The following is a 72,089-nucleotide window of genomic DNA, read 5'->3' on the forward strand; positions in this document are numbered from 1 at the left end:
AAAGTAGTGATTGCAGATTATGTTTATGTCAATTAAGCTGATAAAAATTGGGGCTCCTGTTTGTTTCAGGTTTCTTCAGTCATATAATACATGGTTTGTCAGAGCAGAGAATATGGTATAAATGGAAGGTTTTCAGTGGGTCATTTCAACTAGAGAGTGGTATAATAATGAAGTGGTGAAGAAGAGTAGTGGATGTGGTGGGTGTGGATTACATGGATAATGCAGTTTATTCCTAATGTTGCTAAACTGTTTAATCTGTGCACAACATATATAGATGACCAAGTTTGGACAATTCCTATGGGAGGATATAGATTGTAAAATGTTTCCAAGAGTATTTCAGCAGCATTGGTCTACATGGTTGGAAATATGATATTATAACCAAATTTAGAATTATGGCTCAGAATGGTAAATGTAAACTCTCCACCTCTATTCTTTGGCAAGTATTGTTCACTCTGGGGAGAATTAATTCTCCCTAGTGCCTCTTTATTTGCTATTGTTGCTATAATAAATTACCACAAATTTAGTGGCTTAAACAACACAAATTTATTATCTTAAGTTCTGGAGGTCAGAAATCTGAAGTATATTTCACTGAGCTAGAATCAAGGTGTCATCAGGGCTGTGTTCCTTCTGGATGCCGTAGAGAAGAATCTGTTCTCATGCTTTTCCCAGATTCTAGAGACTGCTTGCACTCCTTGGCTTGTGGCCTCTTTCTTCATCTTCCCGCCAGCAGCATAGCATTTTCATGTCTTTTTCGGATTTCGGATTTTGCTGTCATCACATCTACTTTTTCTCTTACTCCCCTCATCCTCTCTCTCTCTCAGTCTCTCTCTTACAATGATCCTTGTGATTATATTTGGATTACTTGGATAATAAAGGATAATCTCCTCATCATAAGATGCTTAATTTAAATCATTTTTGCTAAATCCCTCTTGCCATGAAAGGTAATATACTCACAAGTTCTCGTGAATACCATGTGGACATATTTGGTGGGACATTAGTTAGCCTTCCATATATAGCAAACTGAAATATATTCTTCAGTTTAGACATTACCCCTACCACCCAGAATGCATTGCTTCACATGACCTCTACCACACCAGACTAAGTTGTATGTCCCCCAAATGGGCCCCACTAAGAAAACCTCATGTTTACTCCTACTGTATTACTTATACTGTATTATTCATTGCCTGTTCCCAACCACTTCTAGTAGACTGCGAATTTGTCTACTGTCATATCTGAAACACCGGGTACAATGATAAGAGGATCGTGGATATTCAGGAACTACTTATTGATGTCTTCCAGACATATTTTGACCTAGGCTGCAATTGTTTAATTTACTTCATTACAATTCCTCTTACTTGGAGTCTCCAATTATTTCCTCAGTTGGCCAATTCTTGGGTGGGTCCAGTCTGATTTACTTGCCTTCTCTGCAGCCAGTGTTTGACTCTTCCTTGTCATCATTTTTTTCTTATTTTCTTTATATCTCTTTGACCATTCCTATTATTCCTTTTCAAGGAAAACTCTTCCTTCACTTACTCCTTACCTGTAACTGTTTTACACAGTTCTATCCACAAATCTTGTCTTTCTCCTCTTTGCATTCCTGGATTATTTACCAAAACCCATGATATTACTACCTATTTTTTTGGTAACTCTGTTAATCTGTTCAGACTCCTACCCTGAGCCACATGTCCAATCCTCTACTAACCATCTCTTCCTAGAGTGCCACAGAACTTCAGACTCTTTACAACTTGCACACCTCAATTATCAATCATTTTTTCCACCCAAATCTATACACTCCTCAACTTTCCTGTCTGGATTAATGAAGTTGAGACCCATTCCCTTCCCACTTCTGCTGCCATAGTTCAGTTTTTAGCATTTATTTTTATTTTTTTTGTATAGGACTATGACATCGGTAACTTACACTCCTCGAGTCTATCCTCCCCCTGTCTTTAGAGTAATCATTCCAAAACATATTCATTCTTTCCAAAACACAGAGCACTTCAGTGGCTCACCAGTATCTGTAGATACAGTCCAATATCTTTGCCACATTATACAAAGTTCTTTGTGATCAGTGAATGATGTTTCCAAGAGTTGTGCAGAGTTATTACCTGTGTGGCTGTGGGCAGTGGTCCTGACATAAATGTTTAATCCCTGGAAAGAGATTTCTTGGATTTAAATCCTGGATCCCTTACCTATGAGCTGTTTGATCTTTGATAAGTTACTCTGTTTTCATCTTCCTTAATGTCCTTATATATAAAATGGGGACAATAATAATACTTGCCTCAAAGAGTTAGTAGAGATTCGATCATATAATTTATAGAAATTCTTTAAAAAGTGTTTGGCGCAGCATAATTGTTCAAGCAAATGCTACATACTATTAATATTATTAATTCACATTAGCTTTATGCTCTCATCAAACTTTATATCTTTTATATTTATTCTATATTTACCTGTGGTAAGCACCTGGAGGGCAGTATAAGCTAGTGGTACAGAGCACATGTTTGGGCATTAGAAAGATCTGGATTCACACCTTTACCTCTGACACTTAATATCTCATGTTTGAAATCATGAGGATATTATCTCTTTGCTAGAGCTGTGTGAGAATTAAATTTGAGAATATATATTAAGCAATTATTACAGTATTTAATGAATATAGTAAATATCCCCAAAGTGTACCTATTATTATTTCTGTATCAATAGTGCTTTGCATGTATAAAATATTTAATGATTGCTAAGTAATTTACCAAGTTCTAATTTAGAGAAAACTAGTTTGATTTGAGAAGATGTAGAAGGGTTGTGTCATTGTGTCTTTTCTTTTTTTGTTTTTGCTTTTGTCTTTGTGTCTTAATAGAAGTAATGTTCAGGATCCATGGGATCCAATATGAGACCATTACAAAACTCAATCAAAATAAGGTCAAGATATTAAAATACAGAGTAATTATATACATCTTTCCATCTGCTAGTTCTAGCTCCATCTTTACCTTTGAGATACTAGTCTGAAATTTTATTCAGTTTGCTCAACTTCTCCATATCATTAGAACATTTTGATTGAAAATGTAAAAATTTTAATTTATAATTAAATGAAATAAAACTTCATTGAAAAATCACAGTTTTAGTTAATTTTTTGAATTAAACTAGGTATTGTGGTTGATGGGCTTTATTAATTTATTTGCATGAGTTCTTTATTCATGTCTGTTTTACAAACTGGACCATAATTCCCATGAGGGGGATTTGCTCTATTTGTATTATGTGCTTGGTTCCCAGTAGGGTCTCACTAATATTGAGTGAATTTCAATTACCTCTTGTAACCCTTTTAACTGACCTAAATAAGGCAGAGGTTTAAAATTCATCCTACATAGGTAAATGCATCTGTATATATTGATTTGATTTTGTGATCATTTATATCATTTTGTATTTTATATCAGATCATTTTGTGACCATTTTATATTGACAAACTATGGCCTACAGGCAAAATCTGGCCTGTTGCCTGTTTTGTGAGGCTTGTGAGTTTAAAATTGCTTTTATGTTTTTAAATGTTTAGAAAAAAATCAAAAGAAGAGTAATATTTCATGGTATGTGAAAATTGTTGGAAATGAAAATTTTGGCGTTCATGAACAGTTTTATTGGAACACAGACATGTTCATTCATTTCTATATCATCTATGGCTGATTTTGCTCTAAGTGGTAGTTATATAGTTGCTCTGCAGACTATAAGGCCTACAAAGCCTAAAATATTGACTATCTGAACCTCTACAAAAATCTGTCAGCATCTGCTCTAAAGAAAACAAATAAAAAGAGACACTCCGTAGTTCATCTTGCTTTTTGATTTTGAAAGAATCAAGATAAATGACCACATGCATATTTTAGTCCTCTACTTAACTATAAATTATACTTAAATAATTTACTGTCAATCATGGTTATAAAGTGATAAGCTATATAATTTTTAAAACCAAGTCTCCCTATAAGGATGTGAGCCAATATTGATAAAATACATGCATTGCTTAATATCAAATTTAGTAATTCTTGTTTCAGGGTTTTGTGTTCCCACTTGCTTTCATTTATATACCCTTAAAAATGACTCATATTTGTGTATGACTATGAGTCATTTTGAAGGTAAAGCATTTAAAACCTAAATTCAGACTTTTTTGAGTTATAATTATTCTATGAATTTCAGAAATATTCTTTCCTTTTTATATCTCTCTCTTCCCCTCTCTATCTTAGCTCTCAAGCTTTAAGTCAATAGCTATCACAATTTGAAAAAAAAAACACAACTCTGGATAATAATAATGATAGTAATAATAATAACACTTTACATTTCGATAGTATATTATATTTTTTTAATTTCTCAAAAACTTTCACATACATCAAGGGAACCTACGGAACTTGGTCTAAAACCTTACAAGTTAAGACACAGTATGTTTCACTCTTGGAGTTGGTGTGGGGCTTACCTATAACAGAGGTGAAGAAGTCTTTGACCCTGCTTTTTGTTTCCTAGTTGATTAATTCTTATACTAATATCAAGAACTGTTGACATGAATAAATAGAAGATGGAAGGCTGGTTTTTAATTTTAGTAGTTGAAAACAACACCATAGGTATTTGGAATTACATTTAAAAAGATTTTGTAAAGACATTCAAATAATATATGTTCATTTTCCCATTTTTTTGTGTGAAGTAACTGCATGTTAGCTATCGTTAAATTTGTTATGATGTGTTTTGTAGTTCCAGCCATGTGCCATTTCTCATTTGTTAAGTGTTTTCCATCACCACACCTACCGTTTTTTTTCCTCCCTAATAGGAAGTATTAAACTGGGTACAGGCTAAAATTCTCTAACAAAGAGAATCCAAAGTAGTGGTTTACAATGACAGAACTGTCTGTTTCTCTTACAACAGTCCAGACTTTCATGATCCAAAGCTGGTAAGAAGATGCTTCTACCCTTGCCCCATACCTGCCTTCTCTGGGTCCATAGTGGCTGCTCCAGGGGCTAAATTGGCTCGGATTGACTTAGTTTTCTGATGCCAATATTTCTACAGCATTGTACACAAACCACTAAATATCCCTAAACACTCTTTCTATAAACTATTATGTGACCATTTCTTAACCTTGAACGATTATTCATGAAACTGATTTGAATAGAGAACACTTCAGATTAGAAAGTATCCAGTTATATTAAATAACCCTTACTAGTAATATTTGCTAAGTTAAATGTAACACTTCAGCACAGTTATTTTCTATTATAAACAACCTAGTTTAAAATTTGCTAGAGGGCTGAAGGTTCTATAAAGAGCTAGTGACTGAATTCTATTGGGTTTATTTTCAAATGTTATTTGAAAATTGGCTTGCAATATTTAAGAATCCCAAGATATTATATGTCTAATTAATACGCATTTTAGGTAGCATTTTGGTAATTTTCAAAGATAAACTCAGTTAGTAGAACTCATTAATTTCTAAATTTTAAATGATTTGCACTGGCTATGCTTCTTTCTTGGATGAGCAGTTCCTCTAGGAAGTACCCTAATATTAGACTGTCTCTTGAATTTTTAAACCGACTTATTAAAAGAAAAGGCTTGAGTGAGAAAAATCATACAATTACAAAGCCATCCTTTCCATTTCCTATTAAGCTAACAATCTAAGCCTAATATTTAAATGTTATTAACAATGCCCCAAGTCAAAGGTTTGTGATTAAATGAAGAATACAAAAAGACTGCCATTTTAAAAACATCACTTAATTTTTTTTTAGAAGAACGTAAATCAAAGAGAAGAATTAAAGCCCAAGAGAAAATTTTATTTAAGCATATTTGAATTTCTTTTCAGTTCATTTCAACCTCAGTTTTTTTTTTTTCTTCCCTTCTGATGAACTTTTGCCCTCTGGCCTGCTGTGAAAAGAACAACGAAGCAGCCACCAATGTCCCCTAAACTCTGTAAGTGACTCTTCCTGAATTATTACCCTTCGGCTTCTATAAGGAGCATGAAAAAAATCTCCTTTCTACCTCTCCCACCAGGAATCTGGAGCAAAGCATTGCACTTGATGTCCTATAGAGCGGAAATCAAGAAACATAGGGACCATCTATGTACCTCTTCCATGCTGAATGGAAAACATCATCACCATTATAAATTAATGAGAAACCTTTATCTGGCCAAGGCTCTTTTCCCACACAATGTAAATAAAGTGGCAAAGATCTGAGACTTCCATGAAATGCCTGCCCCAGTCTGGTCTCTTCTAGTGTTAAAGAAGAATGGAAACCTGGACAATTTTCAAGGACTTATTTAGGCCATTAATCTGCTTGCTGGGCTGGTAAAACCTTTGTGCTTTAAGTTTTCAGCTTTTCATCAAAAGAAGGAGAAAGGCAAAACCAAAAACAAAACACCCCCCCAAAATAAAAATAAATAAATAAAAAGTAAAAAATAAAAAAATTTAAAAAGGAGAAAAAATCTAAAGCAACAATTTTAATTTCAGGATTGAAGATTTGATACTGATTTTTTCTCTCTCCCCCTCCTTTTTTGTTAAGAAGCCAAACTTATTTTCATATATAGTTTCTCTGCTTCTTTGTCAACTCATTAGCCTGTGAATCCAGAGTAGATTTTTATCTGAGGAATCAGGCTTCAAGTCCTAAGGACATCCGTGATTCTACAGGGTGATAAAACCCTTATCCAAGCCCTGCATACTGCCTTCTAATTAACTGTTACTCTCCTTAGGAAATCCCGAGTTTTTCTAGACACCATTGGTCTTAGATTCCTAATGTAGTATTTATTAGCATATGGAGTCATTCATTATTTGATAAGAAGCAAAAGGTTATGAATCTAAAACAAAAACTGGAGGAGAAATATGTATTTAACCTGCTTACCAGCAAAGGTGCATGCTTTACAAATGATATATCTGGATATCTTCTGTGAAAAATACTTTCCCACTTTATCTTGTGTCTTCTACCCACATACCTGCCTTCTCTTTTTAATTAGCCAAATTCCCGTTCCTGACCCTTTCTTTTTTTACTCTGTTTACCTACTCTGGATGCATCTTTTTTCCTCTGCCGCAGTAAATCCTTGAAACTACCTCCTAATTAACACATGGTAAATCTCCTCTATAAAAATATGTATTTACTAAATTGTACACAGGCATTTTGTTCTGTAAATCTTCAAGGTGGTGAAGGGTCTCTATTATCTGTCACTTATGTGACAGTAAAGTTAATTACAATTGCCACATCATCTGTGGCATTGTTCTATCGATCATTATTAGTTATTTATTTACATCCGTGCTATAAATTTCTGTGGATAAGCCCATGTTGTTTTTCTACAGCATTGTACACAAACCACTGAATATCCCTAAACACTCTTTCTATAAACTATTATGTGACCATTTCTTAACCTTGAACCATTATTCACGAAACTGATTTGAATAGAGAACACCTCAGATTAGAAAGTATCCATGTTTTTCTTTCTGGAAAGGAAGGTGCCAAATCTCTGGTATTTCTCTTCCTACTTCGTACTTTTCTTATTTTTCATCTCCATCTTTCTCCAATTTCCAATTGAGATAGAAATGAAAAGATTAAAAAAAGTTCTTTGGGGGTGCCTGGGTGGCTCAGTCAGTTGAGCAGCTGCCTTCAGCTCGGGTCATGATCTCAGGGTCCTGGGATCAAGCCCCGTGTCCTGCTCCCTGCTTGGTGGGGAGTCTGTTCCCTATCCCTCTGCACCCCCCCCCCCACTCATGCTCTCTCTCTCTCTCAAATAAATAAAATCTTTTTAAAAAATGCTCTTTGAATAAATCTATTAATTTACAGGCATTTCTCCCTGTGTTTTTTTTTTTTCCCCCTCCAACAGTGGGTCCTACTAAACATTGATTTACAGAAAAGCAGCTGTAATGGCATCTGTAAATGTTTTGCACCATGATTTTGGCTCAGAATTTACAGCTTCCATAAAAGTTAATTATTAAAATGGCAGAACTTGTAATGATGTTGCTTAGTGAATGTGGTATAGACTGACTTAGTTTTCAGATACCAATACTTCTACATGATAGAAATGCATAGACCAGTGAATATCTGCAACACTCTTTATATAAGCTTATGCTGGCAGCCCTATAAATGAATATAACATAATTGGAATTTCACATCATATCTTCATGATCCATAATTCCGTGGTTGCAGAAGTTTGGTTTCAGCATTATTCTTATGTGTTGTTTTCTCTAACTTCCAAGGCATGAGTAACCCAAAATTAAATGGCAAGTACCCAAGGACTTGCAAACCAAAATGAAAGAGGAAGGTGATTTCCATGTAGCAAACTCTGTAAGTGTGAAATTATATTATACACATAGGTAGATATTTCTGTTGGTGAAGTTATTCCCTCAAAGCTAAGCTCCTCACTGAATGACAGACTTGTTTACAAATATTAACCTACCTTGGAAAGTTCAGTTTAAGAGTGTTAGGGCCTGCAACAAATACCCTGTGAAACTCAAAGCATATTCTTTTTCTGGTTGAAAAACTTGTAGTGATTTATCCCATTCTTTAACTGTAATATAATATTGATAATATTGCAGTCAAGTTTTGAATTTGGTTTAAAACCTACATTTTTAGGACAAAACATACATTTTAGCATGAAATAAATAACATTAACATTTGATAGACATAAACATCCTATTTAAATTTTTTTAAATTGTTGTTAAAATTATAGTATTTTAATTAAATAAAAAGTGCCAGAGGAAGCCATAGTGTGATTATAGCATATTAGCAAAAGTATGGTCTGTAGGTTTCTTCTTTGTATGAAGTAATAAAAAATTCTAAATTTATATTCATCTTCTCATGAAATTACTTACAAATTACTTTTTTTTTTTTTTGTGAGAAGGAGAGACAGAGAGAGAGCTCAAGTGGGGAGGAGGGGAAGAGGGAGAGGGAGAACAAGAATCCAAAGCAGGCTTGTCACCCAGCACAGAGCCCAAAGCAGGGTTCAGTCTCACAACCCTAAGGTGGTGACCTGAGCCAAAATCAAGAGTTGGACGCTTAACCAATTGAGCCACCCGGGCGGCCCCCAAAATTACTTTTAATTAAGGCAAAAGCTAAATATGCAAAACAATTCAGAATAAGAATTTGAAATTATGCTGCAAATTTTAATCTCTCTTATAGGCTAATAAGTTTGCCATATGATTAGGTTAAAAAATGAATACCAAATATACGATATCTATTTCTAGACTTATTTTTAAGCAGAAATCCACAAATAAATCATATAAATATAATTAAAAGATACATTGCCCAGAGTATACTGGAGAAAATTAAAATCTATTAGCTGTTAAAGATTTGAAGGTTGTATAGCCCTGGAAAGGAAGTTCCATAGTTGCAAATCTTTTTATTTATTCCTTAAATAAACAGGAAGTATGTATTGATAAAAATTATTTGATATCAGAAACTTTCCCAAAAGAAGAATTTTAACAAATCAAGTGGATAATAAGGAGAGAGTCTTTGAAAATCATGTGTGCCTCCTAACTCAAATGGGATAAGCAAGGTTTGGTCTAATTTAACTACCATTATTCTCATTTGGGTAGGAGATTAATGGATAATAATGGTATTATTGGAGGATTGGCAAAAAATACCTGGAAAGTTCCAAATTAATAAATGTGATTTTTATAAAAAATAAGCCATATGTATGCTTATAGCTAAATCTATATATGAGATTAACTTGTTTGCCCTGGAAGTGATTCATATTGTTTTCAACGTCTCATAAAATGCATTTTAATTTCTCCTTAACAGGTTTTTCTGAAAAGATGCAAAAAACTCTTAAATACCTTAACTGTAATAAAAAGACCTATATGTTAGAAAAGTTTGGTATCTTTATCAAGGCTGATCAATATTTGCATGGATGGGATTTTCTTTTCATGAGTAAGTGAGCAGTGTGCCTAAGTTTTGGAAAGCTCTGCTAAACTTTACAAATAATTACATAAGAATAATGAATAATGATGTTTTGCTCAGATGCACATTCACCAAGCATCTACTATGTACCAAAAACATCATTCCCCTGCCAAGAATATATACAGTCACACCCTTATTGAAACATGGTCAAGACCAATATTTTATGAAATCATTGTATGAAAATCAATTTTAAGACACTCGAGTTATATTTCAACACCCTCCTATAATAATAGGAGATACTTTTCAAATCAGATATTTTTATTGATATAACTCATACAACATCTTTTTACTTTCAAGAATCATGTTATTTATTTCTGTTAAGATTCTTAGGCAGTAGATCTATAAACAAAAAGAAATTGTTCCCCTGTATGGTCTGCAAAAGCACTAGATATGGACTTAAGTGCTCTGAGTTAGTGATGTACAACTGCCACCTACTCCTAAGCTATCTTAGACAAACCACCTAACCTCTAGTTCTGGGTTCCTTGTCCTTCAGATGAAGATGTGTAATTTACCTCACATGGTTATTGTGAAGACTTAATGAGAACATATGTGTTAGAGCATTTTGCAAACTGTAAAGGGGCTATTTGAATGTGAAGTCTTTTAAGTGTCTCAGTTGTGAAAATGTGAAAGATTCCCAACATTTATGGGAAAAAGTGTTGTCTTTGCTGAGATAAGGGTGTGTGGAGAAGGGAATATGAAGCTTTGCCAGTTCTGAAACTGGAAATGTGGTTTGTGAGCCAAGACTTCTGCATAAGGGGGATGACAAATGTGAAAGCAGCAACTGGCAAGAAAAAGCAAAATATAGTGATGAGATTTTATTTTATTGTTGATAGAATATCATTTTCTTAGGAATGAGGTTCATCTTCTCTCTATGTATGCTGTACTCTCATAGAGCAGGTATTTATACAAATTGGCTAAATTACAAGGACCTCATTCTGGACCATGACGACTTAAAGGGAACATGAGAAAGTTGGAGAGATTTCTAAGGAGAGTCATAAATACAATTAAAGGGCTTGGGCATGAGACCTGTGGGGAAAGGTTCTGGGATTATTCAGTTTGCTAGGGATAAGGCTAAATGTAGAAATGTGGGAATGTGTAATATACTAAGGATAAAAGAACATCTGTTTTTTATGTCTAAGAAAAATCTAAAAGGAAGTGGCTTAAGCTATAGGATAACAAATTTAAATTAGCAACAAGAAAGAATTTCCTGACAATAAGGGTTGTTGGGCATACAAGGACTTGCTGGAATCTCCTTTGCACATCTTTGAAAAAGTGTTTCCGTTAAAATAGAATGGTGTAGGTGTTGACCTTCCTGAATGTAGAACAATGGATCAGATAATTTTTAAATAACATTTCTAATCCCCTGATTAAGTATTGTTACTCTGGGTAGAACAAAAGAGAACTCTGGCAAAGATTGTCCAAATTAAAAAGGGTTTTTATTTGTGTAGAACAAGGAGAAAATGCATTTTGATTATAGTTATCCTATATTGTATCATTGTACATGACTAAACTGTTGCTTGGAATATTCTAGAATGTTTAAAAAGAGGTAATGGAAGACTCCTTAGAAATTCTGTGCATCTGAATTCTTTCAACTCTGGAGTCACATGGAATAGGGCATACAAAGTGTGGGAAAGACCATTATCTATTCATCAAATACTATTTCTTATTTTTCCTGTGCTAGACTATATTTCCCTAACTCTTTTGATCTGACATGTAACAATATGTTCGAGTTCCTCCAATGGAATATGAATAGGATGGATGTTATGTGTGCCATTTCTAGGCCTTTTAAGAAAGGGTATGCCCACCTTCACTCTGTTTCCTTTTCTTCCAGCTGTAAGCAGTCCATGCTGAGTAACTAAGGGACAGCTGAGCCACAAGTTGGCAGGAGCCTGGGTCTCTGAGTTACCATATGGTGGGGGGGGGGAGGGTGTCATCTGCTAACAGGAACATCTGTCTCAGTCTTTTATGCAAGTAAGAAAGAAACTTCCCTTCTATTTGAATTATTCTGCATTTTTTAGATTTGTTTCTTCTGCAGACTTGGATGAGACATTGAGTAGCCAAGCCCATCTTATTGTGTTTATTTCTTCTCTGATCTTGAACAAAGACTTTTCTTCTCCTTATTTTGGATTCTATTCCATAAAACAGGACAATGAACTCACTCTTGTGTGTGTGTGTGTGTGTATGTGTGTGTGTATTGGAATGATGAATGACATCGTATCTCGAATTGTAGTTTTATTATTTAACCTAAAGCAAGAAAAGATTTTTCTAGTAGATGAATAATATCAGAATGCATTTGTTATAATATGGAGATTTATAACCCACTCTATCTTCAAAGAAAAACAAAGGAAAAAGCTTTAAAATATAGGAAGAGGGCCAAAGATTTACTACAAAGAATTGTTTGCAAGTGAATTCTTCAAACTCTGGCAAGTGAATTCTTCAAACTCTGTTAAAAATATGTTGTCTTTATTACTAGAAAGATTTTCTTCAGTATGCTTAATAACGGTTATTCATAAGAAAGCCGTATTTTAGTTCCACCTGTAAGTTAGAATTTTAACTTTCATTCTTTTCTACCAGAGACCATTTCAACTAATACCTGTAAGAGAAAAACCTTATTTGCATGACATTTAACTGTGTTTCTGTGAAATTGAAATATAAACTACAAGGGATTAGGTGAATTTTCTAATTTTTCTTCCTGTCTATGGACACTGGAGGTCTCAAATGTGTAGAAATATTTTGTGCTAATTAGTGGAATAGATTCCTCTTCCATGTCTTGCTCTTCAGATTTTGAAAACTGGCAATAGAAACTTAATAAATGTGGGTCTTTATCTAATTCCGGATAAAGATATGGGGACTTGTCTTAAGATTAAAGTATATAATAAGTCATCTCTTAATCTCTTCTGGCTGCCTACCTCTATTTGGAATCAAATCATTCATTCATTTGGAGGTAATATTGTGTGTTATTAGGAGTTTGGGCTGTGGAGCTAGAATACCTGGGTTTAAATTCCGGCTCTGCTGTTTACTGACTGTTGGACCTACAGAAGCATTTCACTATACCTCTCCATTCTCAGGTCTTTTATCTTTCCAATGAGGCCTGTAATGGTAACTATTTTACATAGTTTTGTGTGAAATAACACCTTAGGGCCTGGTACACAATCAAGAAACTATATTATTCAATAAGTATTTCTTGGTGATCTGCTATAGTAAAATCTGTAATATATTAAATCTTATTATAGGGCAGACAATGTACTTGACACTTTAAAAGATGTCTAAATAAATTCTAAGAACCCCTCCATGTGGTAGATATTATTATGTTAATTGCACAGGTGAAATAACTTTGTCTCTGAGAGGTTAAGTAACTTGTCCAGAGTCACACAGTTAGCAAACGGCAAAGCCAGAATTTGAAACCAGGTATGCTAAATTCCAAAGCATTCTCCAGTGAATAACAGGGGTGGGTGCAAAGATGAAAATGATGTAGCCCAGAAGAAATCAGTTTAGCCATGGCAGAGATATTAAAAAGTATGTATCTTGCTAAGTGTTAAAAATATCAATGATGTACTATGGGATACAAACTAGGGTAAAACTAGGGAAGAAACCTAGTTTTTTTACATTGTAGTTATTACAGAGTGGTGTATTTTCCTGACTTGGTTGGTTAGAGATTGTTGCTAATAATATAATTTTTGGGTCTTAGTCATTGACTGGTCTACTTTGTGTTCTCTGATACCATTCTATATGTCTGCCCTAGCCCTGTGAATTGTTTCATGAGTATGTGTCTTGGGTCCAAGAAGAACAATGTAGGTATCTGTGGGTGGAAATGAGCAAGAACATCACAGCTATTGGAAAAACCATTCGATATGGACAAGTATGTCAAGACTGGAGTATTCAGATGCACGTAGACTTGTCAGTTGTCACCCAGATCTGGCATATCTTTGGCTAGACTTTACATTGGGACTAACATAGATTCTAGATCAAGATGACAGTTACAGTTCTCTGCTTACACGATCCTGGCTATGTACAAAAAACTTCTTGTCACTTGATTTGATCCCTCTGCCTGCAGTTGAGCTAAGATAAATTTAGTAATTTCTTCAGCTAAGTTATTCAGGGAGGTGAAAGTGTTAGTGACATTAGTTAATCATAGAATTATAAAGTCAGAAAAGACCTCAGGAATCGTCTGATCCAGTGTCCTCACAGTACCAGTAAGGGAACTGAGACCTAGCGAGAGTCAATAGATTAATTTGGGTCATACAGTCTGATGTGTACAGAGCTGGATATAAAAGTTACATCTTCTCATCATTTTGCTCACATGCCATATCAAATTAGGCAACAAGTCCAGTCATTGATTTTACTTATTATTTCTGATATCCAAGACCTCTTCTACATTTTCATAGTCTTTGCCCTTATTTTAGCTGCAACAGGAGAGCCAGCTGGGTGTAGGTTAGAGAGAACAGAAATGGCTAAAATTAGCAAGACTCATTTGGTTTAAAAGTAACAGCAGTTCTAGCTTCATCATCAGCAGGCCTTAGCAAAGCAACTCCCTCTCCTGCAGCCAGACTTTTCTCCTTTGGATCAGAGCTGGGGCTTGGTTCTAGCTCCAGTCAGGCTCTATGCACGATCTGTTACCTCTGGAAAGATTTAATCAGAGAAACTGCTTTTACGACAGGAGAAGGAATATGATGAGGAGAAGCTGAAATAAAGTTTCAGAATTTAAAGCTATCAGGAAACTTAAGATCAACTCGTCTAGCTGTCTCATTTTACAGAGGATAAAATCAAGACCTGGATGAGTTGGGTGACTTCTGAGGCCTACAGAATATGGGCTAGAATTGGGTTCCTCATTCCTAGTGATTCCTTCATTATAATAGAGCCATAGTTGGTAAATTTATTAAACACCTACTTTGTGCCTGGCATTATGGTAATGCATGTGTTATATGCTATATAAGAAAATATATATTACACCATGTAGCATTAAACACTTAAGGCTGGCCCCACCTGACAGTGGAGTATGTATCGATGCTTAGAGAGTTTAAATTACTTTCTTAACATCATATAATTCGTAAACAAAAGAACTAGGATTCCAATATGGGCCTTGTCAAGAGCTATGAAGTATCTGGAACTTTAACTTCCTTACAAGCTGAACAAGTTAGCCTTGTTTTATGGATGCTGGCAGAAGACTTAAGGCTCTTGGATTAGAGACAAAGGATTTGACTATTCATATTAATAATATTACTCATAGTGTCAGCATTTCTTTGAGCTCCAGTTCCTACAGAATGGTGAGAAGAGGTATAACGAGCACAAGCAGTGAGCTTCATTATAGGACAGGACCCCTGAGCCACGGAAACTGATCTTTTATAATAAGCAGTAGGTATGGCTACCTTTTACTCTGGAGAGAAATGCTATCTCAGTCTTCCAAGAATGTTTGCTGTTTAATCATGCTTGAAAAGATAGTGCAGAACAAAGTCAGTCAGTACCGTTGCTTGAAAGACATGCAGAAATGTGAAAGACCCATGGAGAATTGTCTCCCAATATACTTTGCCTGTAAAACTCATATTACACCACACTGACTCAGTGGCAATGCAGTCAGCAGGAAAACATGTTGAAATGGTTTGCTTTTGGAATGGAAGCATTTCTATAATATAAATTTCTTCCATTGAAATGACACTGGTAGTCAGGCCATTGAATCTTGGAATAAGTCACACTGAGTGAGATGGTATGGAGCCACAGGTATATAATTAGGGCTGATTTTCTAAAATTTCTCCTGTCTTTAGGCATTTCCCCCCCTTACTTAGCAGCCTACTGGAAGGAAGGAAGAAGGAAGGAATGAGGGAAGGAAGGAAGGAAGGAAAGGAAGACAGATTGTAAGCTCAGTTGGAAGAGAAGAGCATCTCTAGGCTTTACATTGTGTGCAGGTGTCATTGTGTGTCAGTCCTCACGGCTTGTTGCTGAGGCCACATGGGTCTGTTCATAATATCAAAAGGGATGGCGGCCACCAAGGTGGAAAGGGCAGTTGGGTCTCCTGAGTTTAAATAAATGCTGCTTACTCGCTGGTGTCCTTGGATAAGTTTCACCCCTGTCTATGGGAGTTTCATTAGCTCTAAGATGAGGGTGACCCTTGTCAAACTCTTAGGACAGTACGTGGCCAATAATAAGCAATCAGTTAATGTTAGTTATTATTAAAAGTAGCAGAAGTTTGACATGGCTAAAAGTAATACTGAAGGATGCTTTTAATACCTGGAAACCCCACAAGAAATATCACTTTGAGCTAAAATCAGTACAAGGAGGAATTTTAAATTGACAGGGTGAATTTTTATTATTTAAAAATGTAGAAATAGTATTTGTGATGATAATGTTAATGCTGCTGCCTTTAAATCCCAGAATGAAACAACATCCTTCATTTATGCATTCCCCCAAAAAGGAACTCTTTTGTTAAGCCTCACTTAGTCCATCTTAAAGCACCTTTCAGTCAAAGAACAGCTTCTCATTAAGGGAAAAATGATTATTAACATCCTCATTTTGCTTCCTCTCGTGAATTATTTGCATTCAGAAATGGCATGGCATTAGTTTCAGGGTAAATGCAAATATTACAGCGGGATTTCTCACCAAGCTCTTTTTTATTATTAGCTCTTTTTATGTACTCCATTTATTATTCCCTCATCATTTTTCACATTGTATTAAAATGTTAGATTTCTTAAAATAATAATTTTTCTTTCATTTGGTAATTGTCTCAGCCCTGTCTACAACAGTCTACATCACAAAGTGCCCATCTATAAGTTGGAATGGCTTGTAATGACTGTTCGTCTTTGCTTTCGGGGAGGTCCAGGAATTAGCTATCACGGTGACTGAATTCCCTCTCTCCCACTGAGAATGTGATTACTCCAGGTGAGGTTCATGGGCTTGGGAAAGAGGGCGGTGGTGTGAGAAAGGCTGCTGCTGAGTGCTGGCAGTATATTTACAGTCTGGGGCTTGAAGAAGAATTAAGATTTTTTTTCTCCTCAGCTTTGAGCAGTGTCCATCTCCAATGCTTTTTAAATACAATAGCTCACACTTTATTTTTCTTTTGAGGTTGTGAAGTCGTTTTGTGAGAAACCTTTGTTTGCTGTATCCATGTCCTCCCTGTGTGGAGTGAATGAACTAGGAGGCTAAGTATTCTTAGTCCAAGGGCATTGGTTGTAGCTTGGCTGGAGTGGAATCAGGGAATCGGGTATACTTTCCACCAGGGTCTGCCTTGATAAACTGATTATAATTATTTTGTTTTTCGCTGATCATAAAAAGAAAAAGGGAATAGATCTGACTAATAAAATGAAACTAATAAAATCATTTGATCATTTTGATTCACTGCACTTCACTGTACAAAGCTTCCCTGTTGACTCACAAATTGTTACTGTCAAATCATTTTATATTTGTTTCTTTTGGATATGACTTAATGTCTCCTTTTCTCTCCCCTTGTTACTGTCCATCATTTCCCTTCTTCCTTTCAGGGATCAGGGGGATGATCAATGATCAAGTCTCAAAGCAAGCTAAGCTATCCAGTAGATCATACAAATGTGTCTGTTCTTAAAATGGCATACTATATAACGTGTAGATATTTGTAAGGCTTTTACCATAGGATCTGCTTCTTGGTGCATTATGAACTTCAGGATACAGTAATTAGCTTTTGTACTTTTATTGTATGCTATGCAGATTTTTACTTTGTAGCGGTTGAGATGAGAGAGTATTACCTTCACCATGACCTAGAAGTCGGTAACAGGAGCAAGCATCCAGCTCAGAACTTTGCTGGTACAGGCCTGCAGTTAGACTAGTTCTTCCACATATTTAATAATGCCTACCTTGCACCAATTTTATTAAAAATCCCCTAGTGAGTAGCTGGTTAGCATATACCAGCAATATTTGGCAGGAGGGAAAATGGGGATAAAATGTTTCTCACAACTGTTAATGGGCTGTTGGGCGGTATATATCATTCAGCCTAAAGCAGGTAATGTTAGTTTTGAGTGGTTATGATGTGCCTAGCACTTTGCTGAGTACCCTGCAGACATTATTTCATTGGTTGAAAATCAAAGACGTTTATAAGAACTGCCCGACTTTTTCAAGTCCTAGAACACTGAGAATATTACATCTGTGTGGCACACTGAGGAAGGTAGACAAGGATGCTTGCTATTAGAGCCAATCAACCAAAGGTTCTGGGAAGACCCATGTCTGGGCAAACCTGGAACCCTTTCGCAGCACAGCAGTGTGCATATGACGGGAATTTGCATGTCACCATTACTGGTGAGATTTTTCTTTTTTTGGCGGGGGGTGGGGGCGGCTGCTGTTTGTATTCCTTCTGGAATCATCAGTTCCTATGCTTGGCCTTTTTTTCTCCCTAAAGAGAAGTTCATTTTTTTTCTCTAATTGATGTGTAAAACTGATTTTAGGGTGAATCCAGATGACAGACTCTGGATTCAAACTTCCTGGGTTCATGTACTGGCACTGTTCATGCACTACTCTTGTGTTCATATTCTACAAGTTACTTATCCACTTTTCCCGTAAGTGATCATTGGAATTGAACTACCCCTTGGATTTGTTATGAAATATTACCTGTAAACCACTAAGAACAGTGCCTGTTGCCTAGGAAGCACTCAGAAATATAAACTATTTATTATATTATGAATATTAGCATTTTGTTACTTATTTACAGATTTTTTTTTCCAATTTATCTTCTCCTCGTCAACTTTGTGAAGTTTTTGATATATATAACTTTTGGTGATGAATGACTTTGAAACAAATCCATAAAAGTTAAAAGTACTTTCAAATGCTTGTGTAAGGGTACCTGGGTAGTTCAGTGGGTTAAGCATCTGCCTTCGTGATCCCAGATCCTGGGATGGAGCCCCGCCCCCTTCCCAGCTCAGCAGGGAGTCTGCTTCTCCCTCTGCCCCTCCCCCTGCTCATGCTCTCTCTCTCTCTCAAATAAATAAAAAAATTCTTTAAAATGCTTGTTTAAAAATAGGTATGCAGGGGCGCCTGGGTGGCTCAGTTGGTTAAGCGACTGCCTTCGGCTCAGGTCATGATCCTGGAGTCCCGGGATCGAGTCCCGCATCGGGCTCCCTGCTCGGCGGGGAGTCTGCTTCTCCCTCTGGCCCTTCCCCCTCTCATGTGCTCTCTCTCATTCTCTCTCTCAAATAAATAAATAAAATCTTTAAAAAAAAAATAAATAAAAAAATAAAAATAGGTATGCAGTTAATAGCAGTGAAAAAGTGTATTTGTAAAAAGATACAACTGTTTTGATGACATTTCATTTCAGTCTTATATCTATACATCCTAATGATTTCCTACAAAGGAAGAAGCAAATAATCCATGTTACATTTACCAGTTAATTTCTTCAGGCTTTTCCCCTTATCCACGTTCATCTTTTGACAGTCTGGAATGGAAAAAGCATTTTGATCTCAGAGGAACTGCAGGGCTCAGAACTGTTTGACTTTGATGTCCTCACCGAAAGGACCACCTTCACTATGAGGTACTCAGTGTCATCACTCAAAACCTTGGCCAATTGCATTAGGAACCTAGCGCACAGGGGTTATAGCAACTATTTAACTGCCACCAGGCAAACACCCAGGGGGACTGGGCCACTAGATTGAGAGATGGAACTGCTGTTGAAGGATGGTCCTTCTATCAGTGTTCCTCTATGTATTACGTGAAGGACAGGCTAATACAATTCCTCATCCACAGAGAGTTGGTAAGAAAAATATACTCCAAATGGAACCAGTAAGAACCATCATTTGGTCAGAAGATAAATTACCATCATCTTTTTAAACCTAAAGTAAAGGTCTCTTTCTGATTTATATATATATTTTTAAAAAAAATAACCACTCAATTAAAAAGACTTGACAGAATTGTCCTATTGTTTTATAAGCCATACTATATATGATAATTTTCCTATTTGGAGTATCTCATATTTGACCTCTGAGGAGAGGTCCAGGTCCCTCCTCCCTACCCCACAAACGGAGGAACTCCACAATGAAAAGCATAGATACCTCAGATCTCTGCAAGTTGTGATCATGTTGGCTTGCATTTTAGTAAAACAGTTTATTCTTTAGGGACCCCTGGGAACTTAAAAAGGCTCATATCACCCCAGTATCCAGTATGGTACACTTAACAACTATACGTGCCGATAAAGAAAACTGTATATGCCAAAGTTTTACATGCCAATTAAGAAGAGTTCCACATTGGGACAATTTTAAAATATACTCATAATAATTAAATGTATTCAACCAACAAATACAATTAATCAATGTTTGGAAGCCCAGGAAGTTGTCCATATGTTCTCAACTCTCTAGGTGATTCTGGCATTATTGATCAAACTCTAAGCCAAAGATTCCTTCAAGTCACATGGATCTGCCAGACAGGAACTGGGCAAGGATCTCCTCACTTTGTCATAGCCTGGCTGAAGACCAGTGTGAAAAGCTATATGGATAAACATATGAGTAAATCTACTGTCCGTTTCAAAAAAGGATAGCTACCATCAGTATAATTTTGGTCCCTAGGCAATGCCTGAATAGTGTGGCTGGTGTTCAGAAGGATATTTGGCTGGTGGTGCAGTAAAATAGAGTCATTCATATATTAAGAACTTAAGAGATGTTATAATTATTGAAATAACACAATAAATATCCATCTGGATTGATACTGATGCTTGCTGGTTATGCACATCTAAGTTAAATATATACAGATCTCCAAACCTCTAAAAGCTTAATATGAATTCATCAACAGATTAGCAGATACACAGACAAGTACCAACACCAACCAAAAAAGCAAATTGAACCAAATACCTATGTGATATACAATTGTTTGCACATTGCTTACACATTACTTGGAAAGTGAAATTTGAGACATGAAATGTGCCTATCAGAAATGCTATTGAGGGAGAAATAATATCATGAATTCCAATTACTCAGAGGATATTCTAAGGCAATAATTTCACTCTTCCCTCTTCCAAAAATAAATCTTTATATTTTGAGGAGCTAAAATGGCATCTGGACTATAGAAGATGCTCAGTAAAATTTTTGTGGAAGGAATGAAGGAAAGATAAATTTAGAAAGAAAGAGGGTTTCAGGTATGTGTGGTGAGAAGATTTAAGACCTAGGACAAATGAGGGCACCTGGGTGGCTCAGTCGTTAAGCATCTGCCTTTGGCTCAGGTCATGATCCCAGGGTCTTTGGATCGAGCCCCGCATCGGGCTCCCTGCTTGGTGGGGAGTCTCCTTCTCCCTCCCCCACTCCCCCCACTTGTGTTCCCTCTCTCGCTTTGTCTCTCTCTGTCAAATAAATAAATAAAATCTTAAAAAAAAAAAAAGACCTAGGAAAAATGAACAATTTGATTGAAGGTCCTGAGAAAATATCTTTGTTAAACAAAACAAGCAAAAAACCACGCAAAGAACCTTAGAGTGATGAGAGGTGGAATGGGAAAAAGAAAATTCAATTTTAGTTAAATGCTTCTCAGACTTTGATTAACATACTTTTCAGCTTGATTGTATAAAAACTTGTATTTGACAAACATAATTATGATTAATTCATTAATTGTAACAGATGGAAAATAACCATAGAGTACTTACCTTCTTTTTATTTTTAATTTAAAATAAAATTGAATTCTCACTGGTTTGGAAAGGAAGAATCTTTTTGCTTAGGATGATATAGGAGTGATCTCAGGATCTTCAGCTCTCTCTGTCTGATGTCATGGCTATAGGAAAACCTATCAGAAGGAGTCATAGAGAGTGAGAACCATTAATTTTCTCTTGTCAGATTTTACCATTGTTGTGATGTGTAAGAGCTTTGTTCCACACTACTGGAATCATGCACTGTCAGGTGGGGAAGTTTGAATTCCAGAAGGATTGTGCTCAAAAGGAAGTGTGGCTAATCGTAATGCCGGGGTTGTGTTGAGTGTGATGTTGAGACATTTAGCCTGGCCAGACAGTAAGGACAGTGAAAGCTCTGAACTGTTTGGACTTGTAGGTTCCTTCCAAACCCCCAAAGGGGCATAGTAAAAAAAAAAAGTAAAAGAAAAAAAAAAGTGGAGGGAACCACCATAACCTTTCTTTGAAGAAAAGAAAGAAATCACAAAAACAAGCCAATCACATGGCATTCTGATTACAAACAAACAACAAAATCCCACTCCTCAAAGTAGTTGTTTTGAAAACCATGTATTTTATGATCTGATTTTTCACTTTCTGCTGTTTCTTAGATTAGGTTTTTGGTATTCTGTAAAGGAACTGATGTGTAATACAGGACAAGCCATTCCCCACCCACAGAAGCTTGTGACCTGCTTGAATTAAGAGAACATGGCCTTTGGATTCAGACCTAAATTTAAATTCTAGTTTCGTTTGTTACCAACAATGTGACTTTAGGCAAAGTTACTTAACCTTTTAGAGTCTCTCTTTCCTTTTCTGTAAGATGGAGATGATAGGATCTATCAAACAGGATTATTGTGAGGATTATAAAATCACCTCGCACTAGCTCCTGCAAAATGTTAGGTTCCCTTCCAATAAAGAAAGTGGGGAGTAAGAAGAATCTATTTTTGAGAGAAAGAACAGATTACTTCAAGTTGCTATGCATTTTTATAGTTTCAGAAATACAGTGAAGCTCAATAATAAACCAAATCTGAAAATGTAGCCAAAGGATAGAATCAGGATACTGTACAAATATTTATCTAAAAGAATGTTATTTGTAGTTTTGTTCATAATGGAGAAAATTAGAAATGATCCACATATTCAACATGGGATTGCTTAAACAGATTATGGCCAATCCATTTGATGTAATACTAAGCCGCCATTAAAAATATCTCATATCGGGGCACCTGGGTGGCTCAGTCGTTAAGCGTCTGCCTTCGGCTCAGGTCATGATCCCATGGTCCTGGGATCGAGCCCCGCATCGGGCTCCCTGCTCGTCGGGAAGCCTGCTTCTCTCTCTCCCACTCCCCCTGCTTGTGTTCCCTCTCTCACTGTGTCTCTCTGTCAAATAAATGAATAAAATCTTTAAAAAAAAAATATCTCATATCTGGATACTTAAAGTTCTGGGATTATTTACAGTGTTTCACTGAAAAAAAAAAAAGCCTAATTTCATCACTAGAGGAGTCCAGTTTTAAAATTGAAAATAATATACGCATTAATAAAACAGAAAGTAATACACCTGCATGTTAAAGCTGTTATATTTTGGGGGTGATATTGTATGTGACTTTATTTAATTTTTTTGTCATTCTTGGTGTTTCCTGATCAACAATAGTAAGAATTTAATTTTGTAATGGTAAAAATATATTTAAATTTAATTTAATTTTGTAATTTAAAAAATATATTTAAAAATAATAAGTCTTTGGCTTATACTTTAAATAATAGTATAACTGATTAGTGTCTCAGTTCTCTAAATTGTTAAGAGTCAAAAGATAATAGTGAAATAATTATTTAGTGGATTATATTTCTGCATATGTCTCTAGAAAAGCAGGTAAATTCATAGAGTTGATGACATAATAAGGATATCTGTCTTATTTCTGGTTTTTACAGATATTTTTATATTATACCTTTCAGTAACCACAAGCATTTTCATTTATATTAGAATAAACTCTTCTAAATGGATCAAGATAAAAAGCTTAGGTAAAATACTTGGTTTTCATTTGGTCATTTATACAGAGAGGTTTTTTTTTTGGTTGAGAATGTTAAGAAAATAGGTATTGCTTTTATTTAGAAAATTAAGTACGTGTAAAATCTAACACAGAGGCTAAATGATTAATACATGCTACTGAATCTGAATTCAGTAGAAAATAATAGTGGTTTTTAAAATGCATTAATCTATCTACTCATTCATTTATTCTCTCATTAATTATACCTTTCTTCTATTCAAATGTAGCTGAAGTTTAAAAGCATCTAATAGAACATTTAAAATATAGTTTTAAGTGTAATAAAATAATCTGGGAACAACAATATTCTTACTATTTTTCAGCCTCATTTTTAGACTAATTAAGTCACACAACTAAAAGAAAAAAAAGTAGCTATGCATTTGCTTAAAATTCATTCCATTAAAATTTTATAATAGTGGCCTTTGTTGTAAGGAAAATATTCCGTGAGTCCTATTAGGGTAGTTAATAATTTGGAGAATTTAGAGGACCAGATTTCATTATGATACTAAAGTTATAAGGTCTCTCTTTAATTTGAATCTGGAGTTAGCTGATATACAGCATTATTTGTTAGTATCACTGGGTCAGTATGTTAGATACTTTGCCAAAAAATTTGTCTTCACAGTTGCTGAATTGATTATTTTTAGTTACTTCTTTTTCTAGGCAGTGTCATGATTTATTTTTGCAGAATCACTTTTCTTAACTATGAAGTGAATCTGATTTATCCACTTGGAAGATTGAAAATGGATGACCATTTTGAAATTCAGTACATTGGTGTAGGCCTTGAGATAGTGATAAAGAATACACAGCAAGGAATGTGGACGTGGCCCCTAATAAATATCCTATCTCATCATCCTTTGATAGTTGATACAAAAACAGAATTCATGGGGGACATACTTCTGACTACAGTTGATTTCAGTTATCATAGATGTCTTTGGCTGATATCAGGTGTTTGGTGGACAATTAAATACATTGTAAAAATTATTGAATTTTATATATACACCATATATGTATATACACAATAATGTGTATTAAAATTTAAAGGTTACTTCTTTTGAATTTTAAAAGCAAAATATTCAGATTTGAGGAAAATGGAGAAATACAATATAGTATGAAGAAGAGAAATATTAAAGGGAAGACAGTAATCATATAGAGGTAATCTGTTAACATTTTGGCATGCCCCTTCAGTCTCTTCCCCCCATAAACAAACAAACACATGCACACATGCCTTTACACACATAGTCATCAAGCTCATATATACAGTTTAAATAATTCAAGTTATTCTACATAGAATTGTAATTCCTGCTTTTTATCCACATATTATATCATTTGATCCATTATGTAATATCAACCCATACTATTGGATACTTAAATATGTCATTTTCCACTAAACGTCTTTTTTTTTCCACTAAACATTTTTAATGGCTGCTTATTAGTCCATTATATGGGTAAGCTAAAATTTACTTAACTATTATAGTTTGACATTCAGTTATTATTCATTTTATTATTATGAATTATATTCTGATAGACATATTTGGCCCAAATCTTCATATATTTCTAATGATTTATGTGTCAAATTTTTATATGTATATAAATTTGTTTAAATACATTCTCAAGGTCTAAATTAATCCCCCTTTGAGGCATGACCAACATGGGATACGTGTGAATCACTTTTTAAAATATTTTTTAAATTTCTTTTTTGTACTTTAAATGTACCTTAAAGAGAATGATAATGCTCTTCATTCATTTAAATGTCTGTTGAGTACCTGCTGTGTTAGCACTGTTCTGGGTGCTAGGGGTCCAACTTATTTTTCAGTACTAGTTTATCCTGAGGCTGTTGAAACTGCTTTTGTCAAGGTCACTGTTAACTTGTATGTTGCAAAGTCCAGTGATCACTTTTCATATTTTTATAACGGACTCATCAATAACATTAGACACAATTACTTAACCAGTTTTTTCAGAACACATTTTTTTCTTTGTATCAGAGACACCACTCATTCTTGGTTCCCCTTCCATTTCATTGGCTGCTCTTTCTGTGCTTGTTTGTCTTCCTTTTCCTGACCTGTACCTACTCACGTGACCCAGGGCCCATTCCTTAAACTTCTCTTCTCTATGGTATTCACAACCCAGATGATCTCATCTTCCCCAGAGCTTTAAACACTATCTATTTTCTAATAAGAGCCAACTTTATTCTCTGTCTCTAATTTTTCCCTATATTCCAGACATATACTACCAACTTGATCCCTCCAGTTGAATATCTTGCAGGCATTTCCAATTTAACATGTCCAGAACTGAACTATTGATTCACACTCTTCCACTAACCAGACAAACAACATGCCTCTGCAGTTGTTCCTGGGGACCTTTAGTAAACAGTAGCTTCAGTCATCTAGTTTCTCTGTTCAGAACCTTGGAGGTGGAGGCACCATATTTATTCAACAAATGATTACTGAGGGACTATTATATTTGCAGTCTCTATTATCAAGGCTGGAGATCAGATAGTTGGACATACACACATACACACATACACCCTCTCAAAATAGTTTATGTTCTAATGAACTTGACTTCTGTTTCTCTTACCCCTATCATTCTACCAGCAAATTCTGTTGATTCTGCTTTCATAATATGTCCAAATCAGACCACTTTCCATAGTCTATATCCCTTTCCATCTAGTCCATGCCATCATCGTCTTTCTCCTGGACTGTTGCATTAGCCTTCTAACTGGTCTTCTTTACTGCTCTTTGCCTTAGCAAAGATTCTTGTCAACACAGCATCCAGAATGATCTTAAAGCCAGATCATGTCTCTCTTCAATTTAAAAACCTTCCCATTTCCACTAGTTCAAAAAGATATATGTGCCCCTATGTTTATTGCAACATTATTTACAATAGCCAAGATACGGAAGTGTCAATTGTCCACTGACTAATGAATGGATAAGGAAGATGTGGTGTGAGTGTGTGTGTGTGTGTGTGTAATGAAATACTACTTAGCCATAAAAAAGAATGAAACCTTGTCATTTGCAACAACATGGATGGATCTAGAAAGTATAATGCTAAATGAAATAAGTCAGCTAGAAAAAGACAAATATCGTATGATTTCAGTCATGAGTGGAATTTAAGAAACAAACAACTAACGAAGAAAAAAAAAACAAATAGAAAAATAGACTCAACTTTAGAGAACAAACTGATGGTTATCGGAGGGGAGGTAGGAAGGGCATGGGTGAAATAGGTGTTGGGGATTAAGAGTACACTTATGATGTGCACTGAGAAATGTACAGAATTGTTGAATTACTATATTGTACATACACCTGAAACTAATAACATTTATGTTCACTATACTGGAATTTAAAAAAAATCCTTCCCATTTCAAAACAAAATCCAAAGTCCTTACCATGAACTCCTTAACCATAGTAGCAACTCAAGAAATATCTAGTATGAAAGGCTGGATGTGTGGGTGAAAGGATATGACCTGCAGGCCCTATACAGACAGCCTCCCCTCTCACTCCCACTTCCAAAGCCAAGGTCAAGCTTATTAATATGATTGTCTGTGGTGGAGGAGGTAGAGTGCACGGACACAGAGGTCTGAGTATTTGACTGACAAAGAGTCAAACTAATTTTTGACATTAAGACCAATCTGGTTAGACATGGCCATGGCTGCTCTAGGAAGAAGAAAATTCTCAAACTGAATCTTTTCAGTTTGGAGGAAGGAGATTGATTTGACATAAAGGCTTTACTCTTAGCCTTTTACCATCCTCTTTTATGTGGCATTGAAGTACTATGAATTCAGATGCTCAAGTTATGATTCAATCTATCCATATAAAATTCTTGATTTATTTGAATCATATGTATCTATTGCCCAACAGTTATGGGTATCAGTCCCTCTGCACCCACCTCATCTGTTATCGTTAACAGTAATCGGTTGACCAAGCTTGGCAAGCTACCCAGACTTTAATCCATAAGTGGAAACAAGGAAAAAAAAATCAATTCTTTTTGGTTTATATGTGTGAAATTAAAACACTTCTAGTTTAAAAACTCTGCCTGGGCTAAAAGAACTAATTTTGCCTCACTATCGTTTTTTAAATAGAACCATTTGTTACAACTTTCCTGTTAATGTGTTGTTGATCAGTAGCAAATTTCTCTTAGTGGTATTCAATATTAATTTTAGTAGCTAAAATTAGTGGCTCTCCTTACTAAAGGGCTATTTGCTGCTTTCTTTCTTTTAAAAAATGGGAGCAATTATTTGTGCTTATGAGAGCGATGGGAACAACCAAACACTAAAAATAGAAATTATGAAATTAGCCACAGGCAAATGACAGAGCAGGGACAAGCCATGAACATTCCCCCGGACTGGCCTGCTGCTGACCTTCCTCTTGAAGTGGACAGGCCATTTACTTGAATGGATGACATGTTGGAGAACCATCTTCTCTCACCTGGTTCCATGTCTCTTTAGCGCAAAATGCCAGTTGAGGGCTTAGTTTGATGCTGCACTTTGGTTGCAGAGACAAACCTATTAGAACCATAGCTGAGAGTAGAAAATGCATTTTGTCAGGGCCACCTGTTAAATTTGAGCCATAACCTTTGGACTGGGTGACAATTTTGTGGTTTTTGATTCTACTTTCATGTCTTTGAACTTAAAGCTGTTTCTGTGCAGAGTTACTCTCAGTTGATATATTTAAGGCAGGAAAATGTTTTGAATTGGAGAAGTGCTATTTATTATTACTACCGAAAAAATACATATTTATACCCTCCGTCCCTTCCCACCCCCCACCCCCCATAACCAACAAAAAAGAATCTGATTCATCTTTGGAGAAGAGAAGGAGAAAAAAAAAAATAATACATCAGGGGGAAAGGCTCTAAGCAAAATCACATTTAGTGATCAGATTCTGTTTTCTTGGCTGCTGTTGCCAAGGCATCTGCAATTATTATCCTTTTTGTATCAGGATGAACACATGCAAGCAAACAGAGCCTGCACGTAGCGAATGAAATATAAGAATCGTTTGGGTGTAGGTGGAAAGGAAGTGATAGAGTTCAGAGGAACAGATGTTCTAAGAGTTATTAAAACTTTTCAAAATGAGATCTCGTGCCCTGTGTCTAATTATTGCATTGCTCTTCTTGTATCCTGATGAGGCAGACCTGTTAAAAATCTTGGGGGGAGTGGAGAATAATGGCACATGGAGACCAGAGCAACTTGTACCACACCACTGATGACTTTCAGCCCAAGCCGTGTTGACCCGCTGTTCAGCTGAGCATCTGCAGTGGCATAGCACGGCCCACAAAAATGCCAGAGAAGAGCACTCCTGGCTGCATGTTTTGTATCCTCCAAGTACATTGTCTGAATTCCTTCTCTGAAACCCCCCTGTTACATTATTGTTCTCGAAATAAGTGCTCTTTGATTTGTTTGACTTTGTGTTTGCAGTACCCTAAAACAGATTTCATTTTGTTCTCCAGTGCCAAGTTATCTGAGCATGCATTTTCTTTCCATGCAGAAATAGGCTTTCTGCACCCATAGATTGGAAGCTAAATGCTTCATATTTATTATCTTTAAGGTGCTGTGTTAATGAAAGAATTTTAATCATTGACATTGCTCTGTGAATTATGTATTACAAAAACCCCTGCTGGTGAGTTAGACAAAATTAACCTACTGTAAGGGGCATTAAAAAAATCACAGCTAATTAGTAAACCAACAGGAACAGAGAAAATGTAAAACAAAGATGTTGAGAACAAGACATTTAGGTAGGACTGCTGTCTCTGCTTCAAATGTGGCTCTTTCATTCGGGCTACATTTGTAACACTGCCTGCCATTGCTAGAATCTTCCTTCGATCTGATATGTTCCATTAGACTTCAGCATTTTTATGTTTTGTAATTAGTTTTCTAAGCTACCGTCTCTTCCCTCTTTCAAACTGTGGAAATCCAAAGGCTCATAATAGAAAATGGAAGATATTTTTAAATGTTTTTAAATTATTTCCCAGGCGATCTATATTAGAGATGTAAGGCAATTCACAGGGATTATAATGGGAAATGATTTCCATCGCTTTTTTCCCCTTAAATTACTCTGTATGCTCATCATGTATCCCGTATCCATTCCTGTATTCTAAAGTAGCAAAGCTTTGTCCAGGCTCCCTTCCTGATGCAATTCCATGCGGAGCGGACAAAGGCAGGCATGGGTTTAAATCACAGGCTGCTTGCCTCCTCAGTTCTTCCTCATGCTGACATCCAGGGGCCATGCATCACTCTGCTGGTGCGGGAACTGGGGAGGAGACAGTTGACCCTGAGAGGCTGGCAGAGAGGTGCTCATGCTGGGCCCCATTTGTTTATAATTGCTCTTTCTAAGTTATAGGTGGAGATAAAGCAACCAAAATGGGACAGGCAGAGGCAAGAGATGACACTAATATCTATTTCAATGTTTCCCTGCTCAACAGAGGCCCCAAGCATTAAAAAGGATAGGACGATTCTTTGACCTTTTGTTTTCTGGATTATTTCTTTTTATTTTCTTCATGTTAAAATTTCTCCCCTTGCCTAATAATATCCAAGACCATTGTCTTTCTGATGAGAATCTGATCCGTTGTTCTTTAGTGGAAGTGTCATTAATCCTCCTTCTTCCATCCTCCTAGCTTACTGTTGGAGTAACCTCTGACTCTTGGATAATTTTAAAACAAAAGCAAATGGAAAAAAAAAAAGCAAATGGAATAAATAATTTTGTAACAATCTTGCCTTTATTTTAGGCAGAGGGAAATGGGCAAAGAATGCACGACAAGGAGGGGTTCCTACTTTAAAAGTGACATAAAGTATAGAGGATGCAGGATGTCAGCGGCAGAATGTGAGCCCTTCGTGTAGGGATTTTGGCTCCTACTACATTCAACTTGGAGTAGCAGGCATCTCTTTCGTGTTACTCTTCTTCTGGACTTAGAGAACTTAAAGGATTGCTCTACCTTCCAATTCAGATGAATTTTCTTTTTTATTATAAGCTCTGTGAAAACAGGTTGGAATACTGTAGTAAATTTGAATTTTCTTGAGTCTGAGAGAGTCCACTTCCCACAGTTTTCTGCTTCCATCTTCATGGTTAGAAAAGGAAACCCCAGAAACCTACCTTTCCCATCACAGCCTCTCCACCACTATCTGCCTTGAACCCATCATACTGTTTCCTGATTATGTCAGTCACCTCAAGAGCCCCCAGATACAGGTCACCCCTTTCTACCATACTTTAATCCCCACAAGTTCACCTATATCCCACATCCTTTCTGCAAACTCCTGGCATTCTTCCAATGTGATTCTAATCTAATATTAGGGAAATACCCTGTGCTCCCAACTTTATCTCTAAATGTTCCCTTCACAGTTTTATTTGAATAGAAATCTGGTTTGTTCTAAGGACAGCTTTCCTTACATCCCTCTCAAGTGGGATTCTCTTTTTCTCCCCAGAGCTCATGCATAATGTCTTAAATTGTATCAGACCCCTGGCCAGTTCATAAATATGTTATGATTTTTTTTTTAAGATTTTATTTATTTAGTTGACAGAGAGAGAGACAATGAGAGAGGGAATATAAGCAGGGAGAGTGGGAGAGGGAGAAGCAGGCTTCCTGCTGAGCAGGGAGCCCGATGTAGGGCTCGATCCCAGGACCCTGGGACCCTGACCTGAGCCGAAGGCAGTTGCTTAACGACTGAGCCACCCAGGTGCCCCAATATGTTATGATCTTTTAAGCTTTCCTGAGTACTCCACCACCTTACAGCTGTGTGATCTTGGGCAAGTTGCTTGACTTCTGTACCTTAGCTTCCTCATCTATAATGTAAATATATTATACCTACATCATTGGATTGTTGTGAGGATTAATTGAAATAATATCTGTAAAGTTTTATTACTTGAAACATAGCTGGGGCTAAAAAATATTGGATAATATTATTACCACATTTAATTTTGCAGGCCAGTAGTTCCTTTTTCCTGCTTCTAGAAACTCCTACTTATCTTTAAAGGCCAGGACCTGATTTTCCTTTCTGAAGCACCCTGTGCTGGTCTTTTGTAGTAGGTATCACACTGCATTATAATTGTTTCTTACATGTCTAGCTCCTCAGCTAAAGTGTTTCTTCCTTGATCACGCTTCGTATGTCTCACTTAAATTTGCATCTGGATGCTCTAGCCTAGTGACTGGCAAAAAAAAAAAAAAAAATACATGTTAGTCGTGTGAATAAAAGCAGTAGTTAATATTTCAGCATAACATAATACTTCTCCTGTGTCTAAATATATTGCCAAAATTGTTCTTAAATTAAAAAAGATTCCTTTTCATGAAGAATTTTTTGAGAACAAAGACCACCGTAGAATTTGAATCCTGTTCAACATCCACATACAGAAAAATCACATCTAGTTATTCCAATAGTTGAATAGGTTTATCAATTGGAAATGTAATCTGCGGCCAGCTCTGAGGCAGGACCTAAGACCCTACTTTCTAATTCATGGCCCTGTCAGACTGGCACAGTCTTAGGCCTGTGGGTGCTGCAGTGCCTGTGTCAAGGCTTGGCTTTTCCCATATTTATTCTGCAACAAACATGACGCACCAAGACATGAATTGCTTCCCTATCAACTCAACTTGGGATGTCAATGTGAAGGATATCTATCTGTCCTCCCTATAGGGGTTCTATGATGTTCTTTCCTTGAAAAACTCTCTGCTCCTTCAGAGTCATCCAGGATTATGATGTTAGTAAATTAAAGGTTTAGTTTGAGGCCATCTGGGAAAGGGATATATCCTGCTGCTATTCTTTTTGATGTATTTGTCCTGTAAATTTTTGTCTTTACCTCTTTAAGAAGATTAATTAATAAACGTCATATGAATTGGTGTTATTGTATGCGTTTAACTGATGAACTGTGACAAAAAGAGGACTATGTTGTTTGCCTTCATGTAAAAGTAAGCCATCCTCAGGTCTGGGGATAGTTGTTTCAGGGCCTTAACACACTTTCCCTTGCTGTTTTGAATTTTCATCACTTGGGACTTGACTCATGTAAGAAAGAACTACTATTTCAAATTTATGTTTGGACATACCACCTTTTTTTTTAAGGGAAGGTGCGAGAACAACGAACAAACTGTCTGTAGATGTTGTCACCACTTATAAACAGTCTTGCTGAGGGCATTACAAGGTGCGAAGAACTGTCAGCTGAAAGAAGATCTATTGGTTCTCTGGCTTTCCAGCATCTGGGAAAGAACTGAGCAGCCAGTTGAAACCTCGTACCATGCAAAATTGTATTAGATTTTTCATAGTTCCCTCACTCCCCTTCCCCTTCTAAATGGAGAACCCCTACAGGGCCTTTTTCCACCCCCCCCCTCCACACCCAGCCTGATGGATCATCTGAAACTCTCTGGGGCCACTTCCTTAAGGAATTACACAAAGAAATATTGTACAAGTAAAAATGCTAGTAGGGGACCACGCAAATATCTGCATGCCTGTTGGAACTTGAAAAGTTGGGGAAACCTGTTGCCTAGACTTGAGTCTATTAAGTTCTAAGAAACTGACTAGTCCTTATGGTTTCTTATCTGTGTTTAACAGTAAAAAAGCAAGCAAAAGAGCAAGTAATTCTCTACCAAGGCAATCCTTTGTTTTTTAAACTACCATCTTTCACATTGAAACTACAGTTTGTGTACAATGAGCCACAGGATGACAAAAAGACCAAGACTGCTAACCTTGGGCAACAGAAATGCAAAGCAATAGCACAGACATCAGGCCACTCATCCTGACACTTAACAATGAGAATAACATTATTACTAGCAACCACTGTTGTTTACCAACTGAGTTCCAAGTACTAGCTCCTGTGCTCAACAATTAAGTGCACATAGTTATCTCTTTTAATCTAAGAACCCTGAAAGGTCGCTGTACTCTTAGGACTTCACAGAAGTGTAAATTGAAAACTCACAAAGGTTAAGTCACTTTCCAAAGTCATGTAGAGAGTAAGGATGTGTGATATTGACCCAAAGCCTGTATTTGTAGCACTTTTCTCTTTCTACTTCTCCAATCTACAGATTTCAAATCTGTTCCCAGAGCTACAGAGTAGATGCTCCATGACCAGGAAATGGATTTGGGGAGTCCAAAGTAGCAGATGCCCTCATGAGATTGTACTCACAAGCTGGGAAATTTTCATGTCTGCAAACATTGGGACTGAACAAATATGTATTGGATCCTGATCACAAGCCCAGTAATGTGCTAAACTCTGGATGAGGATAAGTGCTTGTGGGTGTGGAGAAATTTGGATCACGCTATCCCTTTTCTCAGCCCTCTGCCAAAGAGCGAAGAATTAAGCTTCCCTTCCATCCCCAACCATCCAAGAGCATGTTTCCCATCCCTGAAGACCTAAGCATTTATTTGGGTAGGGGGACCACAAATTCCAGTTTTCCCTGGTGGCATTGGTTTGCACCCATCCTTTGGCATACTTAATAGCACCTGTTAGCACTCTCAAAAGTGTTCTGATTTGGACAATAAGTTATACAATCATCTTAATTTTGGTATTTTTCACTAGTATAGGGAAACAAAAAACTTAAAAAAAAAAACAACCTTAAAACTCATTACGCTAAGGTAATGAGTTTTTCCCACACATTGTCTTGTCCCTGGAAAACTTTGTGGGAAAGACACTGTAAGTATTTGAGGACACTTGGAGTCCCTGAACAGTCTGCATTGCTGGGTCCTCTTCTGGCCCCTCTGCTCTGTCCCCCTGGGGCTTGCGCCCTTAGCTGATATGTTTGAGGGCGTAGGGAATTGCATGCCTTTTAGCTTTCAAAGATCTGCGGGGGGAGAGCTATTGTCCAACTAAGGTGGGATATTTTGGTTAAATGAAATTCAAAGTACAGTTTCTGTTGAACCATGCAGGACTCCAAATCGACGCTGAAAACCCTTTTGAATTTGAAACTTTGGCAGCATCTGTGCTCTTAGAAACAAGCAAGCTGGTACACATCCACCCCTTCCGCAGAGCAGCTGACACCGCAGCTGGATACACGCATCCTGCCTTGGCCTCCCGTGCTGGGCAGTGGTGTCAGATGGAAACACTTGTGGGGTTTTCAAGATACCTCTCTCCTTCCTTTCCTTGTGCAGCTACCCGCCCCTAGTTCTTCATAAAACTCTGAGACAGCTTGAAAGAAAGAACAACTTATTTCTCTATTCAGAATGAACATAGAATTTTTTTTTTACATTTAAAAATGACTTAAAGAATTAAAACTCAGTTTGTGAAAGTCAAAAATAATCATGATTCTGCCAAAATGCCGCCTTCATCGGAGGCTTAAGTTGAAATGTCAGGATTCTGTTTGTAGTCTGGGTGAGTATTTTGAACTGTAACTAAATCACCTCTGTGACTGTTTTAATGTGTTTTTGTAAAGCCTGGCAAAATTATATAAATAAAATGTCTTCAGATTTTCGTCTTTGCTCAGCTGTTGTTGCAAAGGGGTAATCGGACCCCATTGTAAGCGCTATGGAAAAACACAGCTTAGCTGACAAATTAGTGGTATTTGGTGCTAATATTACTAATTCAGCATTTGGAAGCGTTGCTCACTGGGGAAAAATAACATGTTCTATAAGTCACAGGAGAAACTAGGGAGATAGTTAATGGGTGTTGGCTCCACTGCACGTATTTTGCTCACAGTTCTCTTCAAACTGCTGCTGACTTTCTGCCAATAGACGTGGAAGTAATTGTCAACAAGATTTATTGTTACTTTCACATTTACACAGTGAGAGAGGAAAGGTTGAAAGAGTTCTGTGAGTTCAGTACTGACTTCTACTGAACCATAGCAACGCTCCCTGATTATCACTAATGTATGCCACAGAAAGAATTTTGCATCATTTGAAGCCCTAAAATCATTTCTTGTCAGGACAAATTCCCCCACCATCTCAGTAATTTCTTCTAAGATCAACGAGCTGAGTGTCTGTTTGTTTGTTTTTTTTTTCATAGCAAAACAGTTGTTTTGCACGTGGGGAAAGCAGTGTCCTTCAGCTACAGAATTAGGAGCTGGATTCAGACTGTGACCAACTAATCCCATCCTGTGGAACTAACAAAAAACCTAACACAAGAAAGAGAAGGGAGATATTAATTTCGAAATGGGAGGTTTTGCTTGGTAATTTAGAAGATGTCCGTGAAGGAATGAGCTTGGTTAAAGAAGCTAATGAATATTCAAGAGCTTCTGTAATAACCTATTCTTTCCGTTTCAACTGTTCTGTAGGGATACCTGGTTTGCATGGGCTTGTGAAGGAGTTTATCTTTCTTCAAGTGGTATCTAGCTGTACAAAAGTGAAATTAAGATTATGAAATTGCATTTCCTGTGACTTAGATAGATTTTTCTAAGAGCAAGAAGCAAACCTATGAGTGTCAAGAAATACATGTCAACAGAGTGTAGGCTTCTCAAACCATGCATACAATTAAACCCACACACACCACTAACACACACAGATTATCTCTTCCTTGGCTTTCAGATGGCATTTCCAGGCACAAGAGGCACCTGTTGGCAAAATTTCTCTCTGTAATGAAGGCCATCTGGATGGGAGACAAAAGTAGGATATGAGGATTCTGGTTAAGTAGAGAGAGAGCCCCCAGTACTGACTGAGGCAGCAACTGCTCTGAGAACCGTTAACAACTGTGGGGGAACAAATACATTGGACAAGGAGTCATTTATCTAAGCAGTATTTACACAGGCAGCAAGCATTCAAAAAGGAATGGATTTGGATCATGAAACCTCTTTTTTTTTTTTTTCCTATGCAAAAAATAGGCGTGATGTGGGAAATCTGAAATCTCCTGGCATTCCCCATTGCCATTTGAACATTTACCATGGTGCTTGTTTTCATAGCATTGAGTGCTTATCCTGTGATTACTTTTTGGAGAGGGAGGAGAATCGGTATAAAGGGACCTATCATTTTAAATGCCACCTTTCAAAATGTAGATAAAAATGGGGCGGAAGCAGTATTATGAATATCGCTGGTACTATTAGATGTCAGAGTAGAACATAGAACCTGCTGTACTCAATCAATGACGTGGCCTATTCAGCTTTATATTTTGTATCTTAGAGTGGCACAAAGAAGAAGTATTCCCTGGAGGCCATGGTGGCTTTGTATGACAGGAACCTTGACGTTGAAGTAAAACCTTCTGAGGATTAATCATCCAAGAATTTGTGAACACTGTTGTTGTTTGTATATATATTTTTTTCTTCCAGAGCTCCATACCTTTACTAGAAGATATTCATTAATTTATTTAACAAATATTTATTAAGCACCTGCTCTGTTTCAAGTGCAGGCTCCAGGCACTGAGGAGACCCAATAAAAATCTCTTCCCTCCTTGGGCATATATTCCAAAGGAAAGATCATCATAATAAAATGGAGATAAGTGAGCTACAGGGCAAAGGGCAAGGAGAGCAGGGAGGGTGGTGTTTGGGGTATGGGGAGAAAGAGATGAAAGTTCTAAATTGGGCTGTCAGATAAGGCCTCATTGAAAAGGTGGCATTTGAGTAAAGCCCCAGAGAAGGTGAGGAGTAGGCCATGTCCATGTAGCATCTAGGAGAAGAATGTTCGAGGTTGAGGGAAGGGGAGATGCCAAGGCCCTGGTGAAGGAGCAGGCCTGGTATTTTCAAGGAAAAACAAGGAAGCTGCATGCAGTGGAGGAAGCAGGAGGCACCCAGGTGCCTGACTATGCAGCGTCGTGTTGACCATTTAAAGGACTTTGGCTTTTGCTTTGAGATGGGAAATCATTTGATGATTTTAATAAAAGACTCGTTTTAAACAGTTCATTTGTCCTGTTGAGAAAACCCTGTAAGGAGGCAAGATTGGCAGTAGAGTGATGAATTAGGCTACTGAAATGACTCAGGTGAGAGAGAACCATGGCTTAGACAAGAATGTCAACCATGGAGGTGATGAAAAGTGGCTGGGTTCGGAGAATACTGGAAAGGCCACGGGCCAACAAGGTTTGCTGATGTATTGCATATGGAGTGTATACGTAATGAATCATCCTTATATCATCCTTGTACAGCTTCTAGATGTGGACTCATTTGCCTTTATCTATAGTTTTCTTGATCTTTTAAAAGATTTATTTAATTATTTTGGAGAGAGAGCGAGCTCATGTGAGCAGGGGGAGGGGCAGAGGGAAAGAATCTCAAGCAGACTCCCCACTGAGTGCAGAGCCCAACGTGGGGCTCGATCCCAGGACCCTGAGATCATGACCTGAGCTGAAATCAAGAGTCAGACACTCAAATGACTAAGCCACCCAGGCAGGCATGCCTATAGTTCTCTTGATTTTGTAAACTTTGATTGAATTTCCCACCAAGGCCTTCACCTTTCTAGACCAAAGGCTTTGAACATTGTTCTCCTATAGTAACCTTCTATCCTGACAGGCATTCTGCCTGCCCTCCTCTTGACTTCTTTCAAGTTTGTTATGATGGTGTTTAGTTGAGTGCAGTGTTCCAGGTGAGCTATACCGTGTCTTGATGAGCAAATTCATATTACATCTATCTAGAAAAAATGTATTACTACTTCTCCCTCCTAGTTCCATGTTCCCTCCTCCCTCCAAGGCATAGGCAATGTATTTAAATGTAAAGCTGATCAGTCAGTGTCAGTACTGATGATGCTTTATTTACTTAATGGGTACTGTGGGCATTTCTGTCAGTCAGGATTCCTTCAGTAATTCTAATAATAGTAATTTTAAATTATATTTAAAAAGCCCTATTGGTAGCAAGGACCTGTTTGAGTGCATTTATCCTTATTTTCTCATTTAATTTTCACAGCCATTCTCTGAAGTGGGCACTAATGAAGAAACTGGGTTTTAGAGAGAGTAGGTGCTTTGCCTAAGGTCAGACAGCTAGTACGTTTTATCTCTGGGATCTGCAAGTAATTCTATATCTACTACAATCCTGCCCTCAAGTTTGGTATCCTTGGTGTGATAGTTAATTTTATGTGTCAACTTGGAGGGTGTTTTTGGATCATATTAACATTTGAATCAGTGAACTTTAGATAAAGCAAATTGCCCTCCATAATGTGGATGGCAGTCATTGAATAACTTAAAAGCCTGAATAGAACAAGGGACTGGCCTCCCTGAGCAAAAGAAAATTCTCCAGCAGACAGCCTTGAGATGACCTGGAACATTGGCTGTCCCAGGTCTATGCCTGTCTGACTTTGGACTAGAACTGCACCACTGGCTTTCCTGGGTCTCTAGCCTACGGGCCCACACTGTGTAGACTTTGGACTTGCCCCAGCCTCCATAATCAAATGAGCCAATATGTAATTTCCATATGTATTTTATACACACACACACACATACACACACACATCCTATTGATTTCATTTTTTTCTGGAGTACCCTAATACACTTGGTGTAATTTTTTTTTTAATTAATTTATTTATTTGAGAGAGAGCGCACGCACTTGCGTGAGAAAGAAATAGAGGAGAGAGAGAGAGCACGAGCGGGAGGGAGGGACGAGGGACAAGCCGACTCCCTGCTGCGCAGGGAGCCCAATGTGGGGCTCTATCTCAGGACCCTGAGATCATGACCTGAGCCGAAATCAAGAGCCAGACGCTCAACCGACTAAGCCACCCAGGTGCCCCTGGAATTATTTTAAAGTGCAGTTATCACCAGAGGTTCAGTTTAGGACTATTGAAGTCTAATGGCAGAGCATCAGCGACTTGATGGGATGTAGGATTTCTGCCCACAGAAGAGCAATATCTGCTTCCTCTCCATCTTGTTCCTATGCTATTTGGGTCCAAATTATGAGGCTCTCATACCAAGTATGACACCATTTCCATCCATTCTAATGATGACCACTTTGCATAGCACCACTGTGTTAATTAAAAACAACCCATTTCCTTTTATTCCTTTTTCTGCTTAATGACCTATTATGCATTTGCCTTTCATCAAGTTGATAGAACATTTTCTAATAGTTTTTTTGAAGAATAATAAAACTGTGGTTAATTCACTATTCTGGAAGTGTTGTATGATGTTCCAACTAGAAAACTCAAGCCATGGTTTCTAATTACTATTGGATATGAAACTGCAAAATTTCCCTTTACAAAGTTTTTAGATAAAAAACAAATAAAACAAAACTCTGCCCCCTAGGGAATATTATCCTTTCTATAAACAGGTATCTGGTTATGGATATGGTTGCATTCCACCCACCATTAAAAAAAGAAGTTGCAAGTCTAGATTTTCAAAGCAGATCTTTCAGAGGTGACCAACCCTGGATATTCTCAGTAGAGACCAACAAGTATTGGAATAAGAGAAATTAGGAGGGAGAGTATGAGAAAATGGTAAGGTTCTGTATTGTTTTAAAAAAGATTCTGTTACAATTACAATTTTTATTTGTACAACTATGCAAGAGAAAGAAGGCATTTTTCTTCATAGTCATAGATGGTTAAGTAGTTTAAAGTCTATGAATAAATTAAACTTAATATAATCTATCAACCGTATAATGAATAAATATACTTTCGTACAACAAAGTAAAACATACATCATAACCTTGAGATTAACAGTATATAACAGTGCAGCTTAAGAAGTCAGAATGTCACAAGAGAATTGTCTTATACACATAGCAGTTAGGATTTAATTTCATAATGCTAAAACACAGATTAAATATAAAACTGATGGAACAAGACTTTACACCCAGCCGAGCTATTAATTATATCCTTACTGTTTTGCAGTATCAGACTGGCATGCATTCTCCAGCCTTCTTTTCTATTCTTAAGACAAGATCGGTCAAAAACCAGCTCAGTGCTCTGTATTCTAAGTATTTTGGTCAATAATTCACTCTTCCATTCTCTCAAAGTTACTGTTATTAAAACCAATTATCTCTGGTTACAACTCTTTAAAAGAAAAATATTTGAATATATATATATTTTTCAGTTTCCATAAGCGCTGTGTCCTTGCGTATCAGGAAGAGTGAGATGCCGAATGAAAGCTTGTAAACAAACTACTTGGGTTTAATTTTTTTTTTTTTCTTGCTTTGTAACTTCTCCATAACTTACTTAGTGTTTAGCTCTTGTCCACTTGATCTGCCCAAGCCCCCTTTTTTTTCACCTCTAAGTGTTGCTGGGAGAATTGAATAAGATAATTTATGTTGGGATAAAGTGGCAGGCAAATTGCAATGATTCAAAAACAATTAGGCTTGTAAGATTATGGGCTACTATAAACCTAGGATCCCAGGCTATGGTTTGGGATCCTAGGTTTCTAGCCAGGGATCCATTGCCTGGGATCCAAATCCCATCTGCTGCCTAAGTTTGTAAATAAAGTTTTATTGGAACCCAGCCTCACCTATTCACTTATGTATTGTCTGTGGCAGCTTTCACACTTCAAAAGCAGACTTGAGTAGCTGTAACAGAGACTGTCTCGCCAACAGAGCCTAAACTATTTACTGTCTGACCCTTTATAGAAAAAGTTTGCTGGCCCCTGCTAAAACTTGTATTAAGATCACCATTAAGTAAATAGTTAGCATTCTCTTTCCAAATTGTTTGAAGATTTTTCAGAGTTGGAAATATATTGATATTTGAGAGAAGTTCTGTTCCTATGTCTATAAAAACTGCAGGGAAAGAAAGATAAAACAATAACAACCTATCATAAACTAAGAGCTCCCGCCCCCAAACTCTATGGCAGACTAGAACATGTAAGTTGCTAGAGGCAAGGGAACTCCAAGCTCACTAAGTTTGGAACTTGCTGTTAAATTTGGCATCACTAATTTTCAGGTGGTTCCAAATGCAACAAAATGCTTTCTTCCATAATGATATATATGTGCCTCTTTGCCTGAACTGCATGATGAGTATTAATTAAGGTACTTTTCTGCGCAAACTTGTTCCTCAGGGAGGAAGTGAACACCCTCACAATCATTTCACTATCCTGAGATTTAAAAAGGAAGTGATGAGCATAAGGGTCAACAATCCATTTTATTAGATTTAAAGCTGTTTTTATCTATACTTCAGACCAAAAATCTTTCTCCTCCCCCAGCTTTTTTTTTTTTTCCTTTTCCTTAATCTACCATAGCTGAAGTACAGAATAGTGGTTAAGTGCACAGACTTGCGCCCAGCACTCTGGTTTTCATATCCTGCTTCCGTCACTACTAGCTGTGTGACCTTGGGAAGTCACTTAACCTCTCACATTCCCACTTCCTCACTCATTAAACAAGGATAATAATGGTACTTTCCTTGTAGATTGGTGGAAGGATGATATGAGTTAATACATGCAAAGTGCTTTGAACAGCATTTGGCTCATAGAGAGCACCAAACTGCAATTTGCTATTATTACCATCATTGTAGTGCTTAGCTTTCTTTAGGAGACATTTGTTCCAAAGCTTGAGACACTTCAAGTTGTGTTCTTAGGTAAGATATGGCTCACATTTTTAGTGAGAGAAAACAATTACACTCCTGTCAATTGATATGAATTCAATTACATGAATATCCATATAGTAGATATTATTTACTTAATACTATACCAGATTGCTGGAGATTAAAAAAAAGTGACACCAATCCTGCCCTCAAATAATTTACTGTGTCGTAGAAGAGAGAAAATACACACACAGGAAACAATTAGAGAGCAATTCACCAGTAGCATCAGCCTCATTATCTCATCATCCAACTTCTAGTTATTGATCACTTACTCTTGCCAGATTCTATACTTGTTGTTTTACATACATTACCTCTGTGAATTCTTACACACCAATCCTGCAATGAGATGTTATTTTTCCTGTTTAACACATGAAGACATTGTTGTTCAAAGCAGTTCTATGACTTGTCCAGGGTCACACATGCAGTAATACTCTGTGCAGACAGCCATTAAACAATATGATTTCAAAAAATTTTCCTCCCCAGATATCTCAGCAGTGTTATAAAAGAGATACTGTTAATTTTGTTTTAAAGATGACTCCTGGTTTTTTTTTTTTTTTGAGTGTTGTTGAAGAATATTGAAGAGTGTCAAGGACACTAAATCTAATAAATCTAAATCTTTAAATCTAATAAAATGCATTGTCAATGTAGCCTGTCCCTTTATATAGACTAATTATAAAACTGAATTTAGTCAGCTTCAAAATAAGTAACATGAACTAATGCTATGGGCTACACGCTTTGGAAGTTAAAAATAAGAATGTGGAAGGTTGGGAAAAATTGATGGGCAGACTTTGTGAAGGTTTTAGTGATAATTTTTGTGATTATTTTAATTCAGCACCATTGCTATTTTTGTGTTCAAAGACCTGCTCTTGAAGATCAGACGTACATTTAAATATACCCCAAAGAGCCTGTAAATGTCACTCTGTTATCCCATGTGGATATATTTTGCTTTATACAATAGATGTCTTTTTAAAATAAATTGAAACATGATCTGTTGGCATATAGTGGGTGCTTAATAAATAGTAGCTAATAAAAAGAAAGAATGAATATATTTACATTGAATTTACATTCTAATTTCAGAGCTGCTTTATTTTCATTTCTGATTGATATTTAATTGGTTGTGGCCTTGCCACTCTAACTTTAATTATGTCTGTCCCAATAGACCCTATAGCAAGTAGTATTAAGTGATACACACGTGTCTGAGAACTCAGTATTCAAATAACTCCAGAGTATATCCTTTTGAAAAATAAATACTTGTTTAAAAGACAAAACAAAACAAAACATACCTTGATTTGTCTAGTCTCTAGCTTCAGTGTTTTTATGAGTTTTATTTTCTTCATATCTGTTTTCTGGAATATTGGAGTAAGATTGAGCAAGCTTGCTATTAAAATGGGGAGAAATAGAAAGGCATATTTGTGCATGTGTGTGTAAGAGCACAGTTTTCTTAGCTGTAAAAGAGTATGTAGGGAGAAGATGTGATATTTAAAGGAATCTACAATCATTTTTGTAATGTTACTGAGAATTTCATATAAAATGGAAGCACCATATTATCAGTTGTTCCTTTAGTCCTGTGTTTCTCCCAAGTGAGCTTTGAGACTTACTCCCATGGGGATCACCTGGGACATCTGTTAAAATGCCCCTTCCTGGCCCTATCCCAGATATATCGAATCAAAATTTCTGGGGTCAGGCCAGAAAACATATTTTTAACAAGCATGCCAGGATATTTTTACACACATTATGAGTAAGAACCACTTCTTTAGTCCTAAAGAAGGCTGAAAAACAAATTAGCTGGACTCATTAAATTTTCTGAAACTGATATTTGAATTATATGTTTAATAATATGAAATCTTTATTATACAAATATATATATATATATGTCCAGAGCACCAGAAATCCTTCCTAACTAAAAAGTTGACACATTAAATAGAATATGGGATAGTCAGTGAAGAATGAAGAACCTAATTGGAATGAGGGTGCACTGGTTAACATTTATCTCTAAAATTAAGATATTGTCAAGTTTTGATTTGTGCATCTTTACCATTGCCAGGATTAAACGTGAGGGGGTAAGAAATTTAATTCTGGCAGGTGACAGAATTAGTAGTCTTTAACTCCTATAAAAGCTGCTATATTTCTTTCTTTAAAATCTTCAAACATATTTGGCTTCTGCTCAATATGTTCATGATTATTATGTAACATTTTAAAGACTAAAAATGGTTGTAGTGGTACAAATAAGGTTATAGGTCAGTGTCAACATACAGTATTCTCTCTTATAAGGCCTGACTTCGGTGATTTTTTTCTGTTTTATATTCACTGACACTTAAAATGATTTTTGGCAACCTCTCAAAATCAAAAGAGACAGTGAGGCTATGTTTATGTTAAATAATAGTACCTGTTGGGTACTTTTGTTGCATCAGGCTATCTGCTTTGCATATTTTGTCATTAATGCGTATTTTTTTCAGTGACTTCTGAATATGAGTTTCCAAGTAGCTATTACTACTAGGGCTTGCAGATGAAGAGATGGCCATTTAGAGAGGTTAAATAACTCATTTGATGTCACAAAGTTCCTCAGAGGCAGAGTTGGGAAACAAATTCAGACACATCTGAATCTAGAGTGTGGGAGCTTTAAAATGCATCCTGCCATGCCTGATAACCTATTCATAATTTGGTGACAGGATAGTGGCATGGGACTTTAATGAACTAAAATAAAAAAACCTATCTCCCCTTGTGCTTAATCCCTTTGTCTGCTATTTTCACCTCATTAGTCTCATTGGCCAACCTGGAGAACCTGTCATATTTGACGTACATATTTGGAATCTAACATGCCTGGGATTTGCAGACATGCAATGGTGCGTTTTTATCATTTAGAACTATTTTAAGGAAGAATTGAAGACTAGGGCATTGACATTCATCAGGGCAAACTAATTAGACCATAAATGATTTTCAGGCCTGGGGTAGACTCTGGAATCTGTCTATGCTACAAAAGTGCCTAAATTTTGGAAGGCTGAACTTCAGCAGAAGTGACATAACGGTTGTGGCACTGGGCCTAGTTCCTATGTCGTTCCTGCTTTGGACAGGCTCAGTGTTCTATTTCCTGTCACAATGTTGAGACGGGAAAAAAAAAATCTCTTTCTCAGGAGTGAAGTTTTCAACCAAGTATCTGAGTAATAATCCTGACATTTTTCCAACTGGAATGAAAAGCTGACTGAACTCCAGCGGAGTCAGAAGGCAATTTGAGGGAGGAAGGTTAGACGAGAAGAGCAGAGAAAGTCATGATTTCTGGAATGGAAAGTTTCGGGACAGGCAAACTTAGCATAGCTCCGTATTCTGATGAAAACCAGCTGAGTGTGTGACCTGGAATGGGGTTCAGGCTATGTACAATTAAAATGAATATAATTGAATAATTAAGAGAAGAACGATAGGTAACATAATAATACCCAATGAGTGAGCAAATGGAAACATAGAGCATGTTGTATGAAAGAGGATTAAAAAAACCAAGCAAACCAACCAAACAAAAACAACAGAACACATCAGAAAAGACCCAAAGGCAGATTTTTCTGAATTATGGCAATGGATAAAATGAGGTAGAAGCTTTCAGTGGCTTATGATACAAAGTTTGTAGGGTTTGAACACTAACAAATTAAATGTCGGTAGCTTTCCAACACCATGTAACTGTTAAACCCAAGATGTCATTTTCTAGGACTAATTTCTGTTCACCAGAGAATGTAAATTTCCTGTAATGACACTCAGCAAAGACAAGGTCTGCCCTTTGGAAGACCATATGAGATTTTCATTGTAGCAAGCATTCCAAAGAAGCAGACACGTTTCTATCAACTTCTTTGATTGGGTAGTAACTTGAGGTTCAGGACCACAGTAACTGAAAGACCAGGCATGCCTTGTTCTGGAGGCTCCAGTGGACTTATTTATATCTTAGAGAACCTTTAAAACAGTAGCTACCAATGACTTTCTCCTACTACCCAAAGGGCTTGACCTAGAGGATCAGGGCTATTTAACAGGAAGTTTTTTTAGGGAAGTGAGTTGTTCAGGATCAGTCTTAGTGTGATCCTTTGGCTAACATTATCTTCACTTATAAGTGAATTTGCAAACAAAGTCCTGCATGTGAAATTTGTCTTCTTGGAGGAAAAAAGCCTGTTTTCTTTTTAAGTAAATAGCTGTAGCTTGTTCTACAAATAGAATTTGTACTTTCTAGAAAGATTGGCTAAAATGGAAAAAAAAAAAAAACCTGACTCACCTATTTATATGTTTTAATTATGTATTAACACTAGGTAAAGGACTGTATTTGATGCTAGGAAGCAATTATCACAATAATCTGGAGAATTTGCCATTTGAAACACACCAAGATATCATAGATGCAACATGTTATGCTGAAAGATAACTTAAATGTGTGCCAGGTCATCTGGATGACTAAATACACATTTCTGTAAATTCTCACTCAAAAGCCTAGCACCAGTAAAGGAATTATTTAAAAAATAAATAAATAAAGCACACAAACACATGAGAGAAAGCAATAGTAGACGATGAATTTTGGGGAGGTAGAAGATTGAGGACTGAATCTGATTTAGGCAAGGTGCAGCAGAGGATACTGTAGAAAGAGGATTAAATTTGCTCTGCAGAACTCCAGAAAGGAGGCACCAGCCACCTTGGGAGACATGAAAGAGGCATGGCAATGAACACGAAGGGTCTGCATATGGAACAGTTAGGCTCCCTGGGTCACCTTCCCAACATGGCCCCCTCAGTGACCCCGATTCTTACTCTCCACACCCCCGCCCTCTCCCCTGCCACCACACACCACCAGCTAATCTGTAACTTTTACTCATGACTAGAGGTTCAGTTTCTTTTGAAATTGGATTAGAATGCATCTGATTTTAGGTACTCCAGACCCAGTTGGGGATAGGGTCAGGTTAAGTGATGAAAATAAGATAAAAGATTGACATCTGCATATTAAACGGTGGGATAGCCAGCTTGGGACTCTGCTCTAATGCGCTTGCACACACACACACACACACACACACACTCTCTCTCTCTCTCTTTCTGAATCTCTCTCTCATTCTCTCATCTATTAGAACACAGAGAATCAGAAGGACACCCCCTCCCACCTCCTACCCCCAGGTAAAAGTCTAGAGAACTTTTCTCTGAAAAAGCAGAATGGCTCTAAAAGAATAAATAATAATCTTTAAATCTTGATATTGGTGGGATTGCCCACAAAAAATTTAGCTTGTCACTCAAGTTTCAACAGTTAAGAAGACCTGCCCTAACACAGAACTTCCCATGAGTGTTTTAAGTATCTTACTTTTAAACATATAAAAATGGACAGGGAAGGTAAACAGCTAATGGAGGAAAGTCTCTGACATGAAATAGAAAAAAACAAAATAATCTGTAAAATTAGAACTCTTAGGAAGCAAAACCATAAAGGAAGCAGAAAATACTTTAAAAAAGGCTCTGCCATAATATTCTTATAAAAACAACCAAAGATATCCTATCTATGAAGCAAAACAGGATTCTAAAAATAAAGCAATAAAAAAGAGGCTTTAGATATATAACATTTAAAATAAAAATTCAGTAGTCTGTAAAGATAAAGTTGAATACATCTCCCTGCAATTAGAACAAAAAGATAAGAGATGGAAAATAGGAGGGGGGTGGAAATAACTAAGAAAATTATAAGACCAATTTTGGAGATCCCACAACTAGTTCCAGAGAGAGAGAGAAACAGAAAATAGAGGGGAGGAAATTATCAAAGAAATTATACAAAGATAGATTTCACTATTGTTAAAGAAAGGTCTCCATGTTCAAAGAGGCTACCAAGTGCTCCTAACAATGACCATGAATAAATTTATGAGGACAAAGATATTACTTTGCATACAATGTTGTATTTTGCTGCAAAGCCTGAAACAATAGTGGCTGAAATAAGATGGAAATTTATTTGTCTCTCAAGTATTAGTCCAAACACAAGCAGCATGGCTGCTTCATGGTATTGTGAACCCAAGCTCCTTATATCTTTTGCTCGTGCAATCCTTAAAATGTGGCTTGCTCTCTTGGTTTGATGACTACTTTAGCTCTCACCATCACATCTGTTTATAGCTAGCAGGAAGAAGAGAAATGGAAAGTGAGGCCATTTCCCCCTCTTTTTCTCAGGGCCCACTCCAGAAGCTGTATATAATTTCTGCTCATATCTGGTTGGCCCACAGCTGGTCACATGGTCACCCCGCCTACAAGGGAAGCTGGGAATGACAGTCCTTAGTTTGGGCTGCCCTGTGCCTAGTTAAATCTTAAGAGCTTGAACTACTGAAGGAAGAACAGAAGACTGCATTTAGTTAAGGAGCAGCTACAACCTCTACCACACCCAGAGATAAAGAAAAGAACTTAGAAGCTCACACAGAGAAACAGCAATAACAAGTAACATAACGGGTAAAGGAGAATGTTACTTGATTCCTCATTAGCAGCACTTTAAGCTAAAAGATAATGGAGTGATTCCTTCGATGTATAGAAGGGAAAGAATTTTCATCCTATATATAAAAAAATAAACTAACAATCAGGTATGAGAGTTGGAATAAAGACATTTCCAAACCTGCAAATTCTCAGAAACAAATTCTCTAAGAAATATACTAAAAGCTGTTTCAGCACAGTGATAGAAAAATTAAAAAAAAAATGTCATATGATTTAGAAAACAGGAAAATCCAATACAGGAGAATCATGAAGTGAAAGCCCACCTGAACAGGAGGCTGGATAGTAATGAGTCCAGATTGGAGCAAGTCTGAGCAAAGGATTTATTTTAAGCTTTAGGCGGCTACAACTCAAGATAATGGTGTAAAAGCAGTTTTCACTGCGTGTGAGAATGGAGAGTTCCTAAGGCTGAGAGTTAGAGCCTTGAGCAAGGGAGAGATTTTGTGGGAATGAGACTGGAGATGGAATATGGTTAGGTCCTTCAGGGATCTGGGACTTCAGAGAAGGGGTTGGGAAGGTAACAGCAAGGGAGAAACCTCAGCAGGGCTGAGAGAAAAATCTGAAGTAGAGAGGTCTTGTTTGGAATTCTGGAAAGACATACAGGCATGTGAGAACAGTAGAACAGTCAGAATTTTGTTTGTGTAGGCAAAGATAGGGCCAAGCCCACCTCAGAATTTCCCTCCGGAGCATGGAGGGTAGAGTAGAACAGCACATAGTTTTCCATGCCATCCCTTTGAGGGATGCTGAAAGTAGTGCTGGAGGGTGAATTTACTTAGATGGCTTGGCAAGGCAAGAATTGAAGTCCTTTGTGCTTCAGGGGGACTTCTAAGACAGGGTCTTAACCAGGATTACAGCCAGACCACAAAGTATCTCTTCAGATTTAGTCAGCAGGTAATGTGCTGAATTCCCAGGATGTGTGGCTGAGTTCCCTTGGAACAATTATGGCAGTTACCTTTTTAGAGAGAAGAGATTCCGAGCTGAGTTTGAGAGAATTAGGTATGTGTGTTTGTGTGTATATGAGAGACCCTGTGTGTGTGTGTGTGTGTGTGTGTGTGTGAGAGAGAGAGAGAGAGAGAGAGAGAAATGACCTTGAGGAATGACATTGAGAAATGACAGAATTGGGGAAATGAGCTTTTTAACTTATTTACCTTTGTATCTCTAGTGCCTGCCATAGTGTCTGGACCATAAATATTTGTTAAGGAATGGGAAGGAGCACAGAAAAGAGGCTAAGGAGAAGGACCTAGAAAGAATGCTAAAGATGAGAGAAAATAGTTGGGCAACATATCCAGTTTATGTTATTTTCTGATTTTGTTATTAAGAATGTATTATGATGCGGGACGCCTGGGTGGCTCAGTCGTTAAGTGTCTGCCTTCGGCTCAGGTCATGATCCCAGGGTCCTGGGATCGAGCCCCGCATCGGGTTCCCTGCTCCGCAGGAAGCCTGCTTCTCCCTCTCCCACTCCCCCTGCTTGTGTTCCCTCTCTCTCTGTCAAATAAATAAAATCTTTAAAAAAAAAAAAAAGAATGTCTTATGTTGTTGCATTTTTACAACATTAGGCATACATGGCAACATTACTGTTTGATATTTGACCCAAGAACTAGATAAATTAAATCCATGCTTACTTGGATTCAACTTTTAAGAAGGTGATTTCCCGTTCCTGCTGTGTATATGCTAATTAGTTAAGCAAATGTTGTCTCTACTTGAATGTGGATTAATGGTCTGTTTGAAAAATTATATAAATCATCCTTCATTGGATTTAAGAATGACAGTATTAAAAGATGGAAGGAAAAATTTTGTTACATGTGTGAAACATAGGCCCTAAAAAGCTAGGATATATGTCAGAAAAATACTGTCCTGTATAAAGAAAAAAAAAAAAAAAGTATTCTCCTGAAAGATTAAAGACACAAAGCAGTGTTAGGATTGTTGATTGAAGTACAAATTTTAACAATGAGGGTTTGGAGAGAATAGAATTTAAGCTAATAACTCAGTCTAGGCAATGATCTTAATTGTGTATGCCAGAAATAGAAAGAAAAATGTTATTATAGAATTTTTCTCTCAGTGGAGACTAAGGAACCCTAAGGATTTTATGAGAAGTCTACTTTACTGAGAATTTTTTTTTTTTGTCTAAAGAGTTTGCAACTCCAGTCCCATTGAGATTTGCTCATCAGTAGTTGTTAAGCCTTCAATATATTTTGACAATAGAACACAATAATAATTATTGTATTATACATATTTGTAGCAGCCTCTACTATGATATACAGAAAACGGGGAAGAGAAGCAATCATTTTGTGCACTTTATTAACTCATTCATTATATGAGGTGACACTGGTTATATCAAGATTGTATAATAATAGTCTATTCTAAAGTATGGATTTTTTTTTTCATAAAACAGTATGAGTGTATCATGCCAGAGTAATATGAATGTGAAAGAATATCCATCATAGAATAATAAAGGAAGGATAAAGTCATTTTACAAAATGAGACACAGAATTCATTTGCTCAAGTAGCTGCCAGTTGGTTGTCTGATAAAAGAGCTAATGCTTAAGAGTCAGGCTACAGACCTATGTAGTAATAGTCAGATGGCATTTCAGTCTTTGTGGGTGGTATGCCACAGGCACTACACTGTGTGTGGGGGAGTGGACTGCTGAATATATCAGCTCTGCCTGCAGTACTGGATTCTAATTCCAGTAGCTTCACTGTGCGAGCTTGACTATTCCTAGCATTTTACCTCTCTAGGCTATAATGAGCCATAGTTTCTTCATCTGTGAAATAAAGGGGTTGGACAAAATCTTCTCCCATTTAGAAAATATTATCCTACTATGACTTGAACAAAAGGAGAGACATAGTTAATAACCAGAGCTCTAAGGATTGACTATCTGCTGATCAATTTCAGGAGCTCAATCTCTACCTAATGGGGGGGTCCTATGGAAAATGCTTACAAATGATCGTGTAGAAGATGTTTAAAAAGGAAAGACTCAGTGTCACTGACTGCTGGCTATGTGAAGATAATAGGGACTATTAGAATCTATTGGTTAACCTTGGCAGTGTTATACTGTGAGGAGGTCATTTAGAAAACTTTCCCTGGATTAAAAAGCAGGAGGCAGAGGATCTTGTAGTAGAGAAAGCTGGGTGAGGGAATGAGAAGCTGAGTGCAGAGTGTGTGTACATGTGTGTGTGCATGTACATGCAGATGGCTACCTTCCTGTGTACACACGTGCATTCCCCACTGAGAGATAGACATCTAGCTAAGCTACAGTTCCTTTGCTTTCCCAGTATTGCTCGGCAGAAGTTTTACTTGAATACTAAAAGTTGAAAAAAAGTTCAGGATTTTTTCTGGTGAAGCATAGATGCAGATAAAAGTTTCCTATTGATTTCAGGCCATTGTTACAATTGCAGGATTTTAAAATCTTGGGTTTTAAGAATACAGTTTGAAATCTGTCAATCTTTTAAAAAAGTTATGTCTCTATGTCCTTTCTACTGCACTGGGCAGGTAAAGTGTAAAGTTAAAATGATGATGCAGAAAAAATATCTTTTAAAATAAATGATAGCCTGCAACAGTGGACCAAGTCAGATGGAAAATTTAACTCCTGAGCAATTAATTGGTCAGAGATACAGTGAACTAAAGATTATGCAAGTTTGAAGGAAGAGTTATGGAGTTTGAGTTATTAACATAGATTTTATATCACATAGATATAGTTTGAATTCTCTCCCTATTCCGTTACCAACTATTTGACTTTAGGCTATTACTGTTTTTAAGCCAAAAATTTCCCATATGAGAAAAGAGGATTATATTTCCTGTCTCATAGTGTTGTGAAAAATGAAAAGATCATGCATGGAATGCACTTAACCCATTGCCTGGCACATAGTAAGTGGCTGATAAATAGTCATTACAATCTTTTTTAACACTCATTCCCACACAATAGGTGCTCAAGAAGCATTTGCTTAATGAATGTTTCCTATAGTCACAGATTAATGAAATAAAAAAATGTCATGTTTATTACTGGCATGGTTAATTGCAACTTCATAAAAATTGTTAGTCCCTTACCAGTCCAACAAGAATAGCATCATTCCTTCTTCTGTTGGGTCCTCTGGGGGTAAACATACACTGTATCTCATGAAGTGGCTAAGAGTTCTGGGAAGGAAAATTACAGGCGTACTTCCAGTATTTTGCAGGTTTAGTTCCAGATCGCTGCAATGAAGTGAATATCGCAATCAAGTGAGTCAAATGAGTTTTTTGGTTTCCTGGTGCATATAGAAGTTATGTTTACACTATACTGTAGTTTATTAAGAGTGCAATAGCATTATGTTTAAAACAAAAATGTACATACCTTAACTAAATAGTACTTTATTAAAAATGCTAATCATCATCTGAGGCTTTAGGGAGTCACGATCTTTTTGTGGAGGTGAGTCTTGCCTGAGTGTTGATGGCTACTGACTGATGAGGGTGGTGGTTCCTGAAGGTCAGGGGGCTGTGACAGTTTCTTAAAATAAGGCAACAATGACGTTTGTCATGTCAATTGACTATTCCTTTTACCAACATTTTTTTCTCTAGCATATGATGCTGTTTGATAACATTTTACCCACAGCAGAACTTCTTTCCAAATTGGAGTCAATCTTCTCGAACCCTGCTGCTGCTTTATCAGCTAAGTGTATGTGATATTCTAAATCTTCTGTTGTCATTTCAACAACCTTCACAGCGTCTTCACCAGGAGTAGATTCCATCTCAAGAAACCACTTTTCTTTGCTCATTCCTAAGAAGCAACTCCTCATCCATGAAAGTTTGATCATGAGATTGCCGCTGTTCAGTCACATCTTCAGGCTCCACTTCTAATTCTAGTTCTCTTGCTGCTTCTACCACATCTGAAGTTACTGCCTCCGGTGAAGTCTTGAACCCTCCAAGTCATCCATGAGGGTTAGAATCAACTTCTTCCAACCTCCTTTTAATGTTGATATTTTGACTCTTCCTGTAAATCCCAAATGTTCTTTTTTTTTTTTTAAAGATTTTATTCATTTATTTGACAGAGAGACAACAAGTAGGCAGAGAGGCAGGCAGAGGGAGAGGGAGAAGCAGGCTCCCCGCTGGGCAGGGAGCCAGATGTGGGGCTCGATCCCAGGACCCCGGGATCATGACCTGAGCTGAAGGCAGCGGCTTAACTGACTGAGCCACCCAGGCGCTCCAATCCCAAATGTTCTTAATGGCATCTAGAATGGTGAATTCTTTCCAGAAGGGTTGACTTTGCCTAGATTCATCAGAAGAATCACTATCTATGGCAGATATAGCCTTAAGAAATGTATTTCTTAAATAATAAGACTTAAAAGTCAAAATGAATCCTTGATCCATGGGCTACAGAGTGGAGTTGTGTTAGGAGGCATGAAAACAACATTGATCTTGTGGTACATCTCTATCAAAGCTCTTGGGTGACTAGGTTCCTTGTCAATGAACAGTAATATTTTGAAAGGAATCTTTTCTTCTGAGCAGTAGTTCTCAACAGTGGGCTTAAAATATTCACTAAAACATGTTATAAACAGATGTGCTGTCATTCGGGCATTGTTTCTCCATTTCTAGAGCACAGGCAGAGTAGATTTAGCATAGTTCTTAAGGGTTCTAGGATTTTCAGAATGGTACATGAGCATTGGCTTCAATTTAGTCATCAGCTGTGTTGCCCTAACAGGAGAGTCAACTTGTCCTATGAAGCTTTGAAGCCAGCATTGACTTCTCTTTAGGTATAAAAAGTCCATCTTCTTCCAGTATAAGGTTATTTTGTCTACATTGAAAATCTGTTGTTTAGTGTAGCCACCTTCATTAATTATCTTAGGTAAATCTTCTGGATAGCTTGCTACAACTTCTCCATCAGTACTTGCTGCTTCACCTTGCACTTTTATGTTATGGAGAAGGCTTCTTTCCTTAAACCCCATGAGCCAACCTCTGCTAGCTTCCAGCTTTTCTCCTATGGCTTCCTCATCTGTCTTAGGCTTCATAGAATTGAAGAGGGTTAGAGAGTTAGGGCCTTGCTCTGGATTAGGCTTTGGCTTAAGGGGATGCTGTGGCTGGTTTGATCTATCTAGACCACTAAAACTTTCTCCATATCAGCACTAAGGCTGTTTTGCTTTATCATTCATGTGTTCACTGGAGTAGCACTTTTAATTTCCTTCAAGAACTTTTTCTTTGCATTTATAACTTGGCTAGCTGGTGTAAGAGGCCTAGCTTTCAGCCTACTTTGGCTTTAGACATGCTTTCCTTATTAAGCTTAATCATTTCTAGCTTTTGATTTAAAGTGAGAAATGTGTGACTCCTCCTTTCACCTAACACTTAGAGGCCATTGTTGATTTATTAATTGGGCTAATCTCAATATTGTTGTGTCTCAGGGAATAGAAGGCCCAAGGAGAGGGAGAAAAATAGGGGAATAGCTGGTCAGTGGAACAGTCAGAACACACACAGTATTTATCAATTAAGTTTGCTGTCTTACATGGCGTGGTTGTGGTGTCCCAAAACAATTACAATAGTAACATCAAAGATCACCAATCACAGATCCGCACAGCAAATATAATGATAATGAAAAAGTTTGAAATAGTTTGAGAATTACCAGAATGTGACACAGAGACAGGTTGCCACAAACCTTCCATTTGTAAAAACGCGTATCAGCAAAGTGCAAAAGAAACAGAGCACAATAGGGGCGCCTGGGTGGCTCAGTCGGTTCAGCGACTGCCTTCGGCTCAGGTCATGGTCCCGGAGTCCTGGGATCGGGCCCCACATCGGGTTCCCGGCTCGGCGGGGAGCCTGTTTCTCCCTCTGACCTTCCCCCCTCTCATGCTGTTTCTCTCTCGCTCGCTCTCTAATAAATAAATAAATAAAATCTTAAAAAAAAAAAAAAGAAACAGAGCACAATAAAGTGAAGCACAGTAAAATGAGGTCTGCTCCTGCAAGAAGAGCTCAGGGTGTGGAGACTTTGACAGAGAGCAGGACTAGTGGGAGTTGGATGGTAAGAGAGGGAGGCTTCAGAAGCAGTGGAGGTAGAAGCTTAAGAGAATTTGAGTCTGACCAGTCACACAGCACCAGTTCAAGACCCATTCTTTCTCTTCTTTCTGTCCTTCCTCCTTCCCTTTCATCCCCTTTCCCTTGTCTCCCTCCTCCTCCCCTTCCATCGTTGCCTCCCTTCTCCCCTCTCCCCTCCATACCTTTCCTTCTCTCCCTTCCTTCTTCCTTTTCATGACCTTTCATTCTCCTTATGCCTGTTCTCAGCAGGTTATTTTAGTTGGGAAGTGACAAGCCGAACAGTTTGACTATGTCTTATGTTGGGCTAGGCATTTTGGGGATGTAGGTGTACTTCCAAACTGCTTTCTGGGAAACCTCAGGTTTCTACAAGATGCTTCTATAGAGTTTCACATTTAATTCAACTAAAAATTATATTTCATTATTTTAAAAGCTGTAACCAAAACCAAAGTGAAAATCTAAAGCAAAAACAACAGACTCTGCAACGTATCTGCCATTTTTTAGCACTTTAGAGACTATGGAGCATATCATGTACACAGGGTTTGTCTTGTTTTCATACAGATTTTAAGCTATGGTTCCTTTTCCTTATTTATGCATATATTTGACCTTCCTACAAACATGTAATTTAGTACAAAGGAGGGTACAAAGGAGGGAGCGTTTCTCTCGTCTTTCCTTGAATTCAAGCCTGTACATGTCTGCTCATGTAAAATGATACAAATGAGTTCACTAGTTCAGCACATGTGTGCTGTGGCAAAGCTCAGCCACATCTGCTCACTCATGCTCTTAGGGCTTATTAGACAATTGTGCAATAACAGGTGAACTCTACACACTGCATCATGACCATACTAACTTCTAACGAAGTGTCAGATGTGACTTGCCTAAATTAAATATACACATAAGTGTAATTGTTAAAATTGAGGTGGGATAATTGCTGTTCAAACTAGAAATCAATCACTAATTAAAAGCAGGAAGTTTCAAGGAAAATAGAATTTCATGGCTAATACCATAAAAATTATAAGGATCAGATGACACAAGTCAAGTTACACCAACCCCAAATGTAGTGTCCTCTACACAAAGTCCTCATTGTGTTTGTGAAATTAAAATGTGCCAAGTTCTTTGTTCTGTGAATTCTGACACGTTCTGAAGTTCTGAAATAAAAGATTGACTATAAAAATAAGTCTCCTAGCATCTTTTACTACAATTTGAATCACCACTTAATGTTCTTGAAAAAGTACATTTAAAAATGTAAATCTGTCAATAAAAAAATATTTATAGCACCATTTGAAGTTATCATGTAAGTAAGGGGAAAAGCACAAGATATCAGGAAAACACTCATTCAACCCTATGCTATTGATTTTGCTACAGTCATGGTAAATAAGCAAGCAATGAGTATACACTTATTGCCATTCCTTTAAAATACTATGTGAAAAAAAGAAGAAGATAGCAGGAGGGGAAGAATGAAGGGGGGGAAATCGGAGGGGTAGACGAACCATGAGAGACAATGGACTCTGAAAAACAAACTGAGGGTTCTAGAGGGGAGAGGAGTGGGAGGATGGGTTAGCCTGGTGATGGATATTGAGGAGGGCACGTTCTGCATGGAGCACTGGGTGTTATGCACAAACAATGAATCATGGAACACTACATCTAAAACTAATGATGTAATGTATGGGGATTAACATAACAATAAAAAAATTGAAAAAAAATACTATGTGAAAAGGATACCAAGAAGCTGCTCATGAACAATTGTTTATTTCAAAAAGTGAATTATGTGAAACCATTGTAATTCAACTGTTTCAAGGTATGAATACTATGCATTACACCAATTTGTTGGTAAGATAGAACCAAACAAATAAACACAAAGGATATACATTACTGAGTAAAATCCTTCAAGCACATACAACAAGGAAAGTGTTTAAGTTTTTGTTTTTGTTTTTTTTATGATTTTATTTATTTATTTGACACAGAGAGAGAGAGAGAGAGCACAAGCAGGAGGAGCGGCAGGCGGAGAGAGAATCAGACTCCCCGCTGAGCAGGGAGCCCGATGCGGGGCTTGATCCCAGGACCCTGGGATCATGACCTGAGCCGAAGGCAGCCGCTTAACCAACTGAGCCACCCAGGTGCCCCAAGTTTAAGTTTTATTTTAATTAAAAAAAATTCCATCAAGTGAGTTGTCAAAAATGGATTGGTGTACAATTAGTACTGAGAAAGTAATGGCTGGAAAAACTATAGGATTTGTAATATAGGAGCAGGTGCCAAAATGAGTTCAAATAATTGTGGTATATCGAGTAGACAATCACTTGCTATGAAGCAGATTAATGAGTGTCTTTCAAAACTGTCTTTCATTTTTTTGACAGAAATTGCCAAATTTTAAAGGTGTACTCTTTGTAATGCAAAATTTTTAGCATTATGTGTGGATATATATATATATCCACACACACACACATATAATGCATTCCAAAAATTCCCTTTTCAATTGAAGTTACTTCTGCCAAGGCCAAGTGCTGATACAAATCTTTCAAATGAGACAAGAAATCTTTTTTTTTTTTTTCCTGGTAATAGCACCATTAACAAAGCCTCTCTTAAAACATGGTTTTGTCTGCTTGTGTCTCTTGTTGACATTTTTAATAAGCTGAAGAAACTCAATATGACAATGCTAGCCTGCCATGTTAATCTCATTTACAACTACCTATAAAGTTAGCAATAAAATTGAAACTGAAAATTTGGATTCAATATAAAAACAAAGTAAATCTGATTCTTATAAAACTCTGAGTAAATATGTGATAGAGATGGGCATTGAAATGTATGAAATTCTTCAATGACATTATTGAATGTCTCATAATATTTCAAGATATGTATGTAATGTATATGCACATATATTTTTATGTATATCAATAAAATTTTAAACTTGTTGAAAAAAACCCATCAAATTAATTCTGAGATATTACTAGTCATTCAAATTGCAAACACAAATTTTGTACTACTCTTTCAAGATTCTGGATGTCTTTTAATTGAAGACTTCTGAGGTTACAAAGAAAGATGTTAAAATAATTTACTCGTCATCTGTGTAAATCAGGATTTTCTCTAGCCTGTGCAACCAAAACAAATGCAGAAATAAATTGGATACTCATGCTGAAATCAGATTACAACCATCAATTGTGCCTGGTTTCAAGGTTTCATGTACAGTCCAGTAATCTTATTTTCTTATTGATTGTCTTCCTGAGTGAATATTATGAATTCAAACTTATAAAATAAATTCATACTGGAACATCATTTGTATATTTTTTATACAGGAGTGTCTGCCCAGTATTTCATTTTGTTTCATCTCACTTTTCTCTTTCTTTTCACTTTTATGGCTGTGCTGTCTTTCATTTATATTCATTGAACATCTATTATATGTTCTACATTCGAGAGATTTAAGAGTGAACAAACCAGAAAAGATCCCTGATTACATGGAGACTATCTTCTTTTAGGGGAAAAAAATAAAACTGCTATTAAATTTTTGAAAACTATGATCCTCTAGTTTCATTTCTACAAGGAGGATCCAACCTGAATCTGCAAATTATTCCTTTCCTATAGATGCTCTGTGGAGCAGACTGCTTAGAGATGTTTGGAACTAAGCAGTGAGCAGACTTTAGAATAAAGGCAGAGAGAGCACTGGATAGATATATTTGATTCAGAGTGAGCTGCTCAGAACCTCAACCTTAAAGTCTAAGGTTTTCTTTGTGTGCGCAGAAGGAAATAACAAAACAAAACAAAACTCTATATTATTTGCAAGCTTTGCAAGTTCCCAAAGCACACATGCAGTACAGAACATGACCTAGAAAGATCAATCAACAAGCATTTATTCACCACCAGCACATTCCTAGGTATTCTAGGAGAAATAAATAAGAAATATTAGATATTTTCTCTATCCTTTAAGCTTAAAGTTTGACAACTAACTCTAAAAGAAAACTAACCATTCATCACACCAGGCACAAATAGACAAAACTATCTGTAAAGTGACACTTAGAATGGAAAGATAAATCAGATGTTCCTTTTCCTAAGGCTGGATATAGTCAGAGATTACTGTAATACAACATGAATTATAATATGGCTTGAAATAAAGGATTTCAAGCAATGTGCCATTGACTTTAAAGCCATAGGTATTTTGAAAAAGGAGAATTTGTGGGATGAAGTGGTTGGAAGAAAATTTTGTGGAGGTAGAAGGGCACCATTGGGTCAATGATATGCTGGAGCTGGATCATGCTATCTCCCAAAGGTCAACAATGGGTATTTTTTCCCCAATTCTGCAGTGAGTGTTGACATGTTGATAGCTGAATACTGGTCACAATGGAAAATATTTATAATATGGAAAATGGCAAATACTACAAATCATGCTTTTCTCTTTGTTTTTGTTTTGTTTTTGTCTTTTAGTGGAGAGTTGCTTGATAAGCATTAACCAGTATACTATTGGTCTTTTTGGATGCATAGTAGAAGGATAGGGAGTGGTTAGGGAGTGGAATTCCATTTGCTAAATAGGATCATTGATCTGTATTAGTCACTATTGCCTAATAAGCTTAGCAAATTGTTGTGTGTGAAATGGATAAGTTGAAAAAGTAATAGGAGAAGAAATTCTTAAGGCCAGACCCACTCTGAGGTATTCAATTTCCCATGAAGATATTCCCTTGTGCTTAGATATGTAATGCCCCTATATTTCCCTAAAAATGTTCAGAGCCATCTGCTCCCATCTATGCTCCACTCAGAATTGCCTTCCCTTCACTCTTCCTCATCAATTGTCCCTTTCTGAGTCCCTTCCCCTAAAATGTTTGTTTCATCATGTCTTATCAAAGTGTCAGTAGCTTGTAAGGGCTCAATGTGGGAAGCATTTCCTTGGATTATACTTTAGCATCTAATAGATTTGGGCTCTATCCTGGCTCTATTTCTCATTTGCTCTGTGACTGTGGGCAGCTCGATAAGGTGAGTTGGCTTCAGTTTCCTTATTTGTTAAGTAGAGTTAGTAATATCTTCATTAGGCTAAGAGGCATAAGTGAAATAATATATGGGTGTAGAGAATCTAATGACATTACTGGCAGCCAGTAAGTAGGAGCTATCATTATTTTGTGTGGTATTATATACAAATATAAACATATAAACACATCTTTCTAGCTCTTCTGGCACCCCAACTTTTTTTCTTTTTTAAAATTGAGATGTAGAGGCACCTAGTTGGCTGAGTCGGTTAAGCATTTGACTCTTAGTTTTGGCTGGGGTCTGATCTTGGGGTTGTGGGATCGAGCCCCATGTGGGACTCTGTGCTCAGGGCAGAGTCTGCATGGGTTTCTCTCTCTCTTTCCCTCTGCCCCTACCCCTTCTCCCCTCTAAAATAAAATAAAATCTTAAAAAAATAAAATTGAGATATAATTGACATAACATATTGGTTTCAGGTGTGATTATTCAGTATTTATATATATTGTGAAATGATCACCACAGTAAGTCCAGTTAATGTCTATTTTACACACATAGTTTCAATTTTTTTTCTTGTGTTGAGAACTTTTAAGATTTATCCTCTTAGCAACTTTCAAATATATAATAGAGTATTGTTGCTGTAGTCACTATGCTGAAAATTACATTCCCAGGACTTACTTATTTTATAACTGGAAGCTTATACCTTTTGACCCCTTCACCCGTTTTGCCCATTCTCCAACCCTGCCTCAAGCAACTACCAATCTCTTCTCTGTATCTATGAGTTTGGTTGTTTTGTTTGTTTGTATTAGATTACACATATTAAGTGGAATCATACAGTATTTGTCTTTCTCTGTCTGATATTTCATTGAGCCTAATGCCTTTAAAGTCTATCCATGTTGTCACAGATAGCAAGACTTCCTTTTTTTAATGGCTGAATAATATATATATATATAATGAATATATGAATATGAGTAATATATATTATTCATATTGTTTTTCATAGTGGCTGCACCAATTTACGTTTCCACCAACAGTACACAAGAGTTTCCTTTTCTCCATATCCTTGTCAACACTTGTTATTTCTTGTCTTTTTGAAAATAGCCATTTTAACAGGTGTGAGGTGATATTTTATTGTGGTTTTTACTTGGTGATATTGATCATCTTTTCATGTACCTGTTGGCCATCTGTATATCTTCTTTAGAAAAATGTGTATTCGGATCTTCTGCCCATTTTTAAATTGGATTATATATATATATATATATATATTTTTGCCATTGAGTTGTGTGAGTTCTTCATATATTTTGGATATTAACCCAAATTAGATATATGTTTTGCAAATATTTTATCCCATTGGTAGGTTGGCTGGCCTCCCAATTTTTAAGGAAGGGTTTATGCAAATTTGTTATCTAGCTGAAGATTTCTTTTATGTTATAAATATGACACAATGACCTATTTACCTCCATTGAGTTTTAGAGCAGCAGGAACAGTCTCATTTTTATTGAGATATATGTGGAGGGGAGGGCTGGTTGACAAAACATTTGCCTGACCAAAAAAAAAAAAAATTGTAAAGGGGTTTAAAGGATAATTTTTGAAGTAGTTTTTCCAAGTTTAGGTTTAGAGCTGGGCCAAAGTGAGATGATATCCAGAATGAAGGCTGTAGGAGGGTGCTGCAGTTTCTATTTTCCTATACAGTCAGATTTACATATATGCTTATATTTTGATGCTAGAGTTTAAGAGTTGTGCATGCACTGTAATCTGGGATCACTCTTAAAAGACCAGTGGAGCAGTAAAGCATCATCATGCACATTAATGCAACTGTGATAATACTTCTGTGATATTAAACCAATGTATTTGTCAGCTTAAATCATGTTTCCTTTTAGCATTCCATTCCTAAGGCTGAGAGGTGAAGCTTATTGCTTTAGGGAATGAGAAAAATGAGAGAATGGTTCCTTCCTGGAACCCATAAGGTCATTGATGTGCTTTGAATCTTAAGGCTGGCTGTTGTGAGTACAAGGCAGTAATAGTGATATCCAGACAATCTCAAAAAAGAAAAGCGTTTTCCAATTTCCTTTGGCCCTTATTTACAAGATCCAGACATGCATTACTAGAGTGTAGAGGTTATTGTGTTTTGTTTTGTTTTTTTGGTTTTTTTTGCTTTTTGTGTTTTAATGTGTCTGGAGCAAATAGAAGAACAAGATATAATAAAGAAGTAGAAGATCTACCCCTTCCTGTGCTCATGAGTTATGGGAAAAGTTAAGACCAAGGTAAAGCAAAGAATTATACTTGGTGTTTTATTGTCCTTTTTTGGAGAGGAAATTCAAGAAGGAGTATCACAGAAGTATTTACATGTTACTAAGGAGTCCAGGAGCATGTCTATGAGTGTATGTTTTGTGTGTGTATGTGTGTAGTAGCATAACTTCCTTGGGTATACACCTAAAGATTGCAAACATTTAGAACATGGATTAGCAAACTTTTCTTGCTAAAACTCAGATAATAAATATTTTAGGCGTTGTGGGCTACATGGTACAACTCTGCTGTAGTAGCACAGAAACTGCCATAGACAATACATAAATGGATGGGGGTGGCTGTGTTTCAGTAAGACTATTTATAAAATCAAGTAGTAGGCTGGATTTGGCTTTCAGGTTATAGATCACCAACTCCCACTCCACAAATATCAGATGTGAATATTTCCAGCATGTCACAGGGCTTCTGTGAGGGTGTGCAGGGGTGCTGTGAGAACTGGTAGACCACCAGAGGACTGAAATCAAGACAGAGAGGCTACTGTTCTTAGGGAATGGTGATAGGAAATTAATGGTGTGCAACCCTCCAAAATTCTCATTCCCAAGCCATACTTTGATCCTAGAGGAGAAGCATGGACAAGGAGAGACTAGAAATATTTTTCATTTATTTCCACCAGCCAACAATACTTTGATGAGGTTTACTTTTATCTTTAATATTAGAAATAATTATTTTTTTCAGGCACCTGGGTGGCTCAGTTGGTTAAGTATGTGACTCTGGATCTCAGCTCAGGTCTTCTCAGCGTTGTGAGTTCAAGCCCCACATCAGGCTCCATGCTGGGTGTGGAGCCTACTTAAAAAAAAAAAAAAGAAAAGAAAAGAAAAAAGAAATAATTATTTTTTTCATATTTCAAATATTGAACACAACTTAAAAAAAAACACTTAGTTTTGATTCTGATACTCATCTGGGTATGTCTTTCTTCCATGATATTTAGTCATTGCTCCCCACCGTGTCTTCCTTAATCTTTACCTACTCTCCCCATTGCTCAACTGATGGAGAATCACTTATCTATCTATATACTACTCAATGAAGGGCAGGTGATATTGCATGATGGAAAAATAATTTTCTAGGAAACATACTTGTATATGAATAGATCCTTCATGTTTTTGGAAATAGTTTAATCCCTGTTATGGGTTGAATTATGCCCGCCCACCCGAAAAAAGATTTTAAGTCTTAACACCTAGTATTTCTGAATATGAACTTATTTGGAAAGAAAAATCTTATTTTGCCAATGATCAAATTAAAATAAGATCATTAGGGTAGGTTCTAATCCAATATGGTTGGCATTCATATAAAAGGGGAAGTTTTGACACAAACAGTTATAGAAGGAAGACAGTGTGAAGGCTCAAAGAATGCACCACCTACAAGCCAAGAAATATATAAGACAAAAGCTAGCAGGGAGGCATGGAATAGATTCTTCCTCGCAATCCTCAAAGACACCCAACCCTTCTGGCAGCTTGACTCCACAACTGTGAGACAATTCATTTCTGTTCTTTAAGTCAACCTGATTTGTGGTACTTTGTTATGGTAGCCCTGGGAAACTAACAAATTTCTTCACTGTTTCCCTTTGGAGAATATTCAAAAGTTAAAGAGCCAAAGCTTCCAAATGAGCACACATGACTAAGATGTCACTCTAACTCATCCTGTAACTTCTGGTTGGTTCTTGCCAAACATCCTATTGAACACACTGAACTAATCCTACAGATTTCTATTTACCTCTAGATAAAAATTCATTTTTAATTACACTCTTATGCAAGTATATTTAGATCATAAATGAAAAGAATCATCAAATGCCTTCTGGTTTTTTCAAGGCAGGACCTCTGGTCCTCAATCTGGCTTTTTTTTTTTTTTCTTTAATGGCTCAATCTGGCTTTTTGATGCTGGCACCCAAGGTAATGTAGGGAGGTCCTAATGCTGATAACATTTTTTTTCTGTATTAAATTTTAGTATTTCTTGGGGCGCCTAGGTGACTCAGTTGGTTAAGCGTCTGCCTTCTGCTCAGGTCATGATACCAGGGTCCTGGGATCTTGTCCACATCAGGCTCCCTGCTCAGTGGGGAGCTTGCTTCTCCCTCTCCCTCTGCCACTCCCCCTGCTTGTGTTCCCTTTCTCTCTTTCAAATAAATAAAATCTTAAAAAAAAATTCTTAGTATTTCTTCCTGGAAGCCATAAAACAAAAACTCTTTGTCTTTAGAGTAAAAGAGAAATACAAAGTGGGTAATTATCCTGTTAATTTTAAGGGCATAATTTTAGACCCCCAAGGTGAATACTTTTATTGTAATTATCCAGTTTGGCTGGATAGAAAAAGCAAAAGAAAACACAAGCATGACAGACTTTAGTTTGGTTTCAAATTTGTGGCTTCTGCCCTCTCAGAGAGAGATTGGAGCTTTGAAGATGAATTCCTTGAATTGCCAGGTATTCTTTTAGTGTACAAGGATATTTTTGTGCTGTTCTGTAGCTTGTATGCAGTGGTATTGTGTAAGTTATACCATAGGGAGAAAGACATGATTAAAAACATTTGTGGCTCATCGTTAAATATAGAAATCATTATAATTGGATTAATTTAGGAAATACACAAAGATGCCTGAGTTTCCCCTTGAGAACCAAATATACATTGTGAGCTACATTTTCAAAAAGCACAAAGTTGGCTTTCTCGCATAAAAAAAATACAGATTCATAATTCAGACTCCCTTAATCCCAGGCCTCACTTAAAGAAAGTGTAACATCTGCATACCATGTTAGGTGATATTTTTGCTTGAGTCAAATCCATCTCTTGAAATGGTGAATATGGATTTCTGCAGGTGAATATAGCAGTGCTCAATGAAACCTTGATCCTAGAGGTACAACTGAAATTTTGCAAATGTCACTGGAAGCAGTCACATCAGTCCAAGTAGGAGAAAGGAGAGTAGCAGATGTAGAAAATGTAAGTGATGGAATAGTCCTATAACAAAATACTTTCAGCATATCTTTTGTTATGTAACATTACCCATGACATGCCTATCAGTAATATTGTCAGAGGCTGTAATTGAAGAGATGTATTAATTATTATCAGTCACCTCCAGCACTCTTATGGATGGTAGAGTGATGTCTTCATAAAATAATGACACTGATGTCTGGTGTGCAGGAGGCTGTGGAGACAAGATTTTTTTTTTTTTTTTTTTTGCTGTAGCTAAAGGTTCTCCAGCTTGAATTTCCTTTTAGCACCATTCCTAAATTCCTGGACTGAAAAACTACTGGAGATTAACATCCAACTTTCCTCTCTCTTTTCTCTCCCTCCTTTTGGTTCTGCTCTGGGAAAAGAAAAATTAAGGGCACAGCGTGGTTAACAAGCCCAGTGCCACAGGCTGGGAGGAATAATGTAGGTTCCAGCTCTTCAGCTGGATTCCCCCTTACGTTTGTCTGAGGGGGTTAGCTGCCTGCCTCTCAGGCTTCTTCCCCTCTCTGGCGATGTGTGCCAGTACAAAACAGGTTTGGACAAATTAAGGCCTTCGGAGCCTGGCCTTATTTTCACCATCTCCTTGCTTAGAAGCTGCAGTTTCGTAGAGGATAGTAGGGGGTTGTTACCAGAAAGCAATAGATTTCCCACAAATTGGAAAAGATATATATATAGATAGATGATGGATAGATAGATAGATGTGATATATATATATATGTAATATATATATCTACACACACATATATATATAACTGTTGTTTTTAATTGGAATTGGCAGAATATGTTCTGCCAATATATGGACAGAACATTGCATGTTGTGACTCTTATTTAAATCTTCATATTTAACATTCTGACATATATATATATATCTGTTGTTTTTAATTGGAATTGGCAGAATATGTTCAGAATAAAACCTGATTGTTTTCACCTTCATTTTGTCCCCAACAATTTGAGATAGTACCTGGAATTACAATAGACTCTCATATCCCCTGTATAGGTCAGAGTCTATTTGGCAAAAGTGGGAATCAAAACAATTCTTTCAAACCTGCAGCAACAGTGGGACATGAGCACTGCTAGAAACATTTCCCCAAATTATGTGAAATGATTCCAGCAGGGTGGGATGAAAAATAGAGATGCGCTGCTAGAAGGAGTGATCCCTGGAGCAAGGAACGGGCGGGTAGACTGATGGGAAAAATCTGTAAGTTTTCTTTAGCAGATCCTTTCTGTTTAGGTGGATGTGGATTTTTCTGGCATCACATGTATGTCATTACCTTGGGGTTGCTCCTGAAATTTTTCAATTATTGAAAACTCAGATAAATAAGATAAATAGATTTGGAGGTAAGTGTTCACTTTTATTGTATGAAAGGAGATGAAAGAGACTGGATACCAAAACAACAAAACAAAACAAAACAAATCAACTAACAGTTGGCTCATGACTAGTATTGATGACAACTTGGTCCTGGTTAGGTATTATCTGACTTCCCACTACTGGTACTTTTATTTTATTTGGTTGTCAAAATTACTAGCCTAGGTTGTTAATCTAATTACAAGATTATCATATCATTAGAATTTGATCTTCAACATCTCAGGCTATTTTGAATTATCTGTCAAAAGTGTATTTTAAAAAAATTCCAGATTCATTTATTTTTGAAGGAGTAATTTTTCTCCTGTATATTATATATAAATGTTGGAGAGTCACAGATACCTTCGCAGTCATTTGTGTGTGTCTGCAGGTGATCTCAGCATAGAGCTGCCATTCCCTTCACACAGCTTTCTCTTTCCTCTCTCTCTGCCATCTCCCCCACACCCACATGCAACAACATACTACCTCTCAGGGGTTGTCATGTTTTGCTACTTTTGGCTTAGAGTCTCCCTGGCCGTACAGTGTTTTCATGCTAAAGTTCATCATTCACATAAAAGAAAGGAGAGTGTGAGATTTTCCCAAGTATTGAGAAGCTTCTTTTGTGCAGTCTAAATTTTCTAGTGAGATTTGTTCAGTATCATCTTTTTTTTTTTTTAAGATTTTATTTATTTATTTGACAGAGAGAGACATAGTGAGAGAGGGAACACAAGCAGGGGGAGTGGGAGAGGGAGAAGCAGGCTTCCCACAGAGCAGGGAGCCCGATGCAGGGCTCGATCCCAGGACCCTGGGATCATGACCTGAGCCGAAGGCAGACACTTAACGACTGAGCCACCGAGGCGCCTGGGTTTTGTTCAGTATCATTAAAAATATTAGCCCACTGTAATCTTTCATGGCTTCCAAAGGAATTTGGAAAGTAATTATGCTCTTCAAAAACCTCAGAACATTACATGTTGTAACTCTTATTTAAATCTTCACTGTAAAACTCAAGAAATTGAAAAATTAAGTTGCCTGTGCTATTTTTTTTAAACTTGTTTCCCCACATGAATGCCTCTTCTTTTCCACAATACTCTTGCCTTTTATGGACTAATTTCTGCCAATACACAGTTTGTCTTAACTGAATGTGATATGCCATTTGAAAAATTTTGAGCAATCATAAATAACTGATTATAGGGATTCCTACATCCTTCACTCTCAATTCCTGGTTTTGTAATGTTTCCCACCTTCAAATTACATTATGGCAATTCAGTAGGGCCAAGAGGAAGAATAGTGTAATGGTTAAGAAAATGGATTTTGAGGTTTGAAAGACCAATTTAGAAATGCTGCTCAATTCATCTTAGGCAAATTTTTAATGTCTTTCTTTTTTTGGTCATCTGTAAAAATGAGGATTATAATATCCGTTTCATCGCCATGAAGATTAAGTGAAATATTATGAGTAAAGTGTATCACACACAATCAGCACTCACTGATTGTAAGACATTAACAAGAGACAGGTTTATCACTAAAAAGGTACTAGAGATTCTGTCCAAAACTAGAAATTTCTTTGTTGGACACATTATTTTATTTTCCTACTATATTTACTATTTTATAACTATTGTTCTAAATTAATACACAGTTAATCCTGATTTCTGATATGTAATGGTGTTTTCCAACTATAATGGGGATATTGCAATGTGCTCAAAGGTAATTGGATGACAAGGGACATGAGAGATCTCTGAGGGAATATAGATGAACATTTGTGTGAGATTTATTTATTTATTTATTTATTTATTTATTTATTTATTTTAAGACTGTAACTTCAGGGGCACCTAGGTGGCTCCGTTGATTAAGTGTCTGCCTTCAGCTCAGGTAGTGATCTCAGGGTCCTGCGATTGAGCCCCACATCTGGCTCCCTGCTCAGCGGGGAGTCTGCTTCTCCCTCTCCCTCTGTTGTTCACCCCCACCCCTGGCTCGTGTTCTCTCCCTCTCTCCCTCTCTCTCTCTCTCAAATAAATAAAACCTTAAAAAAAAGATTCTAACTTCAAATTCTACAGTTAGCTTTTCATGCTCTGAAGTGGGTGAGCTGGGACTTCTGAGACTCTTGGATCATGAGTCTGCAATAAGCCATCTTGTAGAGATGGGAGAGAATTCTGGAGCAGTGGAAAGTGCACTGAGCTTAATTCAAATTCTGACCAGTCACTTATTCCATGTATGGGCACTTTTGGACAAGTTATTTAACCTCTCAGAGCTTCAGTTCCTAAATCTATAGATTAAGTATTACTACCTCATGGTGTTGTTTTTAGAATTAAATATAGTTATATTTGTAAAATTGGTCAGAACCATATTTGGTATCAGTAAGATTTTAATCAGTATTAGTTAAATTTAAAAAAATTGTCTGCTCCCCTGGGTCTATTGGTGAATTGCCTTATCTAAGTTTTTCCTAGTGATAAGTAAACCTTGTAGCAATTAGTTGTGTGCAAATACTTTTGCAACTTATCTTTTTGGCACTTGGACTTGGCTTGTGTCATTCTGTGGGCATGGGCCTGCTTTGGATCAAGGATATTCATATTTGGTAGCTACTCAGCGAAGTCTTGTGTTAAGACTCTCTGTTGCGGGCGCCTGGGTGGCTCAGTTGGTTAAGCGACTGCCTTCGGCTCAGGTCATGATCCTGGAGTCCCGGGATCGAGTCCCACATCGGGCTCCCTGCTCGGCAGGGAGCCTGCTTCTGCCTCTGACCCTCCCCCCTCTCATGTGCTCTCTCTCTCTCATTCTCTCTGTCTCAAATAAATAAATAAAATCTTAAAAAAAAAAAAAGACTCTCTGTTGCTCACACTGCCATTGTCAGAGTCTTCAGATCTCTTTGGAAACTGTGGAGAAAACATTTGACCCATGTGTGAATTGCTGTGCCAAGCTCAATTGATTAAAATGCATTTAATGATTTAACAAATTTTATCAAATCTAAGTTGATTTTTATTATGAAAAGGCACCCCGATTTCAGAAAATATGCATTGTAGATTCCATGAAATATGGTCAGCATCAGTTTTCAAGGATTTATTCTCTTTGCAAACTGAATATGCTTTGCAATTGAAGTTCTCGTTCTCTCCTCATCACCAGTCTAATGGCTGATTGGCACTTACAAGGGTGAGAGTGCCTAGGAAACAAGCTTTGACAAATATCTGTGGATGCCTCCATTGGCAGATCCAAAAAAATCCACATCATTTCTAAGGCACCTATTTTAATACTACATTGGGATAATTTTATTTTTTTAAAAAGGACAGTATAATAATCCCTTCTATTAAATATAACTGGGTGTAGTCATTTTTTTTTGTTAGAGTGTAGAATGACTCAAAATAATCGATGATGCATTTAATAAAAATACATTTGATAAAAATGGACACATTATATACAAAAATTGTTGTGATTATAATGAGCTGTTTGTATAATTACTTGGAGTGCTTTATTGTTACATTACTGTTAAAGTTGATTATTATAATTTTAATAAAACATATAATAAGTATAATATATATGGTATCTCTTAGCCAGTCTCATAAATGTATGAAAGTACATATATTTTTAACAGCTTAGTTTGATATGGATGAAAAATGCATAGCTTGTATGGAATCTGGGCCTTTGGTTTTACTAGTGCTTATGGGTTCCAGATCTGAAGCTCTTGTCACATGGAGTTCCTTTTCAATTCGTGATAGAAATCTGAGTTGTGGATACTTTGGCCCTCAAACTTCTCTGTTCAGTCTCATCTAATCTGTTGCTCCATCTGTAAATTTAAGATGACCAGTGATTTCAGCAAATTGGCTACAGTCTGGAAAAGAAGTGCATAAGGCATAGGGAACTGGATATTTTTGGTAGAATTATAAGCTAATTTGTTGAAAATGATTATAAGGGATAATATTTAACTACATATATACACACATACATGTGTTTATACACATAGAAAATATATTTAATATCACATGTCAAAAATGGAACAACTATTTTCAGAAAAATAAAATATTAAAACCACCTTGATAGAGAGGGATCCTATAAGATGGGTGTTAGGGCATAGCATAGCAAACATTGTCCAGGCTTTAAATCAGACAAACCTAATTGAAAAATCCTGCCTCTTGTTGAGAATTAGCTGTGATCTTAGACAAGCCACTTGACCTTTCTGAATCTCAGTTTTCTCATGGGTAAAAAACTAGTAAATACCCTTCTTACAGATGTGTTAAGCAGTTGATTGAGGTAAAGTATGTGAAAACAATTAACTCCACCTCTCAGACTACTCAAAAAATTGCTTTGGGTTCATTCTCTTTCAAAATCAGTATTGTGCATTGGTTATTGTGTTAAAACATCTACATATGTAAAAAATGCAAATGCACTTAATATGATTCTCTAATCAAGAAGATCAAACAGTAATCATATGTACATAATATAGACCTTCAGTGCCCTCTCCCATTTTTTGTGTCTCCATCAACAGTGGTGAAGAGACTCAAGACCCCACCCATTCCTCAACTGTCACTGCAGTCTCCCCACCATTAGCTGCTCTGAGACCCACAGATCAAACCATGTTATACCTTTTGTTTCTGTTAAGTTTGTCTCCATTAAAAGCCCCAGAATCCCAGGCCACCCTTCATCTCCTACACTTTAACACCCTGTATTAGTTCAGGAAATCCTGCCACAGGGCCCTGAGGAAATCATGGGTAATTATCTACAGAATTCCCTATACATTCAGCACCTTCTTGAATACTCACCTCACCTTCTTCCTCTACTGGCCACTTGGTTCTCAACATGGCTACTTCTGCAGCCCTCTCCAAATGGATGTTCAATTTTCTCCCACTCCACTTACATATCTGTATGGTAGGTATCCACCCTGTTCCTCAAGACTGTTTCCTTTTCTCCTCCCAGCTTTGAATCCCATGTCATCTGTCATTTTACCACCTTTGCTTTGTTGAAGTCAGCTACCAATCTTGGGGTCACACTCCTTCATTACTTAAAGACTTTTGCTCCTGGCTTGTTGCTTCTCAATCCAAGGCCATCCTCGATCTCAGTGATTTTAATATTCTTTTTGCACCGAGCGGGGGAGAGAGAGAGAGAATCTTAAGCAAGCTCCACACCCAGCACAGAGAGGGACGCTGGGCTCCATCTCACCTGAGATCATGACCTGAGCTGAAATCAGGAGTTGGACGATTAACTGACTGAGCCACCCAGGTGCTCCAGAGATTTTAATATTCTTATAGGTGATAATTCCCATAATATGGCTCTCAGTTCCTTAACTCTTCCTTTACTGATTTTGTCTCCCACCTGATTGTGTCCATTCATTCACTCCCAGGGTC

The sequence above is a fragment of the Leptonychotes weddellii genome, chromosome 4 (assembly GCF_054177405.1).
Source record: "Leptonychotes weddellii isolate Sample4059 chromosome 4, ASM5417740v2, whole genome shotgun sequence".
NCBI lineage: Eukaryota > Metazoa > Chordata > Mammalia > Carnivora > Phocidae > Leptonychotes > Leptonychotes weddellii.